Here is a 72,089-nt window from a genome sequence, read left to right as displayed (position 1 = left end):
ATATTCATTCGATTCCCGCCTCATTTCTTCACACCTTTCACTCGAATATCCCTGGAACTCTGTCTAACCCTTAGCCCCTTGACTCCCGAGTTCCCGAACCCTTCGGTGAAGCCTTGCGGTGTCAGATATCCGGTGAATAGAAGCTACTGGATCAGAGTTCTGCCCACATAATTACCGGTTTTTACTAGACTCTTCTGAAAGTTAAGCTATGCTTATTTTATTTAAGTGTAACTTTTAATAATAGTCATATTCCTTATTATTAATCTATAATTAAGATTTTTCAGTGATTCCAAGTCATTATACTGATTGAACTACTTACGAAAATGATGTCTAGGCTAGATTTAATGAGGTGTTTAAAGTGGAATTTCTAAACAGTATACTATGTATACCAAAGACAGGCTAGTGTCACCCAAGAATAAAGTTGGTATTAGAAGTTGGTTGCAAGCATCGTAATCTAGTCTAGGAATAAAACTAGACTTATAGAGGATATTTAGTTCAATTAAGTTTGACATTGGGTAGTCTCATTAGGATAATGTTTGTATGCTACGAACGGAGAGTAAATTTTTGTTTCGTGACACTATCAGGTGTCTATGCATGGTAGCTCTGTACGAGAGTACGTTATAGTATTCCCTGACCAAAAATGGTGGTTGTAGATCAGGCGACTGTAATGGTATGTCTGGTCACCTCCAAGAGTAGTTGAAAATAATTAATCATTATAGATAGTCTTGTGAATTACGTTGGTGGCCTGAGCTCATTACTCAAGATATAGATGAAATAGGATAACATATTCATCAAATACTCTAATGACCCATATAACTTTATGACTGCACTGACCAAGGAAGCCCCAAACTGAGTAGTCAAGACTTTTAATTTTTCATCATACGAGATAATTTCTCCCTAATAATCTGCAAGGATCGATAGGAATGAACATGCAGGAATGTAAGCCTATATGGATATTGTATCGTAACAACTGATTTTACAGGTCCAACAATTAAGTTGTTCAAATGTGCACTTGCTGACGTTGCCAGAGGCATCACCACATCGATAACAAACTTTGATTCAAGAATTCTTTCCCTTAACATTAGATTATGATTTCTTTTCAACTGTTGTGTCTGATGAACTTTGATTTCATGATTTAAGAGTTCTTGATTTAGTTCTGGTACAAGAAATTTCATCTATGGCGTACTCATATATTATTTTGTCATGAGGCTCATGATCCATAGAAGAGTCATCAGAAGTAGAAGACTTTGATTGATCTTCACGTTTAGATTTGCTAACTGAGCACTAAGGAAACATGCTAAGAATTTTGTTCATAGAATGAACTTCACCATTACATATCGAAAACTTTAGTAAAAAATAGTAAAGGGAAGAACATACTCAAGATGAAAGGGTTGGTGAGAAGGATCAAGAGCAGATAATTTAGAAAAACATTTAGTAATGGCATTAGAATCAGTAGAGCAGTCAGCATCAATTAAAGTTTGATTTATAAAATAAGAACTCGCAAAATTACACTTAAAATCTACTTTTAAACAGTCAGCTTTATAGAAGGTTTGTTTAGTCTCAACAACTTTGGTTAAGGAAACAACACCTTCTATATCACTTCCAAGAATTTTCTCACACTAATTTAGAATTTGAGCAATAATTGCTACTAGAAACTCACTTCCTATTTATGTCTATAATAAAGGTCCTATCGCAGCTATCTATAAATCAACCAATGATGGTACATCTAGTAGTAAGATCAAAGGTGAGAAAATTCTTGGAGGTGAATAGAAGGTGTTGTTTCCTTATCAACTTCTATACTTCTATATCACCTCCAAGGCTTCAACATTATAGAATGTTGCACTGGAAATTGTTACTTAGAACAATTCCATGCTTATGAAGTCTCAAATTCAAGGTACACTCCTTGAACACTTCTTTTCATTAAAGTTTCCAATCACATGTAAATTTTGAAAAAATCTCCCATTATGTATGATGGGTTTTATATGTTACAAAAATCTTATTTTGGCAGAAAAACATAAACCCTAAGTTCACATGCACCCTAAAGGATCTATGTTCTTAATATGATTTGCCAATAACAATTGAATATCAAAACCCCTATAACTACATAGAAATTTTCAAAATTATTAAAGGGAGATTATGAAATACATACCTTAGTTTATTATCGTAAATAAAGTAGACAACAATCATTTCTTCAATACTCTTGGAAGCAAGCACCATAAGTGTCGTGCCTCTAATGGCTCACATCCAAACCCCATGAAAATTAGAGGCTAAAGAGGATAGAGGAGGAGAAGGATGGTTTTCATTTTTCTCTCTTGGAAAAGGGATGAATGAAAATTATAACCCGAAGAGTGTTTATATAGGCGACTAAGGGATGCTAGGATAAGGTAGTTTCCTTAGATAAACCATTGTCCCTTTTCTTGCTCCCTAAGGACTCCTAGGCTTCCTTATTGCCCAAGAAAAACTATAAAGACCATCTACAATTCGTCCCCCCTCTTAGGGAAGTTATAGAATTGGTCAATGTTCAATTTTTAAACATTTTCGCCTTTAGTCCTTCTACTTTTAATTAATCCAATAATCCAAAATTAATTCCATATAATTTTCGATTACTTATTCATTAAATAATACTATTTCTAATAAATATATTATTATAATAATATGTTAATAAATCATCTATTTTGATTTCTATTTAACTTATTAATAATAAGTTAATAAATCTTTCTCTCTCTCTCTCTTTCTCTCTCCAAATAGCGTTCCAGTCTTTTACTAGGTTTGAGGGCAGCCCAAAAATATTATGCTACAATCACTTCATGTACATACCAATTATATTTATGGGCTTAGTAACATAATCCAATAGTCTCCTACGGGCATGAGACATGGATTATAATTGATCTTATTGTCCAAAATTTTGTTTCCCAATTTCTAATTTGTGATGACGACATAAGACTTCTAATCGAACACATCAATTTAGTCTTGGCTAGGCCTAGAACTCAAAGTCAACACCAAATCACTAAGGGGGCCAAAGATATCGTTTTTCCTGTTAGGAAAAAAGGAACAAACAATCTTTGACTTTATATTCCTGCATCCTTTACTCATCAAATCATATATGACAATACGTTTTATAACATCATATTACTGATGCGTTTACTCATTACCAATGTACAACCGAATTGTAAAGTACATCTCATATATCTCTATTTTAAGAATATAAGATATTATAGTCTCACAATTACTCATGATAGAATCCATGAAGTAATTCTCTAAGCGTGGGTTTATCCAATACTCCAAATCCCAATTTTCTAACTGCTCTTGACAATCGTAGCAATGTTATTGCTATGCGTAATCCTTTTAGACAATCTACAATTCAGTTCATGACAATCTTAATTCACTACATACTTCCTAAAGTATGAGCGACTATGGAACTTCGAATAATTAATTAATTCAAGAAGTAAAATATGCAAAGTGAAACACAATAATAAAGGAATTAATTATGGTCCCAACCCTATTGAATATAAATAATCTCTATTAATTAATCACCATAATAATTATGACTTTATTCATTGTATAATGTTTCGAGTAATCAACTAACCACTTGAATTAAATAAAATTAGTCATGCCAGGTTAAGAACATTCATACTCTTTCTCTCTGTTATTCCAATGATGCTTATTTCATAATTCCAAATCCTTGTTACTATCTTAATGTAACATCCCAAAATTCAAGACCAAAATTTTCGTTTTAATAAATCGGTTTACAAAAACAATTGGAATAAAACATCACCGATTGACATCCTTTCTTAAAAACATAACCACGTGTCTCAAAACCATATCATACAAATAGTAATATCGTCAGAGTACAATCCCAAGAACATCATGATGCGGTAAACATGTGTGCGTGATGCGTAGCTTCCACTCCAGATCCTTCCCTTCGCTGAAGAGGTACCTGAAACAAAACTAAAAATTATAAGCACAAAGCTTAGCGAGATCCCCAATCATACCACATACCATACTTAACACTTACCGCCAGGAATATCTAGGTGCCCGACCTACCCTTATGAGCATACCGGGGTGCTCAACCTACCCATGTTAGGCTTACCAGGGTGCCTAACCTACCCCTGTCAGATATACTGGGGTGTCCGACCTACCTCTACGGTTTATCTCAACCGGTTATGAGGACTATTTCACCCCTCACTACTACCATATAAAAGCATAAAATAATCATACTGTCAGACTACCGGGATGCCCGACCTATCCCTTGGTCCTATCGACCAGTCTTGGGGACTATTCCCCCTACTAGAACATAACATCATAACAGGCTAACACATAAGCATAACAGATAACCAGATACAAGACAATTATCACAAAGACAATTATCTCTAATATAACTTTTACTAATGGGCCTACCTTTGTGCCTTTGACCCACTTCTACTGGAAGGTAACTCACCTCAATGTCGTGCAGTAACTAAACTGTCCTTGGCGCTGGAACCGACTCCTCTCAAACTCCTACACATAACAACCTTCCTTAATTACCATTTCATACTCATAATCTATTCAACTGTCAAATTAGGTCAAAGTCAAAGTTAAGGTCAACACCCTGGTCAAAGTTAACTCTGGGTCAAAGTCAACATCTGGTTAACTCAACTCGCCTAGTTGACCCAACAACTCGCCGAGTTGACCCAACAACTCACCGAGTTCCAAAATACTTAGAATGCTAAAAACTTCGACCCTACTCGTCGAGTCCTTCAAGAGCTTGTCGAGTTCTTGTTCAAAAAAAGTCGGGACCTTATACAAATGACTCCCCGAGTTCATCCTTGAACTCGTCGAGTCCTGCATCTTGCAATATGGCACATCTAGTCCTGGACTCGCCGAGTTCTCCATGAACTTTTCGAGTTCTTCTTCATGCAGTTGGGGTTTAGTCCAGAACTCGCCGAGTTCCATGATCTTCAGGTCCACAATGAACCCAACTAGCTGAGTGTTCTTCCAACTCAACACATTGCCCATTGTCAGAAGAGGTTTTGGGGAAACTGCGACCTGATTCGCCGAGTCGTATGAGCGACTCGCCGAGTCCTTTCCATGTCCAAAATTATTCAGTCGATTTCAGTTGGCCTTATTGCATCCAAAACATAGATCTAACCTCCTAGGGTCCATATTACATGTAAAGTAACAAACTTTATGTCCATTCATGGGTCTTCAAGCTCAAAAGACCCAAAAATGAGCTCCACAAGGTGCATGGGACTCCCATGGCCATAAAGTTGGCACCTTTATGCCATGGGAACCCTCAATGGTTCCAGATTTGAAGTCATACCCTCCCCCCCCCCCCCCCCCCCGAACTACAAAATCCCGAAATTGGCTCTACTAAAGCTTAGAAAAGGTAGGAACTTGCCCTAACTAGAGATCTAAGAGATAAATGGTCAAGGTTGAAGCTTTTTACCTTAAACGAGCTGGAAATGTGCCAAAACTTCTGGATTTACTTGCCTTCTCTTGATCTCTTAAGCCTTCTCCTTCTTCTCAAGCTTCAAACATACACAAAATGGCACAAAGAGCTCAAAGTCACTCAAAAATGGATTAGGGTTTCATGAGGAGGGTATAAGGGTGTTGTAGGCTGTAAAGGAAGCCAATTAAGGTGTTTAAATAGGGTGCAAACCCTTAAAATCAGGGTTTCCTTCAGACAGGCCTACTCGTCGAGTCGGGGCATTTGACTCGGCGAGTAGTTCCTCTTACCCGCGTCCAAGTTTCGCCTATACTCAACAAGTTGGGGCCTCCAACTCGCCGAGTCCCAAAGTAAATGTGCAAAAATTCATATTAAAAGTACACACCAGGAACCGGGCGCTACACTTAAATGTATTGAAATTCCAACTTTACAAGCATTGACCTTATGTGATGCCGAGGCTTCAAAGTCACAGAGACTGAGCCAATGATATCATAGAATGTTCCATTAGAACTTTGTTACTAGAAACAATTCCATGGTAATGAAGTTTCAAATTCAAGGTACACTCCTTGAACACTTCTTTTGCATTAAAGTTTCCAACTAACATATAGATTCAACAATCAACTCTCATTATGGAAATATTTCCATCTTCCCATACAACCATCAATATCAACAAGAATTATCTCAATCTGAAACATGCCACTATGATCATCCCGAACAATATCATACCTTTAATTGTCCGCAAGCAACCAATCGTTTTGTATAACCTTACAGTGTTCTTGACAGTTGTTCGCATAAAAAATTTATACAAATTTACAAGAAAAGATAAACGACCATGAGGACCTTAATTTACGATTTCTTCTAGTTCCCTTTCAAAACCCGAAGTTAACATAAATAGGTATAAGGAAATAGGTTGGTTTGGATTCCCTGATAACGATCCTGATAGTGAAATCCCAATCGACTGAGACAGAGCATCGGTTTTTTAAGATGAAGGCTAATTATGAGGGGTTGATAACCAAGTTTGCAAACACATATTGCCTAATTTAATGAGGTGGCAAAAACATCACCAGATTACCTGGTACTTTCTTACAAAATGGCCAAATAGACCCGATAAAATAGACTTTAATCCCTTAAAAATAAGGAAATTAAGTTAAGGGACTAAATCAACCCAAACACAAAACATTGTATGGCTACAGTGTTATTTTCTCTTTTGATATTCCCACTTTGATATCGACAAGTACTACAACTTTCATTTAGATTTTGTCAGGTAATTCACAATTAATTTTTCATTTTATGGTACGAGAGGGCTTATACTGTAAATGATGCTGAGAAATTCATAACATCTTCTTACGAGCTCTATTTATGATCTTCTTTATATCGTCGATTTCGTATTGAAGAGTACTACAACTTTCATTTATATTGTTTCAGCTAACAGTCACACAATTTTAATTTGATTTCTTTGGCACACATTGTTGTACCATGTCGTATGAGAAACTTCAAAAAAAATATAACTTCCTCATACTAAGCCAAATTTAGGCGTTCTTTATATACACGTTTTTGCAATTACAATTAATACTACTTTCAGTTAGATCACTTAGGCTAATAAGCTACCTATCTCTGATTCATATTTTAATGCACACGTTTTCGTATCGGGTTGAGCTCAAAACTTAGATAAATCATAACTTTCTCTTACGAAGTTAGATTTAAGCGTTATTTATATTAATGTGCTCATGATCACAGTCTCTACAAATTTTGTTAAGTTTATTTATCATAAATAATTTTGTATTTTTAATGTTATTTTATTACTTAACGATAATTTTTATATTAAGATTTTCTATAAATACTATATACTCCTAATATTTGTCCACTTAACATGTATACGATAAATATTTATTAGCTCGTAACGTGTAAGAAGAATAATTACTATATTCAATGATTTTAATTGTTCGATAAAATGTATAATTATTATTATTATTATACCTTAAACTTCTAGCCTAGATTTGCGAGCGATACAATTACCTCCCACTTATGATGACTACATCTCGGAATCATACATCAGTAAAACAGCTCTGAATAACGATTTCTAAGTCGCCTTCCGATCCCCTAGTAAGGAGTTACCTTAGTACTTGTTTTCACATAGTACTATCTCAACTGATCCCATCGTATTATGTTTTAGGTTCCTTTATGACAACTTAAGATCCTATCGACCTATTTCCATAACATTAACTTTATTGATTTAAGGTCTCATTTAAGAGACCCTTTTATGTCGAATTCCTCACATGACCATTTCCCCTTATCTAAAAATGACAAAGCTCTGGTTTTGACTTTTATTTCTTGGTCAATTATGACCCATAACATATCGTGATTTTGCACAATCTTGGGACACTTGATGATAAGATCTAAGGTAAGATCGTTTCATTTACCTATAGGTATAGGTAATGTTTTCGATGTCCCTCAAATTATTTGATGTGGTTTTCTCACTTTCCAACTAAAATATCTATTTTATAATCTACATAACAACAATAAACAATAATAACTCTTCTCCTGGCTTCTTGTGCTTGCAACTCTCTTGGATCTTAACATCAAATCTGAAGTTGAGTTTCCTTTCACACTTTTATTTAAGGGTTGGTTCTCCCCTACTTGGGTTTGAACCCTTCTCAACTGATCAAAGTCCAAGTTGGCTCTGCTTCTTGTGATTTATATCTCTCTTTCTTCTTAGGAGAAATTCCTAACTGTCATATCAATGACTTTACATCTCCAGCCAGTATCACTACTCATGACTACAACAAGTGATCTTTTCGCATAACACGACAACAAACCGATCAAGATCAGGGCAAGCACGAAGTCATCCACTAATGCACACATATACAAAATGGTATAAGAGGTTATTAATAACATAATGGAAATATTAGCAAAAATGATGGTTGTTGAACTAAATATTATTTTCCCTCTTTTCTGGGGCGATTAAGCTTGTCACACTTCAATTGATCTTCTTGTAATGATCCTTTTGATCATCTATTGAAGCATTTGGGTAGAAACGTATAAAAGACACTTTTTACGCATCGTGTACTAGCTACAATGACTGGAGCTCCCCTAGCTTCCTAAAATAATCGACGGGTTTGAACCTATCTGCTGATAGTGGTGCTTAAACATACACTTGTTCTTTCACCTACCAATGGACCTTTAGTCCTACCTCTTGAGTCACGAGTTGACTTTCATTGGAGAATGTTATTCCTTTCTAAATCAGATCGTAAACTTGTCCCAATATATGATCTTTACTTCAGCTATAGCAACATACTGAATGGACATACTCTAATGACCTTCCATTGAATAATGCAACATTTACATAACAAACTAAACTCTCGTGTCTACAGAAATACATTAACATGGAAGGATCCTCTTATCTTGTGTTAACAACCTGATCTTTCTTCCTTTGGTCAAGGAAGAACAACCTACAACCACATCATAGTAGGTAGTATCTCTAACTACTGGTTCCTTAGCCCCAATGAAGGCTACAATACTTCTATTAATCGCTTCGATCACCTTGTTCTACAATCTCCTAAATAAATCTGGTCACCTCGCAGGATGTGGTTCTCTGAACCAATCAACTTACTTACACAGATTTTTATTATTCGGACTCGACCCTTCATGACCACTTGGGTCTGAACGAAAACTACATTCTTAGTTATTACCATAATGCAGGTAACAACAGAAACAGAAAAAACAAAATCAACTACTAGTTCCTTAGTAACCTTGCTACTCTTCCTGACCTAATTACGAATCATGTGCTTCCGGTAGTACAAGCCTATACTACCTTTCACATCTACGCATACTCATCCCAGGAATTGTCTTGCAGTTCCCAAGTGATTACACACAATAACCAGAAAGCAATTTAACACACATATGTGTTTCCAAACAATCACATACAATAAATTTCCCTGGACACTAATAGGATTTTTGCCTCTCTTCAAAGCGCTCTAATAATAATTATGTGCTTTATAGAGCAAAAATTTAAAGTGTCCAAGACTTTTCTTTTAGGATTCTTCTTGCATATTTAATACCCCAAATTTCAACCCAAAATTCTCAATTAAAACCTTAAGTGTTTACTCAAATCACAACTACAATATCTTAAAACATTTATCAAAATATCATTTAAAAGTTATCATGTACACAATTCCCCCATTGATGCGATGCAATCGAGTCACGCCCCTTCTTTAATATAAGAAAACCTTAAACACGTAAACCACAAATCATAAGTACAAAGATTAGTGAGTTCCCCAAAATACCACACACATCACAGCACAAAGAATCAGCTGTGGGTTACTTAGCAAACCTGGAGACTATCAGTAGTCCCTGTGGACAAACAGCATGCCCGGTGGATTATCAGCAACCATGGGGACTATCACCAGTCTCAAAGGGCAGACAACACACTCTATAGGTTATCAGCAACCCTGGGTTATCAGTAGCCTCAGTACACAGTATCATATACCACAGTAACAACAAGCAAGACCCAACTGCTCAGTACACACACACATATACACACACACATACACACACACACATACATATACATATATATATATATATATATATATATATATATATATATATATATATATATATATATATTACCATACATGCTCATACAAACATGCAAGAGTCACAAAGGCAGCTAGCCTTCTACAAACACAATTTACTGAGCCAACATTGTTGCCTTAACCTCATGAGCACCGAGAGAAGACTCACATCAATCGTTTGTAACCAAATAACCGATCAGTCGCTGAACTGGATAATATTATACCTCTAACAATAAAAACAACCCTAATTAATAATTAAGGTTTTACCCCCACGAATGATCCAATTGTTCCAAGAATGGGAAAAACTCCATTTTCCCCAATAAATCCCAAGCCAATCCACAATTTCCCTAAGGTCAGCAAGTCAACAAAAGTCAACAGCGTTCAACAATCAGAGTACGCCTTGCGTACTTGATCTACGCCCAGCATACGCCACCATTGGCCAGTACACGTTGCGTATGAGATGGGTACGCCCAACGTACTCCACAACAGCCCAAACCCATCATTAAGGGCTTAAATGGTCAAGCCAGTAAGTCCACTCCTCAGATCTGGTCCCAAAACAACGTCTTAACCCATAAAGTCATAAGTTATAAGCCTTTGCATGGATGGAAAGAGTTTAAACCTTGAAACTCTAACTTAACCCACACTCAACACTACCAAGATCTTCCATGGCTAGAAAGGGACCATCAATTAACCATTTTTATGAACCTACAAGAGTTAAAATGCTTGAAAGGACAACAGTAAGCTCTAGAGTACTCCATACTCACAAAGGTCCAAGCTCTGGGACAAAAGTTCATGAAAACCCCATCTATGGAGATCTAGAAGAAAACTCATCAAGGTATAAACTTTATACCTTTAGAAGATGCACCAAAAGGAGTAGTTTCTGGATCCAAAAGCTTGCAAGTAACCCCACCTTCTTCATTAGTCTTCTTCTTTAACAAAAAGCCCACCAAAATCACCACCAAGCTTCAATATCTTCAATCACAAAGGATACACTCGATATTATGGTTTGGAAGGAGTGACGGCTGATTATCGGAGGTCCAAGGGTGATTTAATGACTTTAAATTTGGATGAAACCCTAAAAATTAGGGTTTGGCATCAGCTTACGTACGCCCCGCATAACCCTAGTAAGCCCAGCATACTAGGTTCAACTCCGCGATCATCTTTTGCCTAGTATGCCCAGCGTACACCTTGTATTCCTATCATACTAGGCTCAACCTAGAAAACCCTCCAACTTTGAATGGCTATAACTTCTTCATTCTAAATCCTATTTTGACATGCTTCATATCCACAAAAAGGTATTGAAAAGATTCACAATAATATCTAAATATCTTGGACTAAGAAATCCTCGACAAAAACCCATTTTCATAGAATAAACCGACCTATGACTTTTCCCACTCTACCCTTCGGCCCAAAGCACAATCCAAAGGGTTGGTTTCATAACCTTCATTGCCTTCTTCAAAACGGTCTGAACATCACCTCTTTATGGCCCAAGGCCTTTACACAGTCGATTTCTGGCCCACGGCCCTGAACCACAGAATGACCAGGAACAGTGTGTTATAACTCTCCCCCAGTTAAACTAAATTTTGTCCTTGAAATTGTTCCTTACTACCTCTGCTTCCGAACCAGATGATCCTGACTACACTCCCTGAATCCCAAAGATGTCTAGGAAAATATCCTCACTTCGATAACTATCCACCCTTATTACTGTCGAACCTAAAATAGTGGAAATCTCAAGCCCTAACGAAGAATGAACCTCAACTTTGCTCTAACCCCATGAGTGTCCAACCATTATGCTTGAAATTGAAAACCCTACTCGATTCTCTGACTCCCATGAAGGCAAAAGCATTCCAAACCATTTCCAATTATTACACAAAGACTTAAATTCACACTCTGAACCACACAAACCTATCCAGCCTAAACAAATTCATGGATACCCAAAACATATAGGCACCAACCACTTACCGGTACCAAAAATTATTATCAAAAACAAAATCGGCTCAATATTGAAACACTAAACAGGTATCGGTGGTCCTGGTCTATCCGCCAACACGACTTAGTCAATCACTCCTAATGAAAGACAACTTAACCATCCAATACTCGAATCATCACCAAATCCACCGAACCCTAGTGACGGCTACAAACCGAACCGGGTTCTCACATCACATTTGGTCCTAACCCAGCCTAAAATTTCTCAAGTATTACAAATATTGAGGCCCACACACAACCCTTCACCCAACCTTCTGATGATCTACATCATCCTAAAGAATGCCACAAGACAAGTCATAGACTTCCATCATTGTTACAACCACCTGCCAACCTACTGAATGATACGGTTGATCTGCAGTCTTATAACACTTCCACAACCGCACACTATCCTAGTGAATGCTATGGCTGCTCCATATTCTTTCATCACTCCTACAACCGCACACTAATCTATTGAATGCTACGGCTGCTCTGCAATCTTACATCACTCCCAAAACCACACAAATACCAAACACATTGTAAGTCAAAACCTCACCTACCAGACCCTATCAGGTGTTCGGGTCATGCTTTAGACCGTAAAGCCTCCATCAGACAAGAACAAGCAAACAGATACTAACACAACCCTCGACCTGAACCTAGATATGAATCCAAATCATTTGCTCTGATGATCACCGTTGACCAAAGGACACTATTCCTTGCTTAATCCTAAACCCTCTTGCAACCAGAACTGGCACTCTAGTTGACTTAGGATGATACCATGTTGACTGTCCTTCCCAATTAATCCTTATTCAAACATAATCTTATTTGCACTAGCCGATTAGCCGTGCATGGCCTCGTCGACCACACGGTAGTCTGCTCCACACTCACAATCTTAACCTACCCTGGATTCTTTCCAACCTCAAGGAATCCTGAAGCTTCCCTAGATATACCGATCCAAACTCTAACATGGGCACAAATTCTAAAATGGCTCACACTTGGAACTATCCCCGAAGGTCCTAAATAACCATCCCTCACTTGGATTCATCTACATTATTGATAAACTCGTGATCATTGGATTACCAATCCATCCCACACTCTCCCCTTCCAATCACTACCATAGTGAGCTTGCTAATCTAAGATCCCACAATCACACGATATCGGGTGCTCACACCCCAATTCAGATGAAGCACTTTACTACTCTCGACAAAGATTGTTCTATCCAAAGTACCTTCCCTTGATACAGTTGCACATCCTTATACGATCCCAATTAATGATAAAGAGCCCAAAGGACCCACAATTGGAACATATATATATATATATATATATATATATATATATATATATATATATGTATATATATATATATATATAAGCACTTCAATGTTCTTCCTACTACCAAAACAATCCCGAGTCTACTATAGATAATAATTCCATTATCAAACAATTCAGGGCAACGTACCTAGAAACCATGATTTACCATAATAAAACACGATGATTGGTTGTCACGATCATTGTCCTCCAATTATACAGCTCAAAATCTTTGAAGCATCCATGCCTATTGAAGATAAATGAGAACATCCAACGATCGAGATTGCACTGACAACAGCCCCATAACCCGAAGTTTTTTCATTGAACTAAACTCATGCAGAACTACATATACCCAACCCGGAAGTTAATTGACAAATCAACCACTACTCATCTTAGACTATAGGTTGCAATCTATACCCTACTGATGAATCCTTCAAACACCGATATTCAACCCAAGCAACCCAAAGGGCTCATGATCTAAACATTAGCGAACCCGAAAGAACCACTAACTACAACGAGCACCCTGACCAACAATTTCCTGTTGTGAAAACAACTCGTACATTCCTAAGCTCATACAACAAAGATTAACTTGCTTTACACCCCATCTTGAACCAAAGCCTAATATATCCAGGCCACAAATCCCTATTAGCCATTCTTCTGAAACCGCGAACTCAAACATGTTAATGATCTTTCAAATAGCATGCCTAGTTCTCCCCAACTTAAGTTTGAACTATCACCGACTGACATTGCAGACACACCCCACTCAAACCATCTTAGCCAGATACATACCATCAATGACTCTTGGAATGTATGACACAATGAAGGATAATCTCCCAGATAAAGACCTAGTAACTCAAATACATTCTGAATCTCATATGGAGACCTAGGAAACTTTCCATACCAGCCTTCCTCTATCATCAAGAATCCCATGCAAGTGCACAAGCAATAACTGTAATAGCCCATTCATAGAATTGACTCTCTATCTAAGAAGAAATTAGACTGTTAGATTATGAGTCTAAGCCCATAACTATAATTGGTATGTAATTGAATTGATAGTGGCATGGTCCTTTTGGGTTGCCTTCACACTAGCTACTTGATAGGATGATTATTTGACGAAGAGGAAAATTTTATTATTTGGAACAGTAAATCGGAATAAATGATTTATTAATACATTAAGGAAATAATATATTAATTAGAAATCATATTATTAATTAATATATAATCAAAAATTAATTTGGAGTTAAAGGAATTGATTAAAAGTGCAGGGGTTGTTTTTGCAATTTGTTAATATTTTTGGAATTTGGCTCTTGCACCATCCTAGGAGGGATGGACGACATTATCTAGGGAAGGCCCTAGAAATTTCTTTCATGGCCTTAAGGATGTAGATCCATGAGCTGCTTAGGCCTTAAGCAAAGGGATTAGGATTTCCTTATCTTAACTCTAGCTTTGGCTCTAAGCATGTCACAACTAGGAAATTTTAGACCCAGCAGACCCTAAACCCTAACCTAGTACAAGTGAAACTACATTGCAATCCTTGTTGCATTGTATCCTCTATAGACATTAGGGCATGTTTATAAGCATGTATCTAAGTATGGTTTAAAACCTAGGTTGATTTAATCTATTATGTATCAACATAAGCTAAAAGTAAAAGGTTTAAACCATAAGTATCACCCCATATATGTGTTTTCGGCCATATGATTCTAGAACCAAGGAGTTCTCGCCCAAGGTAATCAATTCAAAGAGGGTTTACATCTTTGGAATTGATTCAAGAAGGTGTTTATGGATGGTAATTGTTTCCAATTGGAGTTTTCGGTTTGCCTTGATCGAAAACACATACTTTGAAGAGGTTAGATCCGAAAACACCTCCTTTCTAGAAGACCATGACGAAATCTCTTTTCCATTTGACTATAGATCCGAAAACTCTTTCCCTTTTGACCTTAGAAATGAAAACTCATTACTAGAACATGCCTAGTCCGAAAACACTCTTTATATATATGTAATTCCTCCGAAAACACCCTAAATAATCTCATATGTTATCCAAATTCAGCATACCAAGGTGATAGGATTCATTTACCAATGCAACCGCCTCATGAGTTTTCTTCATATATAAGTTATATTTTAGATCATTCCTCTTTTCACATATTCAGTAAACAAAATTATTCACTCCATCTTTGCTCTCAAGCTTATTCCCTTTTAAATCAAGCCCCAGAAGACCTTCTCTTCCTACTTTTGATTAGTTTTGGTAAGCAGTATTCATTTTTCTGGTATTTGTAAAATTATTTTCATTCCTAGTTCCATATAAATTTCACACATATCATTATGTGTTTAGATCCATAAGGATCACGACTTCCTTCTCGTATTCTAGCTTGAAGTCACCGTTTCTATCTCGTTGTCCAAACCACTACCACACTTGAGGTGAGTTCATACCCCTATGTTTTTCAATAATTTTTATATGTTTTAGGGGGAGAATTCAAGTAAAACACATGCATATTTGTATTAAAATACAAACCATTGTTTATGTTTTCTTACAGTTTATATAACTATTACGTGAAAACATCAAATATACGAAACAACGTTATTACCAAATTTACAAACTTTTACATGCAAAACGTACTTAAATGAAACAGTTATTATTATCGATGAAATGTGCATTTTAAACTATAATAGGTATAGTTTGGAAAACATTCACATCACTTTACCCTTTCGTGACCAAGAAACGATTATATAAAAATAAGATTATTTTTATATTTTATAACTATTACAAAAGAAGTAACAATTTTACATATGAACGATTTCATTTCAAATATACGTAAACTCGTTGGAAATTTGTGAGACATTGTCTTCGTCATACCTACCAAGGTATACATGGAAGTCATGTTTTATAACACGAGTCTCCTTCCGGAGAGCGTGGTATTTGTGTATAGATCTATACGGGATTGATGACCCCGCACCCTGGGTAGTAGCTACAGCTAAACCGGTAGGTTATGGGTGACAAATATCAAACAGTTTGACGCTTGAAGAACGTCGTGGAAGGAAAATCATTTGTTAGTACAGTTATGAAAAATCACATGATAAACGACAATACGTTATTTTACATAAATCTGACAATACATTATTTTTACGTGAAAATACATCTCTTCAAATGGTTTTATAAACGAATAAACTACATGTCATTAACTTAAGTATGGTAATATACTTACACTTTTCAGTCTTGGTTCATATTAGACAACAGTTTACAGTTCACAGTTCAATTTACAGTTTACAATTCAATTTTATGGAAAATATAGGATTTTCCAGGATAAACATAATTATTTATAAGCAAACAGTTCACAGTTCAGTTTACAGTTTACAATTCAGTTTTATGGAAAATATAGGATTTTCCGGGATAAACATAATTATTTTACAAGCAAACAATTCACGGTTCAGTTTACAATTCACAGTTCAGTTTTATATAAAATATAGGATTTTATGGATAAACTCACTTACATTTTCAAAGAACAAAGAACATACTTTTACATACCAAATGCTTATGAACTCACTAACTTAAATGTTGACACTTTTTTCAAAACTACTTGTATTCTCCGGAAAATAGTAGACATGTATACACACAAGGTCCAAGAACATGGAGCATAGTAGCTTCAAGTCTTTGTTTTGCTTTTTATACTTGAAGTCAATCAAGTTTTGATTCGAATACAATGTAAACACTTTATTATTAATACAATGGTTGTTGTTACTTTGGTTACTATTATTCATTGTTGAGATACTGTACATGACGTCCTCTGCGCCAGAACGTTTCCGCCGTTCCGGTTTTGGGGTGTGACAAAGCAACCAACAACTATATAAAGGGCATAACCCCTTGTGGATTTAGGCTAGGCTAAGGTTCCTAAACACTAAGAAAATTGAAAGTTTTCTCCTCTCTCCTCCTCTCATAATCATCCGCTTGCTAAGTGTGTTTGTGAGCCATTAGAGGTGTGACGCTTGTGACACTAAGGTCTCAAAGTTCAAGATCTACAAGGTTTTAGATTGTTATTACAATATAACAATCAAGGTATGTATTTTGATCCCTATGATGTGAATTTCGATTATAATACATAGATCCTAGGGTTTCTTGTATTGTGTTTATTGTTTGCATGCTTAATAGAGAAAACTTAGATCCAATTAATTTAGGGTTGCATGCACACATAGGAATGTATATTTTGCTCAAAACCCATCAGTGGTGTAAGAGCCTAGGATTAGTTTTCTGTTGATCGTTGCAATTGTGATCTTGCTCAAAGGAGAAGGGAACATAATCGACATTATGTTCAATGAACTCGTCGAGTTGTGCTTGGAATTCGTCGAGTTGTTCTTGGAACTCGTCGAGTTGCATGAACTTGTCGAGTTTGGTCCTCCAACTTATCGAGTTGGTGCATCAGATCTGATTTCGAATTTTTTTGCCTAACTTGATTTACTAGGTTTATATTTGGTAATTATCTTTTAATAATTCTACCATAATCTGTTTTTGGTAATATAAGATAATTCAATAAAAACCAAAATGTTAGGAGATAATTATGAATTAGATAATGATGATTTATTTTAGTGGTGAGCAAAAACCGAACCACAAAACGAAAAAACCTTCATCATTCTCACATTTCATATAAGAGAGTCAATATGGCGCTCCTCATCTCTATATAAAGTTTCTCAAGAAATGATTAATACTCCTCATCTGATTCAAAGTAACTCGTTGAGTTGCTGAGTTTTATTAAAAAATCAAAACAAAAACCAAATAAAATAATTGACAAAAAACCGCAAAAATAAAAACCGAACTGCAAAAAACCGCAAAAACCGAACCACATAAAACCGAACGGTGCAGTTTCTAAACTTCAAAAAACCGAAGTTGCGGTTTTTAGTTCTGTTTTGGCCAAAAATCGCACCATGCTTACGCCTAATTTATTTGATTGTAATTATCCTTATGGATATGGTTAATGATTTCATTAATTAACTAAGGGATAATTAATATATCCATAATTGGTTACTAGATAATTAAGTAATTAATATCTTTGTGTTATTTGAAATTTAAAATTAAAAGATTTAATTTTGGAAATTTAAAATGGTAAACCCTAAAATATATCCCCGTGGATTTTTGTTAATGGTAATTAATAAATCCATAAGTGGTTTAAATTTAATTAAATTAGATGTTTAAATTATTAAAACAGTAAACCCTTAGTATTTTAATATGTTTAATATACACCCTATATTATATGTAAGATTAATAGTTTAATTTTTATATGTATGTATAAGAAAAGTCAGTTTTACCGTTAGTAGGCCTCAGTCACGAAGCTAATCTATAAAGGGAGTTTAAGGAAGCGGCCTTTAAAATGATCACCATTGGGTATCCACTCTTACCCACCGCTGTCTTGACTAATGGAGGGTCGTTAGCCGAACGGGTTTGATATGACAAAATAATTCTCATTAATAAGTATAATGAATTATAAAGTAACTAAACCATTTTCTAAAATCCCATTCTTATTTACTTTACGAAAAATGTGAATTTTATGCTAACCGATGAAATTGCACATTGCACCTTATTGGTCGTTAATAGAGCGTGTATGGTTAACCGGCAGACTAATATGGGACTAACATTGTTGGCAATGGGTGTCTCGTAAATTATCATTGAGTTAATGGAGTATGTGTGGTTAATCAGCATGTTAATTTAAGATTATAAATGACATCGAGAGTACCCAGCTAGTTTACATGGTTATTCACATCTCGTTTGTGATCCTCGTCATCCCGGTCACAAAGTGAGAGCATAATCGAGATTAAACATGCCATTGAATAGTTCAATAAATCTCAAAAGATCTAGGAGTTTCATTAGATTGAAACTGGTAAATGTTTACCTACCTAAAATATATTCGAATTTGATTATGACATCCCTCTTCAGAATTCTAATCTAAAATATGGATCCTAGCCTTAATATAAATTTTGGGTTAATAATTAAGGATTAAATAAATCAACTAACTTGAATTTTTTTCTCCCTTTATAGATTTCGAGTCAAGACAACAATTGTTATTCTGGAAATGGGTTTCCTTCTGAATAGGATCTTCCACAAGTTGATCAAGGTGAAAGAATGTTCCCTTCTTCAAATGGTGGAACTGGAAATCATGCCTCTCCAAATCTTCCTCCGCCTCCTCCAGTGAATCTCCCCGACCCACGTTTTATTCAAATTGATAATTTCAAAGTCACTCAAGCCCTATTGGCATGTAAACATCGAGATGGAATTTCAAAGTCACTCAAGCCCTATTGGCATGTAAACATCGAGATGGAGATTATGTGTGTGCGCACGTTCTAAAAATGAAATCGTACATTGACAGATTGGGGATGTTAGGTGTCTTTTCCCATACGGAGCTAGCAATGGACTTGGTTCTGCTATCGCTTCTTTACTCATATAGTCAGTTCATAAAAGAATTCTATCAGAGCGAAGACAGCGTGACCTTAATTGATCTGACATATTTGTTGATTGTGGCTGAAGCGAAAATGCTTAAGAGCACAAGTCAAGCAAATGTGTTTGAACGATCCATTGTAACGCCTGGTTTTCGGGGCTAAACATTTTTACACAATGTAATAGTCTAGGTCAATTATTGTAACTCTTTCTGAAGTAATAAAGATGAAATATTTGAGTATGATGTGACTTATGTGTATTTATGTGCTTATTACTTATTTATAAATGTATAATAAATAAATAATAAAAATAAGCTTCAAAATTAAAGTGTGAGATAAACCCGATATCTCTACATAAATTTGTAGTGGTCAAAAAAAGGATTCCGGAGATATAAAGAATGCCGAAATCCGAGTTGTAACGAAGAAGTTATGACCCGTCGAAGTTTCGCGATAGAACCGACATGATACCGGGAAGCGTAAATAGTGAATTTATGATAGAGTGAGTTTTAGCCATAACAATCTAAATGAAAGTCGTAGAATACGTTAAACCGACAGCGTCCATAAAAAGAACGCCCAAATCTGAGTTATGAATTTTACGCAAATATGTAACAGTATAAGTTATGAATTTTACGCGAATATTTAACAGTATAATCTCCTCGTACTCTTAAATTTAAGATCGGTCGAGACTTAGCCGACGGGGTCAAAATGAAAGTTGTAGATCTTATGTTTACCTACGCGTGGATATAAAGAACGTCAAAAACACGGAGCTCGTATGTGAAAGTTACTGATTTTAGAAGTCGGAAGTGTGCTGTGCGAAAATGGGTGACGTGGCACAATCTTGGCCATTGCTTTCTCCCCAAGGCTTGCCACCAGATGGTCACATGTGGCACCAAGCTCAGCCATATTTCAGCCTATAAATACCACCTCTCCCACCCTCATTTTCTTCACACCTTTCCCATTCTTTCTTCTCTTTACTCTCTCTCCAGAACCTCTCTCTAGCCTTGAAATCCCCCGAAAAGCCTAGGGAACCTCCCTAGCACGAGGTGGAAGCCCCGGAGTGCTCGACGGCTCCGAGAAGAAGAGATTTTCGGCTCGGGAACGCTGCTCCAAGCAAAGCCCGGTTTTCTATAAAACACGTTGTAAGTGAGCTACGCCTACGCTATTTTTAATATAGCTTTTATTTAATTATAGTAACGTTATTAGGAACTTATAATAAGTACTTGGGCTATTATTATGGGTTATATAAGTATTTTTTTAATGCTTATATAATAGTAATAATAGCTAGACTATTAATTAGTCTCGGTGAATAATAGACTAAACTCTAGTGGTCCCTTTCATCTTACACATAGATATGAAGTATTTTATATAAACTACGTGTTATGTATGTATATTATCTGTATACTTGATATCTATGTTGGATGAACGGTTTTATACAAGTTTTATATGATTTAAATTGTATATGTATTTTATATCTACAAAAATGTTGGGGTAAAACATGGGTAAATGTATTAGACGATGTGTGATAAAATGATGAGAGGCCTCGATGTTATTGTTGTTGATTTTGTCATCTAGCGGAGTGTGGATGACAACCACAGACTCTTCTAGACAGTCCATTGGAACACTAGCAGGCTCGCAACCTGTAGGTGATTGTGAACGATGTGTTCACCGGTGTACTCCATCCCCCACATGATTGCCTTAAGGACATTTACTGCTGAGGAATCCCCTTAGCAATAGTATCCATCCCGATGATGATCCTTAGGCTAGGTCCCTTATGATAGGTGTTTAGGGATGTAAAGTGAGGATAACGGGAACGGGTAATTGGGTTATTGTTGATTGATGAAATTAATAAAGTTATTTATTGTGGGTTAAAAACCCTATGTGCTCACCAGGCTCCCAAGCCTGACCCACTCAGTTTCATGTATTACAGGTAGTGGCGCTCGAGCATAGATGTGATGTTTTGGATGAGGGATTACGAATATAGGCCTGTAGATATGAAATAATGTAGTAAGGCTTATATTGTACTGTTTATGCTTTTGATCTGTATCCAACATGACATCCCAAGTCTTTTAATGAATTACATTTCTATGGAAATGCTTTTTATAAATCGTTATCATAAATTGTTTTGGGAAAAATTCCGCATCACTTTTATTTAAAATGTTACTTTGATTTTCAAACAAAGCATAAACAAAATCGGTCTTTTCTGGCCGTGAAAATGGGGATGTCACAGTTGGTATCAGAGCATTAGTTTAAGCAAACTACGAATTTGTAGGATTTCTAGACTTAAACTTAGAATGCTAAGCGATGATTGTGAGGTGTGAGCACTAGCTTATTTTAGGAATTATGCCTAAAATGCTTTTAAGTGCTACATGTTTTGTGCCTTATATGTTGTTATTTATTCGGATCTATGGTCTGTTGCCGACCGGATCTGGAAACCTTATGTGTTTAGGATTATAAACGTATGACTACGATATTAGAACTAGCGTGTAAATGTTTCGGAGTGATAAGGATGATTTAAACGTCTATCCTAAATAAAGATCTAAATTCACCTTATTCGGTGTATAGATCAAAATGACAAGAACCCGCAGTGGAGCTGGGAATGCTAATGGGAATAGGAATCAACCCCCAGTGATTCAGCAAATACCTGTTGTAGCAAATGCCCCCGAACCAATTACCATGGTTGGAGTACAAGCAATGATCTATGCTTTGTTAGCAGAACAAAGGGAGGAAATGAGGCAGATGTTGCACAAAAATAGGGACGAACCTACTATGCCCATTGAGAAATGGCATAGTAATGTTTTAAACATTCAGGACTTATTGTTGTATGTTTTAAATGGTTTAAACACTCACATATGATATCTAATGAAGGTGTATGAGCTTGAGAAGTCTAGATGAAGACTTATCAATGTACCACATATCAGAAATATGGACTTTAGAAAGAAAGTCAATAGTATTGATTTCTTAAAGTTTAGTTGATTTCTGGGTACATGTCAAAGCTAGTGGGAGCATAACTGTTATGCAGATAGGAGCATAATTGTTATGTTAATGGGAGCATAATTGTTATGCTAAGTGTTGCAGGTTAGCAATACTATTTGTAGGAAACAAAGGTTACAAATTTGCAAGTTGCAAAGTTTGAAAATTGTTTCACTATAGAAAGTTATAGGGGAGAGAGCACTTTTACTTCATTTCAAATCTAAAAGTTTAGATTGAAGGATTTAATAAAACTTCGTCTTGGACATATATGAATATCGTTTTGAAATGATTCAACATAGGAAATTCGATATATGGTAATATTATAGCAAGAGACTGATCAAGTATCATGTCCTTATGTAGGACATTATGTGTCGAATCCTATAGGCTTTAGATATAGGATTGATTACACATGCTATAATATTCGCTTGGTCTGATTTTTCAAATGATTAGGGCATTGAGAGAGAAAAAGGACTAGAACAAGATATGACTAAAGTTGTTAAACAATTGTCAAGAACAATCTAGGTTTCGCTGAAGATTGGTTGCTTGTGGACAGTTGGAAGTATAGTAATATTTGGACGGACCATATTGACATGTTTATGATTGGGATAATTCTTGATAATAATTGATAGTCATATGGGATTATGGAAATGTTTCCATAATGGGAGTTCGCTATTGAAATCTACATATGAGTAAGAAACCCTAATGCAAGGAAGGTGTTTAAGGAGCTACCATGAATTTGATACTTCATTACCATTAAATTGTTTTAAGTAACAAAGTTTCAATAGAGCATTTTGTGACATCGTTGGCTAAGTCTCGGTGACTTTAACGCCACGTCATCACAAAAGGATATTGCATGCAAGGTTAGACTGTGACACATATTTAGTAGTGACAAGAATTTGGAATTCTTATAGTTGTAATAAAGGTTTGGAATTGTGATATGAGCATCGTTGGAATTATGTCCAATTGATCTGTTCACAAAGGAAGAACCATAGAGAGACATAGTATGCATGTTTATAACATGACATGACTGATATTTAATTCAAGTGTTTAGTTGATTAATCAAAACATTATACAATTAATAAACTATAATTAATATGTGATTAAATAATAAGTGTTTTATTTATATTCAATAGTTTTGAGACCATAGTTAATTAGGTGATTATTGTGGTTCACTTTGCATCTTTTACTTCCCGAATAATTGGATCATTCAGATATCCACAATCAATCATACTTTGGGAAGTAAGTAGTGAATTAAGATTGTCATGAATCAAATTGTTGATTGTCTAAGGGGTTAGACATAGCAATTGTTTGTTGTAGTATTCGTGAGTAATTTTGAAATGGGGATTTAAGTATTGGATTAACCCACGCTTAGATAATTACTTCATCGATTTTATCATGAGTAATTTTTAGACGATAATATCTTATATTCTTGAAACGGATACATATGAGTTGTTGTTTACGAGTCAATTGTGTCTTGATAATACATAAACACATCAGTAACTTGATGTTATAAAACATATTGTTGTGCGTGATTTGATGAGTTAACAGTGCAAGCATATGAGTCAAATTTTATCCGTTCTTTTTGCCCTAATGGGGAAAAGCGATATATGTGGGCCCCTCGATAATTTGATGATGACATCTAAAGCGCTTAGCCTAGCATGGACTGAATTGATGTGTTCAATTAGTAGTTTGATATTAGTCGTCATAAATCAGAAATTCGGGAAACAAATCTTAGACAGAGAATATAATAACAATCCATGTCTCATGTCCATACGATATCTTGTATAATGGAGGAATATTTGATCACTTATCTAAGACACATATCTGACTAGGTCCGATTCGACAACGGATTTGACAGCTACGATTGCTTGTCAATTTTTGAAGTTGTACATGCACCTATAATTATTAGACTTATCCAAGTCGGAGATTGTTGGATTAGGTGTCTAAGTCCATAACTATAATTGGTATGTACTTGAACTGATAGTGACATGGTCCTTTTGGGTTTCCTTCACACTAGCAACTTGACACGATGATTAATTGAGGAAGAGGAATTATTTACTATTTCGAATAATAAATTGGAATAAATGATTTATTAATACGTTATGGAAATAACATATTAATTATAGATCATATTATTAATTAATATTTAATCAGAAATTAGTTTTGGGATTAAAGGAATTGATTAAAAGTGCGGAGGTTGTTTTGCAATTTATTGATAGTTGTGGAATTTGGCTCTTGGACCATCCTGGGAGGGATGGACGAAATTCTCTACGAAATGTCCTATAAATTTCGTTCATGGCCTTAAGGATGAGAATCCATGAGCTGCTTAGGCCTTAAGCAAAGCGATTAGGGTTTCTTTATCTTAACTCTAGCTTTAGCTCTAAGCAACCAACAACTATATAAAAGGCATAGCCCCTTGTGGATTTAGGCTAGTCTAAGCTTCCTAAACCCTAAGAAAACCAAAAATTGTCAATTAACTACTTCACGAATACAATTACATGCAACAAAGCTTAGATAATCCTTCACGAACACAATTACATGCAACAAAGCTTAGATAATCCTTCAACTAAATGAATCAACCCTATAACGGTTAAACTCAAACAAGAGGTATGCAATAAGGCCAAGTCAACCACTCTAAGATTATTTAACCCTCACTGCATGTAACTTAACATATTCATGTGATAGCTAACTTACATCAATATGGGTCCTACAAAGCACAAAGCAAGTAGCATTCGAGAATCTGACACTAAAAGCATCACATAAACAGGCAGTCATACCTCAGAAGTTCCTGAAGATCTCTAATCACTAGCATGCATCACTACCATCCCACACAACATGCATAAAGGCATCTCTCCTAATCAGGCATCCAACCATGCAACACTGAGCAGATTCTTAGCCTTAATCTTGCATGCAATTCTCATCAAACATCCATCATATAACACGCATGGGTATTTTGGGAAATACTTACTTGAGCTCAGTTGATTGCATGCATCGCACCCCTTTTTATTTTAAAAATTTTCTTATAAAATCAATTCCTTTGAGAAATTTTTACCAAATCCTCAGTTTGACTTCAAGCATACCCGATAGTATGCTTGAATCCCTCAAATCAAGGCTCTCATACCAACTTCTAACGCCCCAAATTTCAACCCTAAATTTTCAATTAAAACTTTAAGTTTTTTATTCAAATCACAACTACAATATCTTAAAACGTTTATCATACTATCATTTAAAAGTTATTATGTACACAAGTCCCCCATTGATGCGATGCAATTGCGCCCTGCCACTTCTTTAATATAAGAAAACCTAAAACAAGTAAGCGATAAATCGTAAGCACAAAGCGTATTGAGTTCCCCAAAATACCACACACATCTATACACAAAAATCGGATATGGGTTATTAGCAACCCTGGGGACTATCAACAGGCCCAGTGGTTAAACAACACGTTTGGTGGGTTATCAGCAACCATGGAGACTATCAACAGTCTCAGTGGGTAGACAACACGACCTGTGGGTTATCAGCAACCCTGGAGAATGCCAGCAGTCACACTGCACAGTATCATATATATATATATATATATATATATATATATATATATATATATTACCACACAGGCTCATACAAACATGCAAGAGTCACAAAGACAACTAGCATTCTACATACACAATTTAGTGAGCCGACATTGGTGAATTAAACCCATGAGCACCGGGAGAAGACTCACCTCAATCCGCTGGTAACCAAATAACTGATCGGTCATTGTACCGGATAATCTCGTATCTCTAAATCTATATACAACCCTAATCAATAATTAAGGTTTTACCCCCACGAATGATCCAATTATTCCAAGAATGGGAAAAAGACCATTTTGCCCCAAATAAGTCCCAATCTAATTCACAATTTCCCTAAGGTCAGCAAGTCAATAAAAGACAACGATGGTTTACAATCACAGTACGTCTGACGTACTCGATCTACGCCCAACGTATGCCACCTTTGGCCAGTACGTGCTGCGTATGAGATGGGTACGCCCAACGTACTCCAAAGCAGCCCAAACCCACCACTAAAGGCTTAAATGGTCAAGCCACTAAGTCCACTCCTCAGATCTGGTCCCAAAACAACGTTTTAACCTAGAAAGCCACAAATTTTAAGCAATTTCATGGATGGAAAGAGTTTAAACCTTGAAATGCTAACTTAATCCACACTCGACACTACCAAGATCTTGCATGGCCAAAATGGGACCTTCAATTAACCATTTTTATGAACCTACAAGACCTAAAATGCCTGAAAGGACAACAATAAGATCTAGAGTACTCCATACTCACAAAGGTTGAAGCTTTGGGACAAAAGTTCATGAAAAACTATCAATAGAGATCTTGAAGAAAACTCATCAACGTATAGACTTTATACCTTTAGAAGATGCACCAAAAGGGGTAGTTTCTAGATCCAAAAGCTTGCAAGTAACCCTCCTTCTTCACTAGTCTTCTTCTTCAACAAAAATGCCACCAAAATCACCACCAAACTTCAATATCTTCACTCACAAAGGATACACTCGATATTAGGATTTGGAAGAAGTGGAGGTTGATTATGGGAGGTCCAATGGTGAGTTATTGCCTTTAAATATGGGTAATACCCTAAAAATTAGGGTTTGGCATCAGTCTACATATGCCCCGCGTACTCCTAGTACGCCTAACGTACTAGGTTCAACTCCACGATCACCTTTTCCCTAGTACGCCCAACGTACACCTTGTATACCTAGCTGTCACACCCCAAAACCAAGAATGGCGGAAACGTTCTGGGGCGGAGGATATCATGTACAGTATCACAACAATGAAAAGTAGTAAACAAGCAACAACATCATCCATTGCATTAATAATATAATTATTATACAAGTGTGTTCTGTCAAATTATAATAGACACTAAAGTATAAATCAAAATGAAAGATGAGTCTTGAACAAGATCCATCTTCTCTAAACCTTGCATCAGTACCTGTCTATTGATGACCTGAGGATACAAGTAATTTTGAAAGCGAGTATCAGCTTTGAAGCTGGTGAGATCATAAGTATTTTAGTGTCTTAATTTGTATGTAAGAATTTGTAAGTATTAAAAGTGTATATGAATTGTAAGTATGAAAATGTTTGTAAAACAACTGTAAACGTTTGAAAAACCCTAGAAATCCCTATGATTCCTATTATAACAGGGAGTCTTCTACCAAGACTTAACTGATCAATATGTAGCCTTCTACCAAGGCATCTAGTGTCTGTGTGTGTGTCTCTTGTAAGAGTGTGTATTTTCCCAAGTCTGACTACCATTAATCAAAAAGATAGTTTCTACATTACCGTGCGTCGTGTGAATGTTCACGAAGTGAATGTAATGGGAAAAATGAAATAGTACTATGGTGTAGTGTCAAACTACAACCGTACCAATTACCTAAAGTCTAGGGTAATACTTCTAAGTACTGTAGCATTTGAAATAAATAACTACATCGGTACTCAACTGCCTTATTTGAGGGATAAGGTATAATGTGATGTCGATCCCAGACTATACGCTCCCCTATCAAAGGGATTTTGGTATCTACCCACGACCCCTGCATGTATGCAAGCCGTGAGCATCCACATTACTATGATCATGTATACTCGATATAACGATCACAATTGCGTTGTGATTCATCGGTATAGTTAGATCCTGAACTGGTTCCATGCTATAGCACCTAGTGACGTCTGTCCTATGTATATGTAAGCGTACTCATGTAAGTGTGATCATGTAATTGTACTCATGTAAGTGTGATCATGTAATTGTACTCATGTAAGTATGATCATGTAAAAGTATATGAACGTATGCCTTTGCTACCCAAAGGTACTGAACTGACTGAAAGGAACTATTATGTCTATATATGTATACATGATGTATAACTAATGTTTAAACAACCTTCGTACGGGTACCCGATATCCCACCAGACCACATCCAAATCGAGGAAAAGGAAACAGGGTGGATAGCCTTCCTAAGTCTTTTAAACATTACTTATATAACTATACATATATAGGCATGCTTATAACAAAATCTCTATGTAAACGTAATCATTTAATTGTATAGTAATGTACTGTGTGTACTAGCTGTAATGTATGTTCTCTCTATCTAGCAAGTATTGACTCATGAATGAACTGACTCATTGTATGATATCGCGTTCTAGTAATAGTTCTAGTATCTTCCTAAACTACCCATATGGTAGCTTACTAGTAATATAACTGGTACGTATGAACATGGATGTATACCCTTGCTACCCAAGGGCATTGGATGAACTAAAAAGACCTTTTATGACTATATATGTACACATGATATATAACTAATATTTAAATGACCTTCGGACGGGTACCAGATATCCCACCAGACCACATCCAAATCGAGGAAAAGGAAACAGGGTAGGTATCCTTCCTAAGTTTTTTAAACATTTCTTATATAACTATACATATAGAGGCATGCAATTTGTAATATAAAAGCATAAAATAAGTTTTGTAAAACCTTTGAACATAATTATTATCTAAGAAAAGATCGACTTGATTTCAATCTATAAAACGGTTTGGAGGCATGGGTTTGATAAAACAGTTTAGTATAAAGAAACATTTGTTTGAAACACAATTTTAAATAAGTTTGACTTGAAACATACAGAATAAAAGGTACAGTGTAATAAGGAGTTTTAAACACATAAAGTGTTTATGAAAAATATTTGAAGGAAACTGTTAGGTAAAACGGCTAATGAATAGCCAATCATTTGAATGCTGCTTATTAATCACATGTGATTGATAAAGTGTTTATGAAAAATATTTGAAGGAAACTGTTAGGTAAAACGGCTAATGAATAGCCAATCATTTGAATGCTGCTTATTAATCACATGTGATTGATATAATAATTAGCATAATTCTACTTGTATCCCCCCATAAAACATTTAAAAACTGTTAAAACATTGATTAAGGGGTATGAACTCACCTGTTGTGGGTGATTCGGATGAACTGATGAGGTAGGACTGCTAGGTGTCAAGTGAAAACTTTAGACACACACAATGGTCCTAATTACATATGAAGACATATGTATATAAACAATTAGTGATTATAACACTAATTAAACATGTATAAATATCCTAATGCGAGGAAAATACTTTGGTCAAGTGTTAGGAGGCTAATGGGTTGCAACAAAGGAGTGCAAGACCTCTTATGGGAGTTTATGGTCAAAAGAACATATGTGTTGGAGTTTACGGCCCAGGGGAGTAAACTCCTGGCCGTAAACTCTCTCTTAGGTCACTAAATGAAAGCTTAACATTATTACAACTTAAGTGGTGAAGTGCTTCAAGGCTTAAACAAGTGTTTGGGCTTCCTTTTAACTCCTTTGAGGAGTTCACGGCCCATGGACCATATCCCTTGGAGATTACGGCCGTAATCTCCCTTGGGGGATGTTTATGGTGTTTTCAATTCCCTAATTTATCTAAGAATGAAGCAAGGAAATTGTCCAAGGCTTTAGGAGAGTTTATAGCACCATTTGGCACTATTTCTTGGAGTTCACAACCCTGGAACTTCTTGGGCTGTGAACACCTTTTTCTTGGTGTTCTAAAGGTGTTTGCTAGTCCTAAACACATTAGGGTACTTGACTAAATTAGTCTCTTCTCTTAAGGAAGGTTTTTATGGCATTTTGACACTTAAAAATGGAGTTCACGGCCCAAGAACATCCTTGTCCGTGAACTCACTTCTAGCCTTTGTTTCTAATTGATTTTGTGGTCTAAACATGTAATGGTGGTTTCTAGTTTGAGTTCCAAGGCTTTGAGGGAAATTGGGCACTCTTTTGGCCCTTAAAAAGGAGTTTACTCTCCAAGTGTTCTTGGGCGGTAAACTCCCGAATCTTGGGGTTTTGATCTGATTTTGATGTTATAAAACACAATCTAAGCTATGTAATACAACTAGATAGAAGTACTCACGATTTGGGATAAAAACCCGAAGATCCGTGAGAGAGAATTTGACTTTTCTCTAGTTGGAAATGTAACTAATGAATGAATATGGTTCAGATTTCTATATATAGTCCTGGGATTTTTGGCAGAAAATATTTTTATTCCCGGAATGAACTCTAATATCCTAGAGTTTTGGAATAGCAGTGTTGCACAAAACCCTAGTGCATCCACTCTCCTGATATCTCCTTAAGTGTAAATCCTGAAAAGCTGACAAACTTATACCCAAAGTCTGGAATTTCAGTGTAACTGTTCTAACTTCTATTGGCTTGTTATGGTTTGTTCAGAATGGAAATTTCGGGTTGTCACACTAGCTTACTAGGCTCAACCTAGAAAACCCTCCAACTTTTAATGGCCATAAATTCTTCATTTTAACTCTGATTTTGATATTCTTCATATCTATAGAAAGGTATTGAAAAGCCCCACAATAATATGTAGATATCTTGGAGTAAAAACTCCTCGAATAACAATCCTTTTTCATGAAATAAACTAACCTATGACTTTTCTCACTCTACCTTTTAGCCTAAAGCACAATCCAAAGGGTTAGTTTCATAAACTTCATTGCCATCTTCCAAAAGGTCTCAACATCGCCTCTTTAAGGCCCAAGACCTTTACACAATCGACCTCCGGCCTATGGCCTTGAACCACAGAATGACCAGGAACAGGGTGTTACAACATATAGGCTTGATCTAGCATATTCTAACATTCCTATGTCACTAGGAATTTACACTTCTAAACTCTTCGCATATCTTCCTTATAGTATAGTGTCTGCTCTACAAGGCATAATACATCTGAATTTACTTTGGTGGTATGGAGACAAATACTTTTCAACTTATTTGTACCTCTTATTAACATATGCAAGTCATCATGCATATCTTCTTATTTCTTCATTTCATCATCCTTTACTTTATAGGATTCAAACCTAAAAAGTTTGCTTCTTAGTTGTATGTCTTTCACGTATACTTCATAGGAGTCAATCCTAAGATGTATGCATTTTAGTTGCGTCTCAACATGTTTTACTACCTTCCACTTAGTTCTTTGTCATCTCCTAACACTAACATATCTACTCGTGCAATACTATGGGTGTATTGTCACTTTAGCTAAATGTTCTAACTTTACTTAAACAAGTAAGTTCTTTTAGCACTTTCACAAACTAATGACTAATTTCACAATCCTAGTCATGTGCGTAAAGTTGGCTTATCACACTATGTAATTCTTGTAAGGATGTGATAGAAGTCAATTTTCACTTAATACTATTAAATACCAAGTCATAGCATCATGTATATGGTACAAATGAGCTCTTAACACACCACTCAAACTACATACTACATTGCAACGATAGACAAAGTCTCGGGCTAGTGAATCTGAAAACTTTGTCAGCCTTTCATTTCTTCTTTCTCAAACCTGTGAATTCTTCATAGCATCTCATATAACTCCAACTTCGATACAATTGAAGTATTTATCACCATCTTCAGTACTTCTAACTTCATAAGCAATTAATGATTCAATCTACTTGGCGACGGAATTGCCAAGCGGTGGGACGACTTCATGGATCTCGCCAAAGTTCTATCATCCCACTAATTTAAAATTTACATCGCACATACAGTACTCCTCCAAGGTACTATGATTTTACTAAACATACTCTAAAAGTACGATACCACTCTCTTGGTATTAATACACTTTTTACAAAGTTACCGATGTTAACTATCGTAATTTTCCTTATCTCCTTGAAAAGTTTTATGTAAGTTCTAATACAGTAATTAAATGTTTAGAATCTTGTACACATAAGAATTCCTTTTCCAAATCAAGGTGAACATTGGACCTCAAATTTCTTCAAATAATAGCAATCTAGGCAGGCAACCTAAGGCATGCTATAATAAATATCATTTAGCACATATTAGCATATAAGTCATTACTCCTAAAGTGTACTAGTGCACCTAATAGCAAGTAAGGTATACAACCTAAAGATGCTATAAAATAACTTTATTTGCACATAATATTAATTAAGACATATACCCTAAAATATTATAGTCCTTGTGTGTTTATAATATTAATTTGGGTAGACAGCCTAAAATATACTAGACACATCTCTCACAATCAAATCTTAATCTCTAAGTTTATGTTAAGAAATAATCAATATTCCTAGTTCGCTTAAACTAATGATTTGATACCAACTGTAACATCCCATATTTTTCAGAACCAAAAAAAAAAAACTTTTCTTTACGTTTTAAAAATCACAATATCTTTGTTTGTAGAAAATCCATGTACAATAAAACATTTTATGGATTTTATTAAAATATTTTGAGTAAAGATGTTTCAAAATACAAAAACCTAAGGATGTCATAATCAATACACAACATATGTTACTACATAAAAACCTAATGGCCTTAAACACTATTGCAGGTTGTCTCTTAAGCAGTCGACATCCTAAACAAGTTCCAACAGCTTTAACCATGTTACCTGTGATGCATATAATTGGAGTGAGCTAGGTTGGGAAACCTGGTGAGAAAAATTGGGTTATTAATCCCATAATATTATTATGATAATAATTTATAATTATTAAACCTACAAAACCAACTATTACCAAACAATATAGATATATCCCATAACTTAGATATTTATAAAACATTACACCCATACATACTCATCCCAATCGATTCTCACAAATCCTAGTATACTATTATCAGGAAAAATCAACTCACATGGTTCATCTTATAGAGAAATGGTTTGACTACACATCTAGGGACTTCCTTGGCCAGTGTAAGTTATAAAGGAAGTCTATTCCATCAGACTATTTGATGAATATGGTATCCCATTTCACCTATGTCCGTGGGTTATAAGTTCACACTAGCAACGTAAATCGTAAGACCGTCTAGAATAATCAAGTGTTGTCATCTTACTCTGAGAAATGACCATACATACCGTTTCAGTTGCCTGATCGGACCCACCAAATCTAGTTGTCTAAAGGAATACTATATCGTACTCTGATACGTAATCCATACATCAGCACCTGATTGTGTCACAGAACAGAGTTCTACTCTCCGTTCCTATCACACACACACACACACGACACGCCCTTAACATGATGCTACCTAATATCCAAACTTAATTGCACTAAGCATCCCATTTAAATCCTAGTGTATAACTAGACAAGATTACAATATATGTAATCAACACAATTTTCTACCTATGTAATATTTTTACAATACAGGGTATAACTAAACGCTTTTTCGATTTAACACAAACTAAGCATCCTTTATAAATCTTATTTCATTACTAGGTAAGACTATAGTTCTTATAATCAATTTCCAAAACCATTTTCCTACTTATACCATGCTATCACAATACAATATGCAATTAATCTTTTATCCAACTTAACAAGATCTAAATATTATTTATACATCTTAGTTTTAAACTTAGACAATATTACAAACCTTGAAATCAACGTTTAATACTAACTCTGTTTAGACAACACCATCGTAAGTTAGTTTATATATATTTAAGTATTTAACATATATCATGTATTTTAATATATAATAATCTTTTAAGTAATAATACTTATTTTTAAGATTATCAGATAATAATATCATATAAACACTTTAACACATATATAACCATATCGTGTTCACATAGTGTATATTAACAAATATTCCATACAATAAATAGTGAATTCATATATAAACTTTCAGTTTATATTTAATACATTTTAATAATTACTTTTATTAAAATCATGTCTATGAAAATATCTTGCACTCACTTGATATAGGTGAAAAACTCATGAGAAAGTCGACTCTTTGACTGACAGATCAGATTTCCCTTTAAAACAGCCTAAACTCATATATTAATAAGCTTTAGTATTCGTTCATATTTATAAAGTTTAATCGTTATAATGTTTTTATCAGATTTATCAATAATCCCAAAAGAATATTGATGTATAACAGATAAGGAACAACATGTAAGATCATAGCAGAGATAGGATCCATTTGGTATATAGAGATAAATTTTTTGGAAAATCAACTTTAAACATCTCACAGATCTACCATAGATATCACTCCCATAAGTAGATCGGTAGGTATAACAACCGTATTACTAATAAATCTTATTTATAAGTTCACAATAACGTTTACGAACATAAATATAAGTTATACTTAAAGTACGGTAAACATAACTTAACTTACAAGTTGTTTAACGAAAAACTTGACACTATGCGGATAGTACTTCAAAACCGAAAACGCTATTTCTCTGGGCTCTCTTACTCTGCAGAACTTTGCTTCTAACACCTAATAATTCCTAAAGTTCGCCTCGAGGGTTTGGGAGAGTTTGGAAAATATTTGGGAGGTTTTGGTGCAAGATTGAACAAATAAAAACGAGGGTATTTATAGCAAAATTCAAAGTGCGCACCGCGTCCTATACACGTGGCAGCGCACGGTTCGTCCACATCGCCTGAACTTGGGGAGGAAGGGTTCAACCTGGTTGCGACACGTGTCACATTCCTGGTGGTGCCACGTGACGTGCTCTCGTTGGTTCGAATTTATTATTTTTTAAAAATAATAACTTTCGTATACGGACTTCGTTTTCGATTAATTTTATATCCTCACTTTCATATCGACAATAACTACAACTTTCATTTAGACATCGTTGACTAATTCACACTTTATTTTTCATTTTACGTTGTAAATGATGCTGCAAAATTCATAACTTCTTTATACGAGCTCCGTTTTGACGTTTTTTATACCGTTGATTTTGTATCAATGAGTACTATAGCTTTCATTTAGATTGTTTTAGCTAACAATCACATGATTTTTATTTCGATTTTTCTATCGGACACTATGTATTGTGTCTCACAATGTTATAATATGTCACACTTCAAACTTTTCTAGTAGTGCATATGAATCCATACGTTAATACATGTTTCCATTATTTTGTTTTCAAACAATCAGAATGTTTATTAATACTAAAAAAGATATACATTGGGATACAATAAATTTAACAAAGATATTCTAGTCTCCAAAAATATCAATCATGGTATATTGTTACTGAACCTTGACCACCACCCACAATGCAACTAAAGACACCTAATTGATGTTAACCCTTAACAAGTCCGTATCATCTTGTAATTTCATTGCATCCTCAATCATTATTGCAAATCAACTCAAAATACCGACGTGTCTATGATTTGCTATGTAGCAATGAAACAAGTTATCATTAAAAAAAATAATAAAAAAATAAAATAATTCAACTTCAACCACTTTTAAACAATGATAACCGTAATAAAAACTTAATAATTTTATTAAATATGATAAATAGTACGATATAGAAAGATGATAAAAAAAAAAGTAAGAGAATATTTGACTTCTCAAAATAATAATAAAACCAAGACTAGACAAAATATCCTGTACAAAACTGGATTGATTGTGTAATATCAACCAAACTTAAAAAGAAGTCAAATTCGTCCATTTTACAATTGAATATAATTTGACAACGAAATCAATTTACTTCCTAGATTAACAAGAAATCGTACAAACAAACGTCAATTTATATTTAATGTTTATCATGCAAAATCTTTCCATAATTTCTTTACTATAATAATAGATCTCATTATAATTTCGGATTAGGAAAATTAATCATAAGGGTTGTATACTTGTATGGACCAGAAGGCGACGGCAGGAAGAAAAAAGAAATCTAGTAGGGGCCTACCCCTTTCACAATCCTCGAACTATAACTCAAAATCCCATTACACACGTACACCTCCCCATGGTATAGCCTCCTGTCTAACAACACTATATAACTCAAAAACCCATAACGCATAAACAAAACACAAATAAATTATATACTTACATCGCATACCCCATCTCTCTTATTCTTCTTCAATGGCGTCTTTCTATCTCTTTCTTCTGTTTTTCTCATTCTTCCATTCGATTTCTTCCAAAAATTTAATCTTGCCACTCAAGCTTCAATCACTTCCATCTGGGTCCCTTCAAAACCCTCCAAACAAGCTCTCTTTCCACCATAATGTTTCTCTGACTGTTTCCATCACCGTTGGATCGCCGCCGCAGCCAGTCACCGTCGTTCTCGATACCGGCAGCGAGCTCTCATGGCTCCGGTGCAAGAAAACTCCGACTTCACCCTTATGGTACAACCCACTTCGTTCCACCTCCTACACTCCGGTTCCTTGTTCCTCACCTACTTGCAGGACCCGAACCCGAGATTTCACTCTACCGGTTTCCTGTGACCCGAAAAAGCTCTGCCACGCCATTGTCTCCTACGCTGATGCCACTTCAGTCGAAGGTAATCTCGCTTTTGAAACGTTTCGGTTTACTAATTCGGATCTTCCTAAAGTTGTATTCGGATGCATGGACTCCGGTTCGAGCTCTAATCCAGATGAAGATTCGAAAACAACCGGGTTGTTAGGTATGAACCGGGGTTCTTTATCGTTCGTTTCACAAATGGGTTTTCCGAAGTTCTCGTATTGTATATCGAGTCGGGACTCGACCGGAGTTTTACTTTTCGGAGATGCCAAGATTTCTTGGCTCCAGCCGTTAAGTTACACGCCGTTAGTCAATATGTCAACGCCGTTACCGTATTTCGACCGGGTTGCTTACACGGTTCAGCTTGAAGGTATTAAAGTTGCGGGGACCGTTCTATCGTTACCCAAATCCGTATACGTACCTGATCATACCGGGGCGGGTCAAACCATGGTTGATTCGGGTACACAATTTACTTTCCTTCTTGGACCGGTTTACACCGCTTTGAAAAACGAGTTCTTGAAACAAACCAAAGCGGTTTTACGGGTTTATGAGGATCCGGATTACGTTTTCCAAGGTGCAATGGATCTTTGTTACCGTATTGAGAGGACACGGGTCGGGTTACCCGTGTTGCCTAGTGTTACCATGATGTTTCGGGGCGCTGAAATGAGTATATCGGGTGAGAGGTTATTGGTTCAAGTACCCGGTTTGGTTAAAGGGAATGATCAAATTCATTGCTTTACGTTTGGGAATTCGGACCTTCTTGGGATTGAAGCCTATGTGATCGGACATCACCATCAACAAAACATGTGGATGGAATTTGATATTGCAAATTCTCGGGTCGGGTTGGCTGAAGTTAGGTGTGACTTAGCAAGTCAAAAACTTGGAATAGGATTTTAAAGTAATGGGTCAAGTTCAAGTGGGGTCGACTCGGATTAAATATTTGACCCTTTTGACCATTGGTTCAAATTTGGTCAAGGTTTAACTCATGGGTCGGGTCTAATTGGGTTTGGTGAAATACTTGACTTTTTAAAACGGATCAAGATGGGTCGGGTCAATTGAAGTTTAAGGACTGGTTTGTATAGGATAGATACAAGTTCTTATAAGTATCTTGAATCGTTTAGTGTTTTATAATGTTTTGCAAGGTGTGAATTTTAACAAAATGGACATATGAGGTTTAAAAATAACATGTTTGGTAGGGTTTAAACAAAATTTCATTAGATTTGTTTGAAAATAGAGGAACATGGCATGTGTAATTTGTAAAGAAGATTCTTTAATGTGTGATAGCCCCATATGTTGGTCGTATGGAAGTACGATATGGTGTTGATTTATCAAAGGAAGGATGAACTCATAAATAAATTGACCTATATTTATTTTCTTTTCAATTTCTGAGTCTATTTTGTACTTCTACAAACTATTTAATATTATACAACTTTTTTCAAAACATATGTTCATATATTATGTTTTTTTTTTTTCACATTTAATTTTTTGTCCACGCATATTATACGATTTTAAAAAATGTTTTATTATTTTTGTTTTAACCCATAAAAGATACAAATGGATTTACACCATTGTTTGGTGAGTAGGGGACCATGGAAGAAATATCTTACCAAACAAAACTCATGCTTTCAATAAACTTTGTACCAAAGTAAACTTATGCTTTTTGATGCCAACGATGATTTTGGATTTTACCTCCTTGTTACATGCATCATTTAGTAATAACCGTTGGTTAAAAAAAGACAATCGACATGTTATTTCAAATTTTATAGTGCTTTTCAATAAGATATAAAAAAAATATAAGGATATTTCTAAATTTAATCAAATTTAATATTATTCTCAAATAACAAAGTTTTCTAAAATGGGTTATTCAAATCTCAAAATTGGTCGGAACCCATTTGGATGTGACCGCTCTCTATATAAGTTTTTTTTTTACACGACAAATCTAACATACTTCTAATAAGTTACTTCTTAAATCCATCTAAGTCCACGACGGGACTTGAACTCTCAACCTCATAGAGAAAGGGAAACACGAAATACCCTGGGTTTACGCGATATCCACCGCATCTATGAATAATATTTTGGATGTTTTAGATTTTAACGGAAATAACTTCTGATGATGATGAGGCTTTGGTGTTGTTGGCATGTTATGTGTATTTATATGTTTTCTTAAGATGTTATCGAATTGTATAATGTAAAAACATAAGTAGGAAAGGAAAAATTGTCTAGAATATGATGAACTTATTTTGTATGGACAAGGTTTTTAGGGTCGAAACACAATATTTAAGTACTTGTCAATAGCTAAATGGTTGGCGCTAATATAAAATGTGGATATGTGGTATCATTTTGTTAGAAATATGTGTTTGGGATGTTTATATTTGTACCGAAAACAAAGAACTTGTCTGGAATATGCATAATTAGTCTATAATAAGCAAAATTGTGTTTTCTTGCACCTTTCATAACATTTTATGATAACTTGCATTGTTACTATTTCAACATGGCCATGTATATGAGTTTTCACTAGAGATGAATTTCAAAACTGACATGGGTCGAGACATTCTACGAAAGTTATAACCTACACCGACATGAGAGGTACTTTTCAGGGTGTCGTGTTTCGGGAGTTCGTTTGATGTCCATATAGGCGTGGAGGGGAACTTTTTGCTCATCAGTTACATGTTGCGCAAGGAGGTTATTATAGCTTCATGGTCCAATATAAACGAACTATTCTTTCGACTAGGCGTCAACCAACTTTGCCTTGATGAGTGTATTTTGTCTGATAAAGGAGTGTCTTTTAGTGACTATTTCTCGGCTTGTTTTTCGAGTGATGCACTTCTGGAATAGAGTGTTTCTAGTAGTACCGACTGACAAGGTCAATTCCATGAAGGGCAAATTCATTTCCCTCATATCCAATATTGATCGATTCAATAGGTCTCATGTCATTATCCATTTTAATTTATTTTTTTGTGCAATTTATTAAAAAAATTGAACTTATTCATGGATTTATACATCTACTACAAGTTACTATGGGTAGATTGTTTAGGATTACACATACAAGAAAATGTTGTCCAAGATTCACAAAACTCTGGACTATATTCACCGCAACTATCAATGAAGAGGCTAGAAACACACCTGCATCCCTATCAATGTTGTAAAACTCTCCGAGTTGGCCGATTACTCCTTCGAGTACTCGCTACTCGGCCCCTTACCGATGCGAGTTACAGAATCCCGAGTACTCCCCGATCGGCCCCTTTACTGAACTGAGTAGTGTTGTAAAACACGGCCAACTCGGTGAATAATATGTATAATATACTTAATGATTTATGATTTAAAACACACATGTGATTATTACTACATATATATCTTAAATTTTCAGTAATTATTCACGAAGTGAGACCATTATGTGTTTTTTAGCTTTTGTGTATTCACATGTATCTAATTTTGTTATATATTTCAATCAACTTATGATTTTAACTTATGATTCTGAAATATATAATTTCCCTAAAAATATTTCTACATGAATTACCGAATCCGAGTACTCGCCGAGTACTCCCGGGTACTCGCTACTCGGTAGTCGGCCGAACAGGTACCGAGTAACGAGTTCTACAACCTTGATCCCTATAGAAATTTATGTACGCCTTTAAAGTAAAATTATTTATTTTGTATTAATATTATTTTTACCATAATTATGTTTGTCAATACTTTGACATATTAATTTGATAGCTTTGGATATTGGAGACGTTTTCGAAATATAAGACTTTGCTAATAGAATATACGATATGGTCCATTGAGGCATTGCATGGTTGAGGATTATAAGGTTAGGTTTAACCAATTGTGTGTCATTGTTGTTGACAAGGTATGTATATTGTTTTATGATCATCAAATCAAGAGATTACAAGCTACTCTACATGAGGGATTTGTTATGTAGTGAACGTTTAGTGTTCTCTAGTCTAAGAGATATGATTTAGCTTAGTTGTCAGCTATATGATATGTGTTCAAACTGATACATATGAGAACATTTTTTTGTTTTTCGTATCCTTTGGGTTGGTTTTACTTATTAACACTAAGATAACTATTATAATGTGAAGTATTAGTATCAGGGCTCCTTTTCATTTGTTTATAGAATTTCCTATTAAATAATACATGTTTAAAGGATTATCACACATGTTTACTTCGTGATCAAAAAATAACATTGCAAGAGACAAACCTACAATTCAAAGGTTTATTTAAATCAAACCTATGATAGTGTTCACTATATCATTAACTAACATTCACCTTAGACCTAGACTTAATCATAAACTTAGATTTACTCCTACTTGATGATTAAATGGCTAGAAATATATAAATGAGGGGAAGCTTACAAGTCATTATTAAATGTTATTACTTTTGATGCATAAAGTTCCATTTACTTAAATAATTATGTAATGTCCCAAAATTTCTTATTAAAACTTTCATTTTAAATAAGTAAAAAAACCTTCATTCTGTAACAGCCCGGATTTCCAGGTATCTTTTATGCTTATGTTTTTGGTGTTTTGTGAGGGGACTCGGCAAGTTGGAGCTCAAACTCGCCGAGTAGGATCGCGGTTCTGGACGCGGGTTCGCGCCTGGACTCGGCGAGTCCGCGCTGTTTAATGAAACCCTAATTTCTCGGGTTTGGGACCTATTTAAAGGGGCCTTAAGGCCGTCATTTGTGCTCACCAGACCCCTGAGTGAAACCCTAGCGAGTTTGAGCGTTTGGAGCAAAGCAAGGAGCCATTATTGACCTTGGAGGTGTTATATTGCAAGGGAAAGGAAGCAATAGCTAAGAGGGAATCAAGAGGAGCCACTTCCTGAAGATTTGAGGACCAGAACATCACATTTGAGGTACTACCTTCGAGCTATTCTCTGTTATGTTGATGTTTATATTGATTTAGGGCTTATTGAGCCCTTTTGTGGCTAGATCTAGTGCTTCTTTGGTCCCTTAAGTGAGTTAGGTTCTAGATCTGGACCTTTGGAGGTCCAGAGTGTCCCTTTGCCCAAGCCTTTTATGAATCCATGGGGGTTTTGGATTGGGGTCTTTGTGCTTAAGGTCAAAACACCATTTATGAGTCATGGGGTATGTTATGAACACCAAGATGTGGACTTTACGTGATAAATAAGCTTAGGAGGGCCAGATCTATGAGTTGTTGGAGCGGATCTGACCTCAGAAGCAAGTTTGAGTTGATGCATGGCATGGACTCGCCGAGTCTGAAGAACAGACTCGGCGAGTAGCATGAAGATTGACCTTAACCACTTAGTGAGTGGTCCAGCCGAGTTATGAGTTGACTCAGTGAGTCAGGGGAGTACTCGACGTGTCAAAAGAGAATCCTAGAGAGTTGGTGAGTACGTATAGACTCGCCGAGTCGCCCTAGTGCACTCGCCGAGTCCGGTCAAGTTGACCGTTGACCGTTGACCGTTGACCAGAGTTGACCAGTGTTGACTTGATAGGGGTAGTCAACCTTAGTGGTAAAAGTGTTAATTAAGAGATATATGATGTTATAGGAGGATTATATCTCGGAGGATCGAGCACGAGTGATTTCCAGGATTCGCGAGTTATCGAGATACCCGAGGTGAGTCTTCTCACTATACTTTACCTTGAGTAGGTAATTAGAGTTATGTGTCAGAGTATGTGTATGTTATGTGTATGCTATGTGTTGTACTGCATGATGTCTATGTGATTTATGCTGTGCATGTTTATAGAGTTGGAACCGGAAGGTTCCCAGAGTTAGAACCTGAGGGTTCACAGAGCTTGGGTGCACGGACCCATAGAGTTATAGCCTCGAGTGGCTAATATATGTTTATGTGGTATTTTGGGGAACTCACTAAGCTTTCTGCTTACAGTGTTAGTGTTGTTTGTTTCAGGTACTAGTGATGACCGTGGGAAGGCGCCGACTTGATCTGTACACACGCAGGGGATTTTTGATATATATGATCTTGGGATTTGTATGATGTGAATTGGGATTTTAACTTAATGTTTTCATGAAAATTAAATGAGAAATGTTTTTATAATTTGTGAAAAATTATTTTGAAATTCACGGTGTTACAAGTTGGTATCAGAGCCTTGGTTTTAGGGATTCGAGTACACCTTCGGGCGTATTTGAACTCAAAATGAGGATTTGAGAAGTATTTTCAAAAAGAATAAAAGATTTTGAAAACGCAAGAGCAGAGTGGTGTGTACGATCAGTCCGCGCCCGAACGGTGATTTCCCAAAATACCCTTATGTTATGTGATATTGATATTGATATGATGTATCCGCATGCTAGAGTAGGCTAGGTTTTCCTATTAGGACTAGAGTGGCCTGATTTGTGATGCCTTAGCCTAGGAAGAGGTGAGCTGATATGAGATGCTTGAGAGTGAGTAGGTAGCAGCGAGGGGCTTGTGAGAGATCTATTAGAGGGAGGTCTATGCATGATAGAGTGCTTGGAAGTTGGGATCCGAAGAGGAGGACTTGGGGTGTATTCTGAGACGGTGAGGACAGTAGTATTGGGCCCGTAATACTGAAAGCACCGAAGCGGTGTACAGCCCAAGTAAGAATCTTTGGAATACCAAGGATCAAGGAGGAATGAGTTGTCGAGTGTGAGTATGCTCGAAGGGGTTCTAATTTTTTTCGTATGTTGTATTTCAGAGGTAGATCATGATGAGGACACGCTTGATGCCTGAGAGCAGTGGTACCAGTGATGAGGAGATCCGCCGGATCATCCATGAGGAGGTGGCTGCGGCCATCAGGGCAGAGATACCAGAGATGTTCGGGTCTATTAAGACCACGCTGATTGAGACCTTTGACGAGCGTTATGCCGCTCTTTTTGAGGCTGTTGTTGCAGCGGCCACCGCAGCGATTGCTGCCGCGAGGCCGCAAGGTGGTGATGCGTTGCTGTTCCGGGAGTTCAGCAACACAAAACCACCAGAGTTTGATGGGACCCAGGATCCAGTGGCAGCTATGAGGTGGATATCTGATATAGAGGGGTTTTTCTTCACTTGCTCATCTCCTGAGCATTTGAAGGTTCGGTTCGCGCTGAACCAGCTTCGCTTGGGAGCGAAGGACTGGTGGAAGTTTGTGACGGCGCATTATATGCCTGCTGAGCTTGCGGCAGTGACCTGGGAGAGGTTCACTGTCATGTTCCGAGATGGGTACGTTCCCCAGGTGGAGAGGGAACGTTTGGCACAGGAGTTTCTGACCCTCAAGCAGGGTACTGAGTCAGTTACAGCGATCACCAGGATGTTCCATGAGAGGGCGATGTTCTGCCCTAAGCACGTGTCCACTGAGCAAGCACGTATGAGCCGATATTTGAGTATTTTGTGGCGAGACAACAAGTAGGGTACTGGGTCTACTTAACCACTACAACTAAGCATACAATCGTATCAGCAAGAGTCACAAAGACAACAAGCACATACAAGCATAACAACAAGTGTCATAAAGACATTTATCATCCTACACACATAATCTAGTGGGCCGACATTAGAGCCTTCCACCCACGAGTACAATGAAGAAACTCGCCTTGAAGACGAAACTACAACTAACAACATCCACATCCGAAGAATGATGCTAACACCTCCTATCAATACATACAAGGTAAATCCTTAGTCTACCTTCTAAAACTAACAATTGGACAAAAGTCATTCGTCAAGGTCAGCAGTCAAATCCATCATCATCTCATCTCCACGCCATGGCCAGCCCATAGCTACGTCATGGCTAACAATGAAAATCCTAATCCAAGGTTCAGTTGTCCTCCACACCGTGGCAATCCATCGTCATGTTGTGGCTATATGAAAAAGTCACGATCTGAACATTTACCACATCATGGAGCTCAATCTGCCATGTCGTAGCGTGCACTAGATAGGCAGATCATGCATAACACAATTGCCACGCTGCGACACCATCATGTCATATCGTGGCCGCTACCTTTAGGACAGCTTAACCAAAAAGTCCTTAGTCATTTGACCCACTCATCTAAACCTTCTAAAAGCCTTTGATACTCCTAAAATATGCTAAAAATTATTCCTTTTCATACATGCATTTCCTATGTAAGTCTTGGGCTCAAGTTAGGTCAAGAAGGTGAAAAAAGAGGTCAAAACCTCAAGTATGAAAACAAGACCTTACCAATTCATAGATCGAGAATACATGATCACCAACGCACCAAAGTGAGTTATAAAGTTGCAAACTTTATCTCTTTCAACCATCCAAAACTTAACTATAGAAAAATACATACCAAATAACCTAGACCTATAAGGTAAACATCAACAAGATGAAAACTTGAGAAATCATAAATGATCTAGAATATGCACAGAAGGAGTAGAGATTTGTAGCTTGCTTGATCTTTTCACAAAATCTCCTTCTTCTTCCTTCCAAGGCCATAAAAACACACTAAATGAGTCTTAAGCTTCAAAGAGGGCTAGGGTTTAGGTTTATGTGGGCCCCTCGATGATTTAGTGATGATAATCCTAACCTGAATGGATTTGATTTGTTCAATTAGTCGGTCGTCATAAATCGGAAATCGGGAAACAACACATGAACAGAGAGAATGATTATAACCCATTTCTCAGTTCATATGATATCTAGAATGGCGGAATTTATGATCCCTTATCTAATGGACATGTCATTTGACTAGGTCAGATTTCAACAGCGGCTTTTGAGAGCTACGATTGCTAGTCGGGATTTTGGAGTCGTACTTGCAATTATATCTATTATACTTATCCAAGTGGGAGACTATTGGATTAGGTGTCTAAGCCCATAACTATAATCGGTATGTACTTGACCCGAGAATAGCATGGTCCATTTGGGTTGCATTCACCAGAACAATCTGACAGGATGGATATTTGAGAAATAGGTTATTTATGATTTACTAATATAATATAAGTATAATATATTAATTGAGAAATCATAATATTTAATTAGTATTGATCAACAATTAATTTAGTGATCAAAAGAGACTAATTAAATTAACGGTGGCTGATTATGTAAATCAGTGATGTATAGTGTTTAGTCTATTGATCCATGATGAGCTAAGTTTATGAAAGTATCCATAAGATTTAGCCCACATGAGATATGGATCATAACCCAAGTGTATGAATTAAGGTTTACCCATGACTCTTGGAATCCTACACTATATAAATGTTACACCTTAACCAAAATCGACACCTATGCATTCTAAGAGAATCATAACCTAGTTTTGGTGGTGTTTAGGCTCTCTCTCAAAGTCCTCCTTTGTTCATGATGTTTGTGAACCATTTGACGCATCACACTTGAGGTGGTAAGCTCTTGAAAGACCAAAACAACAAGCTACAACAAAGAGGTATTATTCTAACTAGTTTTATGATTCATGTACCACAATTGTATGCTAGTTGTAGGCTTCATGCTTTTTAAATTTTATTTCATGTATAACTAGAGAAAAATTAGATCCAAAACTATTAGGGTTATATGTGCACCATATGAGTTTTATAGTACACAAAACCCAACAATGGTATTGTAACGCCCGTAGATCCGGGCTAGTCAATTTAGAGACGGTAAGCATCAAAAATGACTTTTTGATGGAAGATTATTTAGAAGGATTAATCTTAACCAAGTTGTAGTATATGTCACAAGGTTTCCGTGCATATAAAGAATGCCAAAATCCGAGTTATAACGAAGAAGTTATGACCTGTCGAAGTTTCGCGACAAAACCGGCACGACACAACGTGACGTAAATAGTGAATTTACGTTAGAGCGATATTTATCCAAAACAATCTAATTGAGAATTGAAGATCTCATCGATAGTAGTCCAACGATAAAAAGACAGACGAAAACGGAGTTCAGATGAAGGAGTTATGAGTTTATAACGGAGTTTTTCCTGTCCCGGCCTACTAAAAATAATATATAAGTAATATAATTATAATATATTACAAATAAAGTCAAAATTAGCCAATGGAGTCTAAACGAAAGTTCTAGATCATAATCTCACCTTCGCGTCGATATAAAGAACGTCGGAAACGGAGTTCGTATGCGAAAGTTATGAATTTCTGAAGTTCGGGGCGCGAATCCCCAAAACTGTTAGAGACCACGACGTGGCAAGCAATGCCACGACGTGGCAAGTCTCCTGACACCTCCGGGAGTCCCCCAGATGCAACTTGTGATGACGCATGCAATGATGACCAAGCTCACGACGTGGAAAATGGTTCCACGACGTGGCAAGGGCCAGTTTTGCCCTATAAATAGATTTGAAGGGCCAGCCGGGTTTGGTTGCTCATTCTCTCATCTCTCTCCCATATTACATCGTTTTACGTGCAATTTTAACCCCCTGAAGCCCCGTTATCAACCCCAAGACCCGAAGCAAGTCCCGAAGCCCGAAGATCCCGAGAAGAAAAGAGTTTCCGAGCCGAAGCTCTGCCCGCGAGAAACCCAGTGTGTGAAGTGATCCCGGTTTCACCGAAGAATACTATCATTGCAAGCCGTAGTGCTGTCCGATCATCTTCTGATCAAGTGAGTGTATAGTCCCTTTCATAAACACGATAATAATACAAGTATTGTTTGAATATATTAAGTATATTGTTGTTTATATGTGTGAGTGTGTGGTAACTTTCTTCTACCACATAGATATGGAGTATTTGCTATGAAATACGTGCTATGTGTTTATATGTTGTTGATTTACTTGAGATGGTGGTTGAATGATTGTTTTATACAGGTTTTTAAATGATCTAAACTATATATGTATGTTATATCTACAAATATGTTGGGTAGAATGTGGGTAGACTAATTAGTTGGTGTGTGATGACGGATGAGTTTGAGGATGAGACGAAAGACAAACCTTGGTAGCTATGGATTTAGTACCATATAGACAAAACTTGGTAGCTATGGATTTAGTACCATATAGACAAACCTTGGTAGCTATGGATTTAGTACCGTATAGACAAACATTAGTAGCTATGGATTTAGTACCGTAGAGATGAACGCTGGTAGCTATGGATTTAGTACCCGATGAATGAACCATAGCAACTATGAAATTAGTGCTTTAAGAAGGAACCTTGGCAGCTATTGTCTTAGTGCCTAATACGGAGTAAACGAATAGATAACTCTTAGCGTAAACCCTTAAGAGTAAGAAAGGTAATAGGGATGGGAAATTGGGTTGATTGTTTGATAATTAATTATAATAATTATATTATTGTGGGTTGAAAACCCTATATGCTCACCAGACTCCCAAGCCTGACCCACTCAGTTTTCTTTGCATTACAGGTAATGGCACAGGAGTATAAGTTTGTGGACTTGACGAGAGATTTTGGATTATAGATCAGTAGTTATAAATAACTGTTGTATGGTCTATTTTGTTTTGTTTATGCTTTTGGTCTGTATTGAACATAACATCCCGAGATTTTGTTATATAATGAAAATACATTTATTTAAAGAAATGCTTTGATAATTTTTATCAAATTTTGTTTTGGGAACAAATTCCGCAACTGCTTTCTTTAAAAGATAACTCTGATTTTAAAACAAAGCATAAACAAATCGGTCTTTTGTGGCCGTGAAATTGGGGATGTCACAGTTGGTATCAGAGCATTAGTTTAAGCGAACTAGGAAATTGTAGGAAATTTCTAGACTTAAACTTAGAATGCTAAGTAATGATTGTGAGTGCGTCTAAAATATGTTAGGTAGTACACCTAAATGGACACAAGCACTAGTTTATTTTAGGAAAATTGCCTAAAATGATTTTCTGTGCTAAATGTTATATGTTTGCCATATATGATATTATTTGTTCGGATCTATGGTCTGTTGCCGACCGGATCTGGAAACCTTATGTGTGTAGGATTCTAAGCGTACGTCTACGATATTAGAACTAGCATGTAAACGTTTCGGAGTGATAAGGATGATTTGAATATCTATCGTGAATAAGGATCTAATTTCACCTTATCGGGTGTGTAGATCAAAAATGGTGAGAACAAGAAGTGGAGTTGGAAATGCTGATGAAAGCAGGAATCAACCACCTGTGATTGAACAAATAGCTGTTGAAGCTGCTGCACCAGAACATGTCACCATGGCTGGAGTGCAAGCCATGATTTGGGCTATGCTAGCCGAACAAAGGGAAGAAATGCGACAGATGTTGCATGAAAATAGGGACGAACCTATCATACCCATTGAGGAACCCGAACTGAGTCCCGAGCAATCAGAGGAAGGGAACGATAGTCACATTATGAGTCAAGTTGAGACTCAAGAAGAACGAAGGAATGACCCGGAAAAGGGAAACTACAAGGATGGGCGAATGTATAAGAATTTCTTGTGCGCCAAACCACCAAGTCTTTCTGGGAGCCCAAAGCCTGTAGAGATTATGGACTGGATCTCTGAAATGGAGATGGGTTTTGAAAGTTGCGACTGTAGCAACAAGCAAAAGACTATCTTTGCAGTTAGACAACTAAAGACTGGAGTATTGAGCTGGTGGAAGTTGCTAGCAGATACGATGCCCCGAGGGGAAGCACTAAGGATGTCTTGGGAATCATACCTGGAGCAGTTAAAGATGCAGTATTGCTCAGAGATAGATCTAATTGATATGAAAAATGAATTCCAGAACCTGAAGAAAGGTAAAATAAGCATTGATGATTATGCTACTGCATTTACCGAAAAGATGAAGTTATTTCCATACCTAGTGCCAACTAAACTCTCCAAGATTTAGAGGTTCGCGAATGGACTGCCAGCCGACTTTGGCCCAACAGTCAAGATGGCAACCACTCTGAAAATAGTTGTTCGAGCAGCTAAGAATGTAGAGACCCAACAGAAGGAACGGGGTCTGGAGAAAGTTGAAATTGGAGAAAAGAGGAAGCTTGAAGGATCCTCAAGACCTGATACTAAGGGAAAATTCGCAAAGTCTAACCTAGATGACCAAAGGTATGGACCCAAGTGGTGTGAAAAGTGCAGGAAGAAGCACTTTGGAACGTGCAATGAAGAAGTAACCTGTTACAAATGTGGAAGGAGCGGCCACTATTCTAAGAACTGTACACACAATGATAAGGTGTGCTACGGATGCAGAGGCAAGGGGCACATGTCTAGAGACTGCCCAAAGAAAAATGAAGCAGCAAGGCTAGAGGCACCGCCAAAGCCAAGGGAATTCCACATGATCCTCAACGAAGCGAATCAAGGATGAGGAATTTATATCCAAGGATCAACTTATGATGTAGCCAATTAAAGGCATAGTATAGGGTGAACTTGAACTTTTGTGTAATCATTTCAAGTTATAATGTAAACCCTGGTTTTGATATTTATGTGATATTTATGGTTTTAATACATGATGTGTTAAATGATTGTGTGATTTTTGTATAGTGACTTGGTTCGAGTGAGAGACAATAGTTGGGATGAGTATGAGTAGGTGTGAAAGGTAGTAGATGCATATACTACCGGAAGCACAGGACTCACACTTGGATCAGGGAAAGTCACAAGGTTACCAAGAAGCTAGTAATTGATTTCGTTTTGTTCAAGTGTGTCATTACCCTTGTTTTGGTAGTGACTAGTAAGATGGTTGTTATTCCGGCCCTAGTGGTCCTATCAAATTGAGTCTGACTACGATGAGTTTGTTACGTGGTTCATGGAACCAAGTTCGATGTAACATCTGACCTAAGTCAAAAGATTTAAATCAATGTGATCGATAACATCGCTCTCGTTGTTAAGGAAGCTTGTAGCTAGAAATGCTACATGCTGAAATGTGATTATATCACATTAGAATATGAAGGAAGGTATATTCCATTTTGGAATTTGACTCTAAGAGACTTGAGTCAAAGCGTTGCATCATGCGATGAGAGGTCAATAGAACATAACCCATCGATCTATTGCAATAGATGAATGAAAGTACGTATCCTAAGAAGAAGAAGGAGTCCTCAATAAGGATTTATTTTGTTACTCGCAAGTTACGATTGAAAGTACTACATAGTACGATAAGCAGATGAAAGATTTGGCATCTTCTGCGGTCAAGAAAGCCACAGAGTTAAATACTCTTTCGAGGAAACCTAGAAGTTACGGTTATTACCTAGGATGAAGAAATAACGTGTGGAATCATTATGCAAGTCCTATTTCGTTGATGATTCCGGGACGTAATCATCCTAAGGGGAGATAATTCTAACGCCCGTAGATCCGGGCTAGTCAATTTAGAGACGATAAGCATCAAAAATGAATTTTTGATGGAAGATTATTTAGAAGGATTAATCTTAACCAAGTTTTTTTTATATGTCACAAGGTTTCCATGCATATAAAGAACGCCAAAATCTGAGTTATAACGAAGAAGTTATGACCTGTCGAAGTTTCGCGACAGAACCGGCACGACACAACGTGACGTAAATAGTGAATTTATGTTAGAGCGATATTTATTCAAAACAATATAAACGAGAATTGAAGATCTCATCGATAGTAGTCCAACAATAAAAAGACAGACGGAAACGGAGTTCAGATGAAGGAGTTATGAGTTTATAACGGAGTTTTCCTGTCCCGGTCTACTAAAAATAATATATAAGTAATATAATTATAGTATATTACAAATAAATTCAAAATTAACCAATGGAGTCTAAACGAGAGTTGTAGAGCATAATCTCACCTTCGCGTCGATATAAAGAACGTCAAAAACGGAGTTCGTATGCGAAAGTTATGAATTTCTGAAGTTCGGGGCGCGAAACCCCAAAACTGTCAGAGACCACGACGTGGCAAGCAATGCCACGACGTGGCAAGTCTCCTGACACCTCCGGGAGTCCCCCAGATGCAATTTGTGATGACGCATGCAATGACGACCAAGCTCACGACGTGGAAAATGGTTCCACGACGTGGCAAGGGCCAGTTTTGCCCTATAAATAGATTTGAAGGGCCAGCCGGGTTTGTTTGCTCATTCTCTCATCTCTCTCCCATACTACATCGTTTTACGTGCAATTTTAACCCCGTGAAGCCCCAGTATCAACCCCGAGACCCGAAGCAAGTCCCGAAGCCCGAAGATCCTGAGAAGAAAAGAGTTTCCGAGCCGAAGCTCTGCCCGCGAGAAACCCGGTGTGTGAAGTGATCCCGGTTTCACCGAAGAATACTATCATTGCAAGCCGTAGTGCTGTCCGATCATCTTCTGATCAAGTGAGTGTATAGTCCCTTTCATAAACACGATAATAATACAAGTATTGTTTGAATATATTAAGTATATTGTTGTTTATATGTGTGAGTGTGTGGTAACTTTCTTCTACCACATAGATATGGAGTATTTGCTATGAAATACGTGCTATGTGTTTATATGTTGTTGATTTACTTGAGATGGTGGTAGAATGATTGTTTTATACAAGTTTTTAAATGATCTAAACTATATATGTATGTTATATCTACAAATATGTTGGGTAGAACGTGGGTAGACGAATTAGTTGGTGTGTGATGACGGATGAGTTTGAGGATGAGACGAAAGACAAACCTTGGTAGCTATGGATTTAGTACCATATAGGAAAAACTTGGTAGCTATGGATTTAGTACCATATAGACAAACCTTGGTAGCTATGGATTTAGTACTGTATATACACACATTGGTAGCTATGGATTTAGTACCGTAGAGATGAATGCTGGTAGCTATGGATTTAGTACCCGATTAATGAACCATAGCAGCTATGAAATTAGTGCTTTACGAAGGAACCTTGGCAGCTATTGTCTTAGTGCCTAATACGGAGTAAACGAATAGATAACTCTTAGCGTAAACCCTTAAGAGTAAGAAAGGTAATAGGGATGGGAAATTGGGTTGATTGTTTGATAATTAATTATAATAATTATATTATTGTGGGTTGAAAACCCTATATGCTCACCAGACTCCCAAGCCTGACCCACTCAGTTTTCTTTGCGTTACAGGTAATGGCACAAGAGTATAAGTTGGTAGACTTGACGAGAGATTTTGGATTATAGATCAGTAGTTATAAATAACTGTTGTAAGGTCTATTTTGTTCTGTTTATGCTTTTGGTCTGTATTGAACATGACATCCCGAGATTTTGTTATATAATGAAAATACATTTCTTTAAAGAAATGCTTTGATAATTTTTATCATATTTTGTTTTGGGAACAAATTCCGCAACTGCTTTCTTTAAAAGATAACTCTGATTTTAAAACAAAGCATAAACAAATCGGTCTTTTCTGGCCGTGAAATTGGGGATGTCACAGTTGGTATCGGAGCATTAGTTTAAGCGAACTAGGAAATTGTAAGAAATTTCTAGACTTAAACTTAGAATGCTAAGTAATGATTGTGAGGAGTGGGTCTAAAATATGTTAGGTAGTACACCTAAATGGACACAAGCACTAGTTTATTTTAGGAAAATTGCCTAAAATGATTTTCTGTGCTAAATGTTATATGTTTGCCATATATGATATTATTTGTTCGGATCTATGGTCTGTTGCCGACCGGATCTGGAAACCTTATGTATGTAGGATTCTAAGCGTACGTCTACGATATTAGAACTAGCATGTAAACGTTTCGGAGTGATAAGGATGATTTGAATATCTATCGTGAATAAGGATCTAATTTCACCTTATTGGGTGTGTAGATCAAAAATGGTGAGAACAAGAAGTGGAGTTGGAAATGCTGATGAAAACATGAATCGACCACCTGTGATTGAACAAATAGCTGTTGAAGCTGCTGCACCAGAACATGTCACCATGGCTGGAGTGCAAGCCATGATTTGGGCTATGCTAGCCGAACAAAGGGAAGAAATGCGACAGATGTTGCATGAAAATAGGGACGAACCTATCATACCCATTGAGGAACCCGAACTGAGTCCCGAGCAATCATAGGAATGGAACGATAGTCGCATTATGAGTCAAGTTGAGACTCAAGAAGAACGAAGGAATGACCCGGAAAAGGGAAACTACAAGGATGGGCGACTGTATAACAATTTCTTGTGCGCCAAACCACCAAGTCTTTCTGGGAGCCCAAAGCCTGTAGAGATTATGGACTGGATCTCTGAAATGGAGATGGTGTTTGAAAGTTGCGACTGTAGCAACAAGCAAAAGACCATCTTTGCAGTTAGACAACTAAAGACTGGAGTATTGAGCAGGTGGAAGTTGCTAGCAGATACGATGCCCCGAGGGGAAGCACTAAGGATGTCTTGGGAATCATACCTGGAGCAGTTAAAGATGCAGTATTGCTCAGAGATAGATCTGATTGATATGAACAATGAATTCCAGAACCTGAAGAAAGGTAAAATGAGCATTGATGATTATGCTACTGCATTTACCGAAAAGATGAAGTTATTTCCATACCTAGTGCCAACTGAACTCTCCAAGATTGAGAGGTTCGCGAATGGACTGCCAGCCGACTTTAGCCCAACAGTCAAGATGGCAACCACTCTGAAAATAGTTGTTCGAGCAGCTAAGAATGTAGAGACCCAACAGAAGGAACGGGGTCTGGAGAAAGTTGAAATTGGAGAAAAGAGGAAGCTTGAAGGATCCTCAAGACCTGATACTAAGGGAAAATTTGCAAAGTCTAACCTAGAAGACCAAAGGTATGGACCCAAGTGGTGTGAAAAGTGCAGGAAGAAGCACTTTGGAACGTGCAATGAAGAAGTAACCTGTTACAAATGTGGAAGGAGCGGCCACTATTCTAAGAACTGTACACACAATGATAAGGTGTGCTACGGATGCAGAGGCAAGGGGCACATGTCTAGCGACTGCCCAAAGAAAAATGAAGCAGCAAGGCTAGAGGCACCGCCAAAGCCAAGGGAATTCCACATGATCCTCAACGAAGCGAATCAAGGATGAGGAATTTATATCCAAGGATCAACTTATGATGTAGCCAATTAAAGGCATAGTATAGGGTGAACTTGAACTTTTGTGTAATCATTTCAAGTTATAATGTAAACCCTGGTTTTGATATTTATGTGATATTTATGGTTTTAATACATGATGTGTTAAATGATTGTGTGATTTTTCTATAGTGACTTGGTTTGAGTGAGAGACAATACTTGGGACGAGTATGAGTAGGTGTGAAAGGTAGTAGATGCATATACTACCGGAAGCACAGGACTCACACTTGGATCAGGGAAAGTCACAAGGTTACCAAGAAGCTAGTAATTGATTCCGTTTTGTTCAAGTGTGTCATTACCCTTGTTTTGGTAGTGACTAGTAAGATGGTTGTTATTCCGGCCCTAGTGGTCCTATCAAATTGAGTCTGACTACGATGAGTTTGTTACGTGGTTCATGGAACCAAGTTCGATGTAACATCTGACCCAAGTCAAAAGATTTAAATCAATGCGATCGATAGCATCGCTCTTGTTGTTAAGGAAGCTTATAGCTAGATATGCTACATGCTGAAATGTGATTATATCACATTAGAATATGAAGGAAGGTATATTCCATTTTGGAATTTGACTCTAAGAGACTTGAGTCAAAGCGTTGCATCATGCGTTGAGAGGTCAATAGAACATAACCCATCGATCTATTGCAATAGATGAATGAAATTACATATCCTAAGAAGAAGAAGGAGTCCTCAATAAGGATTTATTTTGTTACTCGCAAGTTACGATTGAAAGTACAACATAGTACGATAAGCAGATGACAGATTTGGCATCTTCTGCGCTCAAGAAAGCCATAGAGTTAAATACTCTTTCGAGGAAACCTAGAAGTTACGGTTATTACCTCGGATGAAGAAATAACGTGTGGAATCATTATGCAAGTCCTATTTCGTTGATGATTCCGGGACGTAATCATCCTAAGGGGAGATAATTCTAACGCCCGTAGATCCGGGCTAGTCAATTTAGAGACGATAAGCATCAAAAATGACTTTTTGATGGAAGATTATTTAGAAGGATTAATCTTAACCAAGTTTTTTATATGTCACAAGGTTTCCGTGCATATAAAGAACGCCAAAATCCGAGTTATAACGAAGAAGTTATGACCTGTCGAAGTTTCGCGACAGAACCGGCACGACACAACGTGACGTAAATAGTGAATTTACGTTAGAGCGATATTTATTCAAAACAATATAAATGAGAATTGAAGATCTCATCGATATTAGTCCAACGATAAAAAGACAGATGAAAACGGAGTTCAGATGAAGGAGTTATGAGTTTATAACGGAGTTTTCCTGTCCCGGCCTACTAAAAATAATATATAAGTAATATAATTATAATATATTACAAATAAATTCATAATTAGCCAATGGAGTCTAAATGAGAGTTGTAGAGCATAATCTCACCTTCGCGTCGATATAAAGAACGTCGAAAACGGAGTTCGTATGCGAAAGTTATGAATTTCTGAAGTTCGGGGCACGAAACCCCAAAACTGTCAGAGACCACGACGTGGCAAGCAGTGCCACGACGTGCCAAGTCTCCTGACACCTCCGGGAGTCCCCCAGATGCAACTTGTGATGACGCATGCAATGACGACCAAGCTCACGACGTGGAAAATGGTTCCACGACGTGGCAAGGGCCAGTTTTGCCCTATAAATAGATTTGAAGGGCCAGCCGGGTTTGGTTGCTCATTCTCTCATCTCTCTCCCATATTACATCGTTTTATGTGCAATTTTAACCCCCTGAAGCCCCGGTATCAACCCCGAGACCCGAAGCAAGTCCCGAAGCCCGAAGATCCCGAGAAGAAAAGAGTTTCCGAGCTGAAGCTCTGCCCGCGAGAAACCCGGTGTGTGAAGTGATCCCGATTTCACCGAAGAATACTATCATTGCAAGCCGTAGTGCTGTCCGATCATCTTCTGATCAAGTGAGTGTATAGTCCCTTTCATAAACACGATAATAGTACAAATATTGTTTGAATATACTAAGTATATTGTTGTTTATATGTGTGAGTGTGTGGTAACTTTCTTCTACCACATAGATATGGAGTATTTGCTATGAAATACGTGCTATGTGTTTATATGTTGTTGATTTACTTGAGATGGTGGTTGAATGATTGTTTTATACAAGTTTTTAAATGATCTAAACTATATATGTATGTTATATCTACAAATATCTTGGGTAGAACGTGGGTAGACGAATTAGTTGGTGTGTGATGACGGATGAGTTTGAGGATGAGACGAAAGACAAACCTTGGTAGCTATGGATTTAGTACCATATAGACAAAACTTGGTAGTTATGGATTTAGTACCATATAGACAAACCTTGGTAGCTATCGATTTAGTACCGTATATACACACATTGGTAGCTATGGATTTAGTACCGTAGAGATGAATGTTGGTAGCTATGGATTTAGTACCCGATGAATGAACCATAGCAGCTATGAAATTAGTGCTTTACGAAGGAACCTTGGCAGCTATTGTCTTAGTGCCTAATACGGAGTAAACGAATAGATAACTCTTAGCGTAAACCCTTAAGAGTAAGAAAGGTAATAGGGATGGGAAATTGGGTTGATTGTTTGATAATTAATTATAATAATTATATTATTGTGGGTTGAAAACCCTATATGCTCACCAGACTCCCAAGCCTGACCCACTCAGTTTTCTTTGCATTACAGGTAATGGCACACGAGTATAAGTTGGTGGACTTGACGAGAGATTTTGGATTATAGATCAGTAGTTATAAATAACTGTTGTAAGGTCTACTTTGTTCTGTTTATGCTTTTGGTCTGTATTGAACATTACATCCCGAGATTTCTTTATATAATGAACATACATTTCTTTAAAGAAATGCTTTGATAATTTTTATCATATTTTGTTTTGGGAACAAATTCCGCAACTTCTTTCTTTAAAAGATAACTGTGATTTTAAAACAAAGCATAAACAAATCGGTCTTTTTTGGCCGTGAAATTGGGGATGTCACAGTTGGTATCAGAGCATTAGTTTAAGCGAACTAGGAAATTGTAGGAAATTTCTAGACTTAAACGTAGAATGCTAAGTAATGATTATGAGGAGTGTGTCTAAAATATGTTAGGTAGTACACCTAAATGGACACAAGCACTAGTTTATTTTCGGAAAATTGCCTAAAATGATTTTATGTGCTAAATGATATATGTTTGCCATATATGATACTATTTGTTCGGATCTATGGTCTGTTGCCGACCGGATCTGGAAACCTTATGTGTGTAGGATTCTAAGCGTACGTCTACGATATTAGAACTAGCATGTAAACGTTTCAGAGTGATAAGGATGATTTGAATATCTATCGTGAATAAGGATCTAATTTCACCTTATTGGGTGTGTAGATAAAAAATGGTGAGAACAAGAAGTGGAGTTGGAAATGCTGATGAAAACAGGAATCAACCACCTGTGATTGAACAAATAGCTGTTGAAGCTGCTGCACCAGAACATGTCACCATGGCTGGAGTGCAAGCCATGATTCGGGCTATGCTAGCCGAACAAAGGGAAGAAATGCGACAGAGGTTGCATGAAAATAGGGACGAACCTATCATACCCATTGAGTAACCCAAACTGAGTCCCGAGCAATCAGAGGAAGGGAACGATAGTCGCATTATGAGTCAAGTTGAGACTCAAGAAGAACGAAGGAATGACCCGGAAAAGGGAAACTACAAGGATGGGCGAATGTATAAGAATTTCTTGTGCGCCAAACCACCAAGTCTTTCTGGAAGCCCAAAGCCTGTAGAGATTATGGATTGGATCTCTAAAATGGAGATGGTGTTTGAAAGTTGCGACTGTAGCTACAAGCAAAAGACTATCTTTGCAGTTAGACAACTAAAGACTGGAGTATTGAGCAGGTGGAAGTTGCTAGCAGATACGATGCCCCGAGGGGAAGCACTAAGGATGTCTTGGGAATCATTCCTGGAGCAGTTAAAGATGCAGTATTGCTCAGAGATAGATCTGATTGATATGAACAATGAATTCCAGAACCTGAAGAAAGGTAAAATGAGCATTGATGATTATGCTACTGCATTTACCGAAAAGATGAAGTTATTTCCATACCTAGTGCCAACTGAACTCTCCAAGATTGAGAGGTTCGCGAATGGACTGCCAGCCGACTTTGGCCCAACAGTCAAGATGGCAACCACTCTGAAAATAGTTGTTCGAGCAGCTAAGAATGTAGAGACCCAACAGAAGGAACGGGGTCTGGAGAAAGTTGAAATTGGAGAAAAGAGGAAGCTTGAAGGATCCTCAAGACCTGATACTAAGGGAAAATTCGCAAAGTCTAACCTAGATGACCAAAGGTATGGACCCAAGTGGTGTGAAAAGTGCAGGAAGAAGCACTTTGGAACGTGCAATGAAGAAGTAACCTGTTACAAATATGGAAGGAGCGGCCACTATTCTAAGAACTGTACACACAATGATAAGGTGTGCTACGGATGCAGAGGCAAGGGGCACATGTCTAGAGACTGCCCAAAGAAAAATGAAGCAGCAAGGCTAGAGGCACCGCCAAAGCCAAGGGAATTCCACATGATCCTCAACGAAGCGAATCAAGGATGAGGAATTTATATCCAAGGATCAACTTATGATGTAGCCAATTAAAGGCATAGTATAGGGTGAACTTGAACTTTTGTGTAATCATTTCAAGTTATAATGTAAACCCTGGTTTTGATATTTATGTGATATTTATGGTTTTAATACATGATGTGTTAAATGATTGTGTGATTTTTGTATAGTGACTTGGTTCGAGTGAGAGACAATACTTGGGACGAGTATGAGTAGGTGTGAAAGGTAGTAGATGCATATACTACCGGAAGCACAGGACTCACACTTGGATCAGGGAAAGTCACAAGGTTACCAAGAAGCTAGTAATTGATTCCGTTTTGTTCAAGTGTGTCATTACCCTTGTTTTGGTAGTGACTAGTAAGATGGTTGTATTTCCGGCCCTAGTGGTCCTATCAAATTGAGTCTGACTACGATGAGTTTGTTACGTGGTTCATGGAACCAAGTTCGATGTAACATCTGACCCAAGTCAAAAGATTTAAATCAATGCGATCGATAGCATCGCTCTTGTTGTTAAGGAAGCTTATAGCTAGATATGCTACATGCTGAAATGTGATTATATCACATTAGAATATGAAGGAAGGTATATTCCATTTTGGAATTTGACTCTAAGAGACTTGAGTCAAAGCGTTGCATCATGCGTTGAGAGGTCAATAGAACATAACCCATCGATCTATTGCAATAGATGAATGAAATTACATATCCTAAGAAGAAGAAGGAGTCCTCAATAAGGATTTATTTTGTTACTCGCAAGTTACGATTGAAAGTACAACATAGTACGATAAGCAGATGAAAGATTTGGCATCTTCTGCGGTCAAGAAAGCCATAGAGTTAAATACTCTTTCGAGGAAACCTAGAAGTTACGGTTATTACCTAGGATGAAGAAATAACGCGTGGGATCATTATGCAAGTCCTATTTCGTTGATGATTCTGGGACGTAATCATCCTAAGGGGGAGATAATTCTAACGCCCGTAGATCCGGGCTAGTCAATTTAGAGACGATAAGCATCAAAAATGAATTTTTGATGGAAGATTATTTAGAAGGATTAATATTAACCAAGTTTTTTTATATGTCACAAGGTTTCCGTGCATATAAAGAACGCCAAAATCCGAGTTATAACGAAGAAGTTATGACCTGTCGAAGTTTCGCGACAGAACCGGCACGACACAACGTGACGTAAATAGTGAATTTACGTTAGAGCGATATTTATTCAAAACAATCTAAATGAGAATTGAAGATCTCATCGATATTAGTCCAACGATAAAAAGACAGACGAAAACGGAGTTTAGATGAAGGAGTTATGAGTTTATAACGGAGTTTTTCCTGTCCCGGCCTACTAAAAATAATATATAAGTAATATAATTATAATATATTACAACTAAAGTCAAAATTAGCCAATGGAGTCTAAACGAAAGTTCTAGATCATAATCTCACCTTCGCGTCGATATAAAGAACGTCGAAAACGGAGTTCGGATGCGAAAGTTATGAATTTCTGAAGTTCGGGGCACGAAACCCCAAAACTGTCAGAGACCACGACGTGGCAAGCAGTGCCACGACATGGCAAGTCTCCTGACACCTCCGGGAGTCCCCCATATGCAACTTGTGATGACGCATGCAATGACGACCAAGCTCACGACGTGGAAAATGGTTCCACGACGTGGGAAGGGCCAGTTTTGCCCTATAAATAGATTTGAAGGGCCAGTCGGGTTTGGTTGCTCATTCTCTCATCTCTCTCCCATATTACATCGTTTTACGTGCAATTTTAACCCCCTGAAGCCCCGTTATCAACCCCAAGACCCGAAGCAAGTCCCGAAGCCCGAAGATCCCGAGAAGAAAAGAGTTTCCGAGCCGAAGCTCTGCCCGCGAGAAACCCGGTGTATGAAGTGATCCCGGTTTCACCGAAGAATACTATCATTGCAAGCCGTAGTGCTGTCCGATCATCTTCTGATCAAGTGAGTGTATAGTCCCTTTCATAAACACGATAATAATACAAGTATTGTTTGAATATATTAAGTATATTGTTGTTTATATGTGTGAGTGTGTGGTAACTTTCTTCTACCACATAGATATGGAGTATTTGCTATGAAATACGTGCTATGTGTTTATATGTTTGTGATTTACTTGAGATGGTGGTTGAATGATTGTTTTATATAGGTTTTTAAATGATCTAAACTATATATGTATGTTATATCTACAAATATGTTGGGTAGAACGTGGGTAGACGAATTAGTTGGTGTGTGAGGACGGATGAGTTTGAGGATGAGACGAAAGACAAACCTTGGTAGCTATGGATTTAGTACCATATAGACAAAACTTGGTAGCTATGGATTTAGTACCGTATAGACAAACCTTGGTAGCTATGGATTTAATACCGTATAGACAAACATTGGTAGCTATGGATTTAGTACCATAGAGATGAACGCTGGTAGCTATGGATTTAGTACCCGATGAATGAACCATAGCAGCTATGAAATTAGTGCTTTACGAAGGAACCTTGGCAGCTATTGTCTTAGCGCCTAATACGGAGTAAACGAATAGATAACTCTTAGGGTAAACCCTTAAGAGTAAGAAAGGTAATAGGGATGGGAAATTGGGTTGATTGTTTGATAATTAATTATAATAATTATATTATTGTGGGTTGAAAACCTTATATGCTCACCAGACTCCCACGCCTGACCCACTCAGTTTTCTTTGCATTACAGGTAATGGCAAAAGAGTATAAGTTGGTGGACTTGACGAGAGATTTTGGATTATAGATCAGTAGTTATAAATAACTGTTGTAAGGTCTATTTTGTTCTATTTATGCTTTTGGTCTGTATTGAACATGACTTCCCGAGATTTTGTTATATAATGAAAATACATTTCTTTAAAGAAATGCTTTGATAATTTTTATCATATTTTGTTTTGGGAACAAATTCTGCAACTGCTTTCTTTAAAAGATAACTGTGATTTTAAAACAAAGCATAAACAAATCGGTCTTTTCTGGCCGTGAAATTGGGGATGTCATGTGTATCAAAGCCTAGGATTGTTTTCTGTTATATTTGATGCTTGTTAATTTTCAAAGCTGAAAAAATCGATTTTCCGGCCTCTGGTTGATGAACTCGCCGATTCCAATGCCTGACTCCATGAGTCCACTCAGTAAAAGGGCAACTCGACGAGTCCAGTTCATGTACTCGTTGAGTTGATGCTTCTGATGGATGATTTTCAGAATTTTTGGCCTATTTCTTTATTAGGATCATTACCACAAAATGTTCTAGTTCATAATATTTGATTTTGTTGGTATGGTAATGATTATACTCATCCAATCAAAAGATAATTGTCAAAGTTTTAAGATAATTATTGGTTATATGATAATTCTATTTGTTAAAATTGATCTAAAATGTTTTTAATGACTTCCATAACTTGTCCTCAAGTTATGGAACATGAAAAGTCTCATCCATTAAAATGACATTAAACTCATAAGTTATGGAATCCAAAAGGTTTTAAAGAGTTTCAAAACTTGCCTTCAAGTTTTGGAATTTGAAAAGTTTAGTTAAAAGGTTTTAATTTGTAATATTGAATTCTAAAACATCTAGTAATTGAAAGGTTTCAAAAGATGCATCTCTTGAGTTCATAACTTAAAAATTAATTAAGTAGTTTTAATTTTGAATTTTTAATAACCTAGATGCCTTGAATAGTTCAATTACACCTTATGGACTTTATTAAATTAATTAAAATGTTTAATTAAAAGAGAAGTTTAATAAATCCATAATAACACGGTTTAAGATTAATTAAATTAAGAATATAATTTATTAATAGATAAACCACCTAGTATTTTAAATGTGTAAAATACACCCTTATACTATATAAAATTAAAAGGTTTAATATATTATATGTATAAAAAGGTCAGTCTTACTGTTAGTAGGCATCATTGACGAAGTCGGTCTATAGGGCGGGGGGGGGGGGGGGTTAAGGTTCCTGCCTATAAAATGGTGGTTTAATAGGTGTCCACTCTGACACCCACCGCTTCCTTGATTGGTGGAGGGTCGTTAGCCGAACGGGTAGGATAGGACATTAATTCTCATTAAAAGTATAATGAAAATACCAAGTAACTAAGCACCTATAAATGATGGTTTTTGATCATAAGAACATCCTATGTGCTCATACTAACCCTAATGCTTGGATCTAGGTTTCTTTATTGTACATGCAAGTTATCCAAGACTATAAACCCTAATTCTAGCATACAAGTAATCATATTAACATAATAATGGGTTTAAGTTATTACCTTGATTGTTATGTAGCAATAACAATCCCAAATCCTTCTTGTATTGACTTTAGAAAGCTTAGAGTCACAAATGTCACTCCTCTAATGGTTCACAAACACCAAGAGCAAGAGGATGAAGAGGAGAGAGGAAGGAGGCTACCTAATATGTGTACTAACCCTAGAAGAGAAGTTCCCCACGTTTTTGAGCCTTAAGGGTTCTATATATAGTGAAGCTATTAGGGTTATCTAACAAGGAAACCCTAATTTGGATGCTTAAACCCTAAGCAACCCATGGACTCCTTTTCTTAAGGGCCTTGGACGATTTCTCATGAGTTTCCCCATAGAATTCATCCACTCCTTAATATAAGGCAATCCATAGCCCAAATTGCAATTATCTTATAATTACAATTCTAGTCCCTTAAGTTTAATTAATCTCTTTTAGTCACAAACTTAATTCTTATTAATTCTTGACTAATATTAATTAAACAATATGATTTCTCCTTTAATATATTATTCTAATAATATATTTAATAAATCATATTTAATCCTTTCTCTCCATAATTCATCCTATCAAGTTGCTTTGGTGAAGACAACCCAAAAGGGCCATGCACCATCGGGTCAAGTACATACCAAAATAGTTATGGACTTAGACACTAATCCAACAATCTCCCACTTGGATAAGTCTAATAACTACTATGCGTATAACTTCAGATCCTGATCTGCAATCGTAGCTTTCCAAAGCCGCTGTCAACTATGATCCTATCAGATACGCGTGTCCTTTAGATAAGGGATCATATATTCCTCCATTCTAGATATCGTATGAGACATGATTTCTAATCATTCTCTCTATACTATTTCTCGACTTCCGATTTATGACGACTGACTAATTGAACAAATCAAATTAGCCCTAGCCCGGCCGTGCATTTACATTTGTCATCACTAAATCATCGAGGGGCCCAAAGATATCGCTTTTATCCTTCTTTGGATAAAAGGAACGGATAAACTTTGATTCAATGCTCGCTTGCACTCACTCACCAAATCACACACAACAATATGTTTTATAACACCAAGTTACTAGTGCGTTTACATATTATCAATATGCAACCGATTTGCAAGATACAACTCACACATCTCGGTTTCAAGAATATAAGATGTTATCGTCTCACCGATCACTCGTGACACAATCCATGGAGTGATCCAAGTGAGTGTGGGTTTAGTCCAATGCTCAAATCATATTCATAAGCACTCATGAACGTTGCAGCAAACATTTGCTTATGTCTAATGCTCTTTAGACAATCCACAAACCAATTCACGACAGTCTTTATTCATACCTACTTCCAACATATGAACGACTGTGGCCCGTTCGAATAATTTGACTGTTCTCAACCAATTAAATTATTCAGGAAGTCAAAACATGCAAAGTGAAACACAAGAATAATACTAATCCCATATGACCTCAAACCTTTGAGCATAAATAAAACACCTTTTATTTATCACAATATCGATTACTCATTATTTGTTGTTTCGGGTAATCAACTTCTTACTTGAATTATTACTACACTTGTCCCATGCTCCTAGCATGCACACAATGTTTACCTATGGTTCTTACTTTGTGAAATAGATCAAATGAACACATTTCCAATCATACTCATTTCACAACTCCCAATCCTTTTCACAAGTGAAAGAATATCAAATTCTTGACACTTATGGAATATGCTAGATTCTAACATTTTATGCAATGATCCTTTCATAATGTCATAGCACAAAAGTCACAATGACTATTGCCAATGATATTACAAAGTCCTCTATCGGAGATTGTTACAAGACAATTCCTTAGATGTGATGTCTCTCACTCAAAGTACATTCCTTTGAACATCCTTTTGCATAAAATTTCTAATCTAGACATTGATTCTCAATATCCAACTCACAATATGGAAAACTTTCCATATTTACCATATGACAGCTCATTCTCAATAGAATCTTATCTATTCATAATAATGTCGATATGGTCCATCCAATACTATACTTCCAACTACTCACAAGCGACCAATCCTCGGCGAACTTTGGATTGTCCTTTGATAGTTCTTTAATTATCTTAGTCAAAAGCGATTCTTGTCCTTTTTCCTTCTAAATGCGCTAGACATTTGTAAAATTTTAGAATGGTCAAATATTATAGCATTTGCAATCAATCCTATACCCGAAGCGTATGGGACATGATGCATAATGTCTTACGTGAAGATTTGATGCTTTATCAATCTTCTGCAATAATATTTTATGTGCTACGTTCTTATAATTCGAATTATGAAGAGGAATGTCGTAATCATAATCGAAATTTAAGAACACACTATGTATCCTTGACTAAATTATTAACATTCCACAACCTAAGCCTTTAGATTTGAAATGAAGCATAATATCCTCTCCCTTATTTATAGCAAAACAACTTTACAACCCTTACGACTGTGCAAGGTGTAACTCTTGTTTTTCTATAATTAATATTGCTAACTTGCAATACTTGCCTTAATAATCATACAATCATAACATTTATGCTCCCACTATCATGATGATTATTATAAACATAACACTTATGCTCCCACTAGCTTTGACATGTATTCAGAAACTAGCTTAACTTCTAGAAAAAAAACAATACTTATTGAATTTCTTAAGTTCATGTTTCTAATACCTAGTGCTTTGATAATCTCTTATCAAGGCTTCTTGAACTTATACACCTTTGTCTTAGATAGCACATATGTGTGTCTAAACAATTCAGACTAATTGCCAAGTCTCACAATTCGAATCATGGAAACGGATACCGTAACCATAATCGAATTCGAGAATACAATTTCACAATCACTATCTTCTTAAAATCTATCTTAGTGAAAGCATTTACTCACAATCATTTTCATGAAGGAGGGAATCTTATGACACTTAGATTTTAATGGTGTATGCGTTCCTATCCAGGTGAATTTGTCAAAATCAAAGTTTACGACAAATTCAAACTCATATGGACCGAACTTTCTTAATATTGATTTCTTGCCTTATGGTAGCACAGCTGCCCACCATGTCTTCCAAGTAGTCAAGCAGCTCACCTTTTCTTATCAATTTACTTTCCATTGATCAAGGTCCTTGCCTTTTATGCATTCAAATGAGAACTCATAGGACTCACATGCATAATTAACTTAATTGGAATGGCATAGAAACAAAATAGTGTCAACACGATAGGTTGTAAACCTCAACTCGTGTGCTAGTGATGATCGATAAGGTCTATTTTGATTTGTTCTTGAAGCCTTTCAATACCATTAAGACTCCCACCGACTCCTTGACATATAATATTCTCTTGTCAATAAACATTTCTTGACAAACAAATATTCAAGAGTTAGTGTAGCTTTTATCAAAACACTTCATAAATTGGTCCTAGTTGGTCTTTGTCTTATACAAGACATCACAACTTTCCATATTTGATGAATGTTATAAACCTTCCTAATACTTGTCACTCAATATCACAATCTTAGCTTTAAGACTTGCTTTGGAACGAAGTATGATTGATTTCTTGATTTACCCATTTCTTCAATTCTTGATTCCTCTAATTAGGCATACAATTGCACTAAGACTCACTTAGAGGATCAATTAAGATATGGTTCTTAATCATTAAGACCTATCATAAAACATAAAAGGTACTCTCCCTTCTTCTTAGAATAGAGAAACTTTTATCTTTCTGCCTACTTGATTCTTCTTATTCGTTCTGCTATTGATTTAAACTCTTTCAATCACTTCAGAATCACACTTAATCTTATCATATTTACTAAACCTTTAGTAAATCATGATGAATATCTTTGTTACTCTTGTGGTGGACTTTGATCAACACACAAGTTTGTGTACTCGATCTCCTAGTCCTTCACTTGATACTTTGTCAATGAATTAGTCTAATTTCCAAATATGAAATTTCTCATTCATCGTGCAACCAAGTTGCATGATTCCAAGTTTTTGTCCAATTGAAACTTGGGCGATGAGAAACTTTCCCTATTTGATAAATTCTCGACATTTCCACAAACAACATAATTAAGAATCAAATCCATTATTGCTAATATTAGAAACATCAATTTTTCATATACGCCATTGCAAGGATAAATAAATAATATAAAATCAAAATTTATTTTATCGCGGAAAAAATTTGTCCTTACAACGCAATTCATTGAAAAACTATGCTAATACATATTTCTTAGCAATCTAATTCTAACTCTAATTTGTAGCTCAAGAATCTAATCTTCAAGTAATGCGATCAAAATCCATTTCTTCACGGTTAGATTCTGCTCACTTCTTCCCTTAAGCTTCCTTTCTTTTCTTCGATCCTACAAAACATCAATTGTAATCTGATCACATTATGTATTAAGAATCTAGAATGAAGCTTAAAAGATTTAGTCAATAAATTTTACCTAAATCAAAGTCATACGTTTTGACTCTCCCATCTCTTAGATCTTTTAGGTAAATAGGGCAGCTTCGTCTCCAATGCCCATTTTCTTGGCAATAAAAGCAAATTGACTCTTTTGGAACATGACATGGAACTACTTCAGACATTGCCTTTCTCTTATGATCAAACTTTTCGATCATATCATGTCTTTCATTGCCATTGTTTATATCCATAGATGTCTTGAAGGCAGATTCACCAATCAACTTTGCTTTTCTATTGCGCCAAACCATTGTTGATTCAGCGGCAATAAGCATATAGGTGAGATCTATAAGGGTCACGTCGCAGTTCATCATATAGTACTCTCTTACGAACTCACTATATGAGTTAGGAAGTGACTGAAGAACCCAATCAACAACCATCTCCTCACAGAAAACGGATCCCAACATTCTTAACCTATCAATGTGTGATTTCATCCCTAGGACGTGTGCACACACCGACTTTCCTTCTTTATGTTTACTTTCCAAAAGGGCTTGAGTGAGCTTGAACTTTTCAAGTCTTTGAACTTGCGGGTTAGGGAGAATAATTGGAGGAGGTGGAGGAAGTGAAGCATGATCTCTTGTTCCTCGATCGAATCGTGGAATATCATCTTCATGTGGAATGCTTGTTCCACGGGATTTGGGAAGACCATAGTTGTCGAACTTTGACGTCTACAAAATGGGAGAAACAAATTCAAGTTACTTGATTGATTGAGTCCTTAGTAAATCACCCAAATGAGATACTAAGGCTAGGACCCAACACAATATGCTACAACCTAGAAAAGGGATGCCGTAATCTAGTTGCAGAATATTTGAAGGTAAGTGAATGACGATTCACTAATTTCCACCATGAAAAACGAAAAATAAATTTAAGTTTTAATTCTATGAAAACTCCTAGATTCTTTGAGATTCATTGAACATTTCAATGGCATGTTTAAATGTTGGTATGCCCCTCTTGTTTGTGACTGGGATGCCGAGGATCACAAAGCGGGTGTGAATAACCATGCAAACTTACATGGTGCCCTCACATGTTACAGTCGCCTATTCGATGTGCCGGTAAACCACACACGCTCCACTGAACTATGACAAACATTGAGTCACCCTTTGCTACCTTTGTTTAGAACCATTTAGTGTGCCGGTAAACCACACATGCTCCACTAACGTCTTCGCAAGGGTACAAAGTGTAATTTCATGGAATTGCATCAATTCACTTTGCCTAAGTAACTAAGATTGAGAATTTGAAAACATTTAGTTACTTTAGTAATTCATTATACTTATAATGGAAGGTTTCGTCCTATCCTACCCGTTCGGCTAACGACCCTCCACTAGTCAAGAGTGCGGTGGGTAAGAGTGGATACCCATTCAATCGCCATTTTATAGGCAATTTCCTTAAACACCCCTTATAGACTAGCTTCGTGAATGAGGCCTACTAACGGTAACACTGACTTTTACTCATATATATATATATATATATATATATATATAATGTTAGACTTTTAATGTTATATATAGTATAGGGTGTATTTTACAACTTTTAAAATACTAGGTGGTCAAATTTATTAATCATACCTTTAACTCAATTAAATTGTAAACCAAAACTTTATGGATTTATTAAACTTCTTATAATTATACACCTTAATTAATTAATAAAACCATAAAGGCGTGATTTGAACTTTTCAAAACAATACTAGGGTTTTAGAATTTAACATTCCTAATTAAACCTTTAATCAACTTTTAAATTCCAAAACTTGAGGGCAAGTTTTGAAACATTTCAAAACATTAGGGTTTAGAATTTAAATATACATCAAAATTAAACTTTTTAATCAAAATTTAAATTCCAAAACTTGAGGGCAAGTTTTGAAACATTTCAAAACATTAGGGTTTGAAATTTAAATATACATCAAAATTAAACTTTTTAATCAAAATTTAAATTCCAAAACTTGAGGGCAAGTTTTGACATATTTCAAAACATTAGGGTTTCAACTATTTAAATTTCAAAAAACAAAACCTTTGAGTTTAAATTTAAACTATAAAACCTAAAGGGGAAAATATGAAACTTTTCATAACACAAGGATCAAATAACAAATAATCTAAATTAACATTTAATCACATAATTATCCATATTTGATTTATTTAATGATTTCTTGCAAAACAATTTACCAATTTAATCAAAATAATTAATCAATTATCACATAAGGAAATAAATATTTTATTAATTGATAAATATCTTCAATTAGATCAAGAATATACTCATATATATCATAAAATCGGATTTATATTGATCTAATATGATAAAGGCAAGTATCTCAAAGATAAACAACAAGAAATCCCGAAAATAGCTTCATTTGACGCTCGAACTCGCCGAGTACCCCTATGGACTCGCCGAGTAGGGGCAACTCGCCGAGTCCGCAGTGGGACTCGCCGAGTCCATCATGCAGAACCACAAAAATCGAATTTTTTCAACATACAAGGCATCAATACAATAGAAACCAATCTAGGCTCTGATACCACTGATGGGTTTTGATCATAAGAACAGCCTATGTGCTCATACAAACCCTAATGCTTGGATCTAGGTATCTCTATTGTACATGCAAGTTATCCAAGACTATAAACCCTAATTCTAGCATACAAGTAATCATATTAACATAAGAATGGGTTTAAGTTATTACCTTGATTGTTATGTAGCAATAACAATCCCAAATCCTTCTTGTATTGACTTTAGAAATCTTAGAGACACAAATGGCACTCCTCTAATGGTTCACAAACACCAAGAGCAAGAGGATGAAGAGGAGAGAGGAAGGAGGCTACCCAATACGTGTACTAAACCTAGAAGAGAAGTTCCCCTCGTTTTTGAGCCTTAAAGGTTCTATGTATAGTGAAGCTATTAGGGTTATCTAACAAGGAAACCCTAATTTGGATGCTTAAGCCCTAAGCAACCCATGGACTCCTTTTCTTAAGGGCCTTGGACGATTTCTCATGGGTTTCCCCATAGAATTCGTCTACTCCTTAATATAAGGCAATCCATAGCCCAAATTGCAATTATCTTATAATTACAATTCTAGTCCCTTAAGTTTAATTAATCTCTTTTAGTCACAAACTTAATTCTTATTAATTCTTAACTAATATTAATTAAACAATGTGATTTATCCTTTAATATATTATTCTCATAATATATTTAATAAATCATATTTAATCCTTTCTCTCCATAATTCATCCTATCAAGTTGCTTTGGTGAAGGCAACCGAAAAGGACCATGCACCATCGGGTCAAGTACATACCAAAATAGTTATGGACTTAGACACTAATCCAACAATAAATTCCCAATCTTATTTACTTAGAAAAAAATGTGAATTTGGTGCTAACCCATGAAATTGCACTTTGCACCTTGTTAAGTCGTTAGTGGAGCGTGTGTAGTTAACCGACACACTAATCTGGGACTGACAATGTGTGGCAAAAGGTAGCTTGATGTTAATCATGGATCAATGGAGTGTGTGTGCTTAATCGGCACATTGATTGGATGATTTGTAACATTAAGTGTACCAAGCTAGTTTCCATGGTTATTCACACCTTGTTTGTGAGTCTCAGCATACCAGTCACAAACTTGAAGGGCATAATCGAAATTAAACATGCCATCGAAAAGTTCAATGAATCTCAAAAGAATCTAGGAATTTCAATTCATTTAATACTTAATAATCAATTTCATTTTTCATGATGGAAATTGGTAAATCGTCATTTACCTACCTTCAGATAATTTACAATTGGATTACGACATCCCTCTTCCGAAATGTAGAATATTGTGTTGGATCCTAGCTTTAATATTTCATTTGGGTGTTATATTAAGGACTTAAATCAACTAACTTGAAAACCTCCCATTATAGATGTCTAGGTCAAACTGTTAGGTTTTTAGCATTCTAACACTCCTAAGTGTACATGCAACCCTAAATACCTTGGATCTATGTTTTCTCTATTATACATGCAAATATGAACATCCAATGTATTATCCTAACCTAGCATACAACACAATGAATGTAACAAGATATAATACATACCTCTTTGATGTAGAATGTCTTCTTGAAGCTTGAGTGCCTAGTGCCCCAAGTGTGACACCTCAAATGGTTCACACAACATCATATGCACTTGGAAAGACTTGAGAGAATTCTACACTTCATGAAAATTGGCTAGCCCTCTCTAGAATAATAATAG

At 36.4% G+C, this 72,089-nt stretch overlaps 1 protein-coding gene across 1 annotated transcript; it reads left to right on the top strand.

The window, feature by feature from the left end:
* The first annotated feature begins 36,423 nt into the window (after positions 1-36,423).
* On the top strand, positions 36,424-38,264 carry LOC145074415 (aspartic proteinase PCS1-like). The gene has a single exon (XM_079020795.1). It carries the CDS (start codon positions 36,505-36,507, stop codon positions 37,777-37,779), a length of 1,275 nt encoding a protein of 424 aa, XP_078876921.1. The 5' UTR covers positions 36,424-36,504; the 3' UTR covers positions 37,780-38,264.
* Positions 38,265-72,089: the final 33,825 nt, after the last annotated feature.

Source organism: Lactuca serriola, chromosome 9 (genome assembly GCF_051521515.1).
Source record: "Lactuca serriola cultivar US96UC23 chromosome 9, Lser_US96UC23_V15, whole genome shotgun sequence".
Taxonomy (NCBI): Eukaryota; Viridiplantae; Streptophyta; class Magnoliopsida; order Asterales; family Asteraceae; genus Lactuca; species Lactuca serriola.
This window is presented reverse-complemented; position numbering and strand designations above follow the sequence as displayed.

Coding starts and splice junctions, on each gene's coding strand:
- LOC145074415 (XM_079020795.1), top strand. CDS start 36,505: ATGGCGTCTTTCTATCTCTTTCTTCTGTTTTTCTCATTCTTCCATTCG.